Consider the following 72,089-nt stretch of genomic DNA (forward strand, 5'->3'; position numbering starts at 1 on the left):
CTCCAGCAAATAGGCATACGCAATAACATTCTCCCACACATATTTGGAATAGTCAAACTCCATAAACAAGATTACCCTTTAAGGCCCATCGTTTCTTATAAACAGTCCGCCTATGCTAACCTATCCATATTCCTGGTCAAAATCATTTCACCTTTAATGAGATTTTCTCGGTTCAGGGTCCACAACACTAAACAAGCACACGAATACATAACCTCCATAACCATATCTGAAAACGATATTCTCGCGTCCTTCGACGTCGTCTCCCTATACACAAACGTACACATCGAATCCATGCTACTGGCCCTTAAAGATCTATTAATCAAAGACGACACATTAACAAAACGTACCGACTTAAACATTAATGATATTTTAGAACTCACATCACTGTTACTTGACGCCAAACAATTTAAATTCCAAAATAACGTCTACGAACAAATTTTCGGCCTTCCCATGGGCCTCGGCATCTCTGCCCCTTTATCCGAGATCTACCTCGCATCTATCGAAGAAAAAATTCTCCAACCCTTTCCCCCAGGAATTAAACTATACATGAGGTATGCAGATGACGTCCTCTTAATAGGCAACAGAACCACCATCGATACTTTACTGAACACCTTTAACACAACACATGAAAGACTCAAATTCACCCTCGAAGTAGAAAACGATAATAAAATTAATTTTCTAAACCTCATCATCATCAGCCATTTTCAATCCACTGCAGGATGAAGGCCTCTCCAGCAACTTTCCAGTTGCTTCTGTTTTGAGCACTGGACATCCATTTACTACCCACAAACTCATGAATTTCATCTATCCATCTCCGCCTTTGTCTTCCAGGTTTTCTTCTAGCTCCTCTTGGATACCATTCTGTTATTTTCTTAGTCCATCTGTCATCATGTCTTCGAGCTATGTGTCCTACCCAAGACCATTTTAGTTCTTTAGTTTTGATAAGAATGTCCTTTACTTGAGTTTGTTGCCTAATCCATGTGTTTCTCTTCTTATCTAACAGTCTTATTCCCAATATGATTCGTTCCATTCTTCGCTGTGTGGTTCTCAGCTTCTCTTCCATTCTTTTGGTGAGTGCCCAAGTTTCACTTCCATAAGTCATGGTGGGGAGTATACATTGGTCCATTATTTTACGTTTCAGACAAACTGGGATATTGCTCTTCAGTATGTGACTATATTTCCTGAATACTATCCATCCAAAATTTATTCTTCTCTTGACTTCCAGCCATTTATCATTATTACAGCTAATAACTTGTCCCAGATAAGTATATGACTCCACCTTTTCAATTACTGCTCCTTCAATCATTATGTCTTTTTCTGTGGCATACTTGTTCATCATTACTTTTGTTTTAGCCATATTCATCTTTAGTCCAAAATCCTTACTAGCTGTGCATAACTGATTAAGATTTTCCTCTAATTCTTTGGGATCATGGCTTATGACCACAATGTCATCTGCAAATCGCAAATGGTTTAGGTACTCTCCGTTCACATTGACTCCTTTCTGCGACCAGTCTAATCTTCTGAAAGCTTCCTCAAGGGCAGCAGTAAACAGCGTAGGAGATATTGTGTCTCCTTGTCGAACTCCTTTCTCAATTTTAAATTTCCAACTGTCTTTGTCTAGTCTAATAAAGGAGGTAGCACTCTCGTATATTTTCTTCAAAATCATAATATATGGGGTATCAATGCCTTGTCTTTCCAGTGCCCGAAACATTGCCTTATGCTGTATGGAGTCAAATGCCTTTTCATAATCCACAAATGCCAGGCATAATGGTGTTTTATATTCATTTGCTTTCTCCATTAGCTGTGATATTACATGAAGGTGATCCATAGTTGAGAATCCTGTCCTAAAGCCAGCTTGCTCTTTCGGTTGATTCTCATCCAGTATTCTTTCTAATCTGTTAGTAATGACCCTTGTGAACAACTTGTAGATGTGGGATAACAAGCTAATTGGTCTATAATTTCCAATTTCTGATTTATCTCCTTTCTTATGCAGCAAAACTATGATTGCATTATTCCACTGCTTAGGCGTCACACATTTTCTAATGCACTTTGTGAAGAGCCTTGCCAGTTTTTGTGTTATGTCTCTTCCTCCCAATTTTAACAACTCTACAGTAACTTCATCTTCCCCCGGGGCTTTCTGATTCTTCATTTTCTTCAATGCATGTTCTACCTCATCAGGAAGAATATTGGGTATGTCGTATGTGTTGCTACTTTGCAATCCATCTTCCCCACTGCTGGCATCATTCCCCTGCTCCTTGTATAATTCTCTATAGTAGTCTTCTGCTATTTGAATTATGCCTTCTCTGCTGTTTATAAGTACACCATCGCTATTCTTCAGTTTCAGTATCATTTGTCTTTCTGTATTACTGCTCATGGCTGCTGATTTAAATCCTTTGTTTTCCCTTAATGCTTGTTCTACTTTTCTTGTGTTAAATCTTCTTATGTCCTCTCTGAGTCTCTTTCTAATGGCTTTGCATAACTCAGTATACTCAATTTTGTCCCTGTCAGTGTTTTTCTTGCTTTTCATTTGTCGTCTTCGGTTCATCATGACAAGTGTTTCTTGACTAATTTTTTCTTCTTTGGATTTCTTTTTCCCTATAGGTTTCTTGGGCTTTATCACTTTCAAAAAGTTGTAATATTCCTCGTTGATATCTTGGTCCTCAGCAGTCTGCAGAAGCTCATACTTGTTCTTAAGTTCCAGTACATACTGCTTTTTCTCCTCTTCTGTTATCTCAAAGACCTTTGTATTATTTACTCGAGTCAGTTTTTTCCTTTCCTTCCCCTTTTCCCTTCCTTCTAAACCTCACTGTATACAAAATAAACACATCTTTAGGCACCAAAATATACAGAAAAAACACACATACAGGTAAATTCTTACATTACCACTCACACCACCCTCTATACATCAAAAAAGCAGTTATATACAACCAGATATACAACGCTGTAAAATGTAGCCACACATATAGAATTACAATACCTCACCAAAAAATTCATCGACAGAAAATACCCACCACAACTAATAAAAGAAACCATCACCAAAGTTCATAATAACACTAATAACCCAAACAAAATTATTAACCACGTGAACAAGAATAAGACACAAAAACCCCTTATCGCGCTCCCATATCATCAACAATACGCCAGAAGACTTCAACAGATTTTTAAAAATACAGATATAAAATTAATATTCACATCGTATAACAAATTAAGTTCCAAATTCAATTCATACAAGACAACACACGAGTACGAGACACAAGATTACAACAACATTATATATTTGATCAGATGCCAATCAGATTGCCAAGCATGTTACATAGGTAGTACAACAGCAAAATTCGGGACATCAAAAATCGCGAACACGCGTGCATACTACCACTTTAATAGCTTCAAAACTAACTCAGCAAGTACAGAACTAACACAACACGTCCAATCTCAAAATCACAACCCACTCATCGATTCAGCCATCACAGTAATTAAATTAAATTCTAGCTACAAAATCCTTGAAAACGAAGCCCTCGTTATTGAATGGTTTAAGCGCCATACATCACTCAAGTGTTAAACAAAAAGATTCCCGCCAATTTCTCCCCCATTTGGAATTTAGCACGTATCAAGTTTCCACGTGCACTGAAATGCATTTCGGGAACCCAACCCGTATATAAGACAAGCGCGCTCTCTTCCCCCCCTCCACTATAGCTAACTGAAGACGAGGAAACTCGAAAGTCGCTCGTGCGCGATTATTAGCTTATATATTTCCCTTTTTTTCTTTCTCTTAATTTAATTTTATTAGGCAACCATGGAAGGTGCACTTTCCTTTCTTAAAATTTTTCTACAGCCCATAACTTAATTTTAAAACCCATAATCCCTGTAAAGTATTAGAATCCTATAACCACTATGTATGTGATAAAACCCTCCACCAGCTAAGCGGATTACTATGAGGTGAGTGCTGAAAATTAAGCTAAGCTATACGTACGATCTAGTTATTACATTACCGCACATAAGGACTCCTTAAAATATCAAGAGTAAAAAAATAATAATAATAAATCATTGCTACATAAAAACAAAAGATGTGAAAAATCAGTTTTAATCAGCGAAAAATTTAAATTTTAACGAAATATGAAAAAATAGTCCCCCCCCGACACTGCAGGAGTACTGCTCTTTAGGGCTATATCCGGAGTTTATTGTACAGTATTTGTGTTTATCGTACATTCCAGCGTATAAGTCGCCTTTTTTTGAACCACTAAAGAAATCGTTCAAATTTTAGGGTCGACTTACACACCGGATATAAAGTTCCACGTCTGAATTAAAGACGCGCTTAGCATTAGAAAGACATGAGTTAATACCAGTATACACACACTGGCAAAAAAAACTATGAACCTCTGTATTAAGACAGCCACACACAGAAGATGTGCAAATAAATGAGAATAAATGCAAACAGATGCAAAGAAAACTGTGACGTGGGTGAACATTTGTTACCTAGTTGAGTATAAAAACTGCACAGGCTGTTCTACTGCAGTAATCTGAAGCAAGAATGGAGAAAAAGCTTGATCTATCAGCTTTTGTAAAAGGTTTTTTTATCGTGGTTGCACGTTTAGCATGAGCCACAATTCAAGAAACGAACGACATGATTGGTTTCTCAAAAGCATCCATTTCAAAGGTTTTTAATGACTAGAACGCTAGTGCTTCTCCCTCATCTCAAAGGCGTAAGTGTAGCAGAAAAGCAATACTTCGAGAGTGAATCTGTCCTGCTGTAAAGAGGAGTGTACGGGAAAATAGGGCATTCAGTTGCAGCAAATAATAACTGAATTCATCCAATCCCAGAAAAAGAGAAAAATCCGCTTTCACAGGACCGATAATGTCGTGACTGAACAGGGGAACGATGGAAGAAAGTCATGTGGTCAAACGAATCCCTATACACTCTTTTGCACTGATGGTAGACAGAGAATGTGGCGAGAACCTCACGAAGCGATAGATTCTGTCTGCCTTGTTAAGACGAGGAAAGGAACCTTGTCAGATATCACCCTATACCCTTCGTTAGATAAGGAACCCAAGCATCTGGAGGTGGTAGCATGGTATGGGGAATGTTTTGTCGGCATGGGTTGGATCCGTTCATATTGATACCGCTGGAAGGTCAAATGTCATACAGGGAGTAGCTGAATTTTGTAACAGAGTGGCCTGGCCTCACCAAAGGTGATGGCCACTCTTTTTTGTTTTTTTTTTTTTTTTGGGGGTGGCAATACAACAGCGCATCGTGCAAAAATGGTTCGGAGAACAGACACGTATTTCCACCATCTTCCCTGGTTCCCCACATTCACTTTATCTCAGTCCTATTGAGAATGTGTGGGATATGCTAAAGAAAGCTATTCGGCAACGAAGTTCTCTTTCTTCAACTTTGTCGCAGCTATGCGATATTTTGCTGGAAGAATGGTTACAATTAGACCAAAACGCAAGAAACACCTTACAGAATCCATGCTGCGCTGCACACTTGCTGTTGTTAACAACAAAGGCGACCCGATTCGATACTTAATAAACATTTTTTTGCCAATGTACGTATTTACATGTGTACTTTTGCTTAAATATACAATGTTGCTCCCTTTAAATCCAAAATTTGTTCATCTTCTGCATCACACGAAAATAGTTCAAGCAACAAAGAATAGCGAAGTTGCATAATGAAAGCATGTACAGATATAATAAGTGCTATATCACTTATTTACACCTTTAGATTTTGGGTTTCATGACCTTCTACATGAGGGAGTAATATATACATACGCTTACTGCTTTCTTAGCAATTTTCTGTGCAGTTTAATAAAATATTACAATGTAGTCTTTTAAAAGAAAGAGCACAAATCACTAAACTAAAAAGAATAAATGCAGATTTTAATATAATACACCACTAAGCAAGATATGAAGGATAACTATAAAAAAAAAAGAAGGCAATTTATACAGTAAACATATGATTACGCACGAAGTTTTAGCGGTGTTAAGGGGATTAAGGAACACTAGTTAATATTTCATCTGTTCTTCTTCTTATTATTTTTTAATTTATTTTGTTTTCAGGTTACTTGAAATAATGTCCCATGATCTTAGCATATCTCATTCCACTACATTAAGGGTTCTAGTCGAATTGTTTAACTGCAGTCTGTTTTGACGTTAAAAACGTTTTTACTGGCGTTATTCCAAAAATTTTGTAACGAAAACCCGTAATGCAAAAAGCGTTACGAAAATTTATTCCAGTTTAATTTATCTTCTACTGGACCAAATTTTGCACGGAGCTTCATCTTAGCTCTATAATAGAGGAAAAACTTTCAAACCTCTGAAAATTGCAGTAGTTTTTCTAGGATAGTGGAAAATATGAACATGTGATCGAAGAAATTTACTCACGTAATAAACGAGATAATGTGGAAGTATAGCCTATCGTTGGAAAACTAAGGAATTTAGAAACAGAAATATTAAGGTTTTAAGATACAAAAAAACTTTTGGAAATGCGTTATTTCGAAAAGGCATCTGGTTTGAAGTCACCTGGTGTTTTCAGATTGAATGTAATCTTTTTCTTTACAATTAAACTCTGAAGCTGAAAAAGAGTTGTGCACATTTATGAAAACATTTTTCAACTTGGACGTGTCATCAGATCTTTCGATAAATACTACATGTAATGGAACAACTATAGATGGTGTATTTAGTCGTGAATCTTCAATGTAAAAATTATATATCCTACTTTAGTCATCACAGACCAATACTTTCAGTAACCGATATGTAATTATTATGAATAAAATAAAAACATTGTTATATTATTATCCATTAATTTTATTAATATCTGAAAATTAAAACATTTTTAACGTCTGCCGATGACTCTTAAATGTAAAACACTTTAAATGTGTTAGCGGCAGGACATTATGTACCTAATACAGAATTTTTTATTTATTTATATTAACATTCACATTGGGAATAACAGGACGATCAAATACACTGAATCATCTTTTAGTAGTCCTTGAGGAGTGAAGCCAACAATCAACTGGATCGGAATTAGCCACCATCTGAAAATACTGCAAGCATTTATGACATTGTGTTTTCATGGTTGCCGTACGTTCTGTCTTGTTGAACCAACTGCAGCATTTAATGTGAAGCAACATTTTCAGTCACTGCTTTAGATTATATTCTGTAGTTCATGCCGGTGGTTTTTCAGCCGGTCATATGTGGGCCATATCTCAACAGTATGACAGATCCTTGAAAAATGTCAATCGAAAGGAAAAGAAATCTTTATGATTTTCATTGACCTTGAAAAGGCATATGACAGTGTTCCAAGAAAACTCTTATGGGAAGCACTGAAAGAGGCAAATATTGGTGGACAATTGATTAACATTATAAATCAATTTACAGGAATAATAGATGCAGAATTAAAGTGGGACCAACTATGTTACCTGAATTCCACGCTTCAAAAGGCTTATTACAAGGCTGTTGCATGTCACCAGCACTTTTTAAAATTTATATCAACATCTGCCTAAGATCCTGGTTAAAAAGATCGCAATAAAATGGGATTGCTGATCAATAAGAACATCTATATTTACAATTTACTTTTTGCGGATGATCGGGTGGCGATAGTACAAGACTTAGAAGATGCAGACTGTCGTAAATTGTTTATAAACAATTTACGACAAATGTAAACGATGGGATCTAAAAATCAATTTTAGCAAGGCTGAAATGTTGTCTTCAGGATCGGGACATATTCTAAATATTGAAGATTTTAAAATCAAACAAGTTGATAAATTGAAATATTTGCGATCAATCCTACAAAGTGATGGATCATCCCAAGCAGAGATCAATAAGAGAATTGCAGACGGCAGAAAGACTTATCGGCATGTTAAATTCTGTTCTATTGGGCAGAAATATTCTAAATAAAACAAAGAAACATATTTCAAACGATTGTACAAAGTCTTTTATTGTATGGCGCGGAAACCTGGACGTTGAATAGGCGAGGGGAAAACAAATTTTCTTCCACAGAAATGGATTTTTGGAGACGCTCAGCAAGAACTTCTAGAAGAGAGACAGAAAACGGAAGACATAAGAGAGAAAATGGAAGTGAAAAAGAATATTATTGATACTATCAAAGAAAAGCGTTTAACATGGTATGGATATGTAAAACGGATGCAAGAAACCAGCTATCCAAAGGCTATCCTGAAATGGATACCTCCTGGAATAAGGAGAAGAAGAAGACCTAGGACGACATGGATGGATGGAGTACGGAGTGCTTGACAGCCCGAGATTTAATTGTTCAAGGTGTCTTGGTCAATTCTTTATGGCGGGAAAAAATTCCTACCAAAAAATAACTTGTAGACTGAGGAAACCGATTGTAAATGGAATACTCCTCTTGAAGAAGTTCATGTGCAATCATTCAGTTCCAAAATTTTTTGAGTTGATTTGTACGCTATAAATTTATTTGAAAAAAGACATTACGTAGTAAATGTAACAATACATAAATAAAATATTGAAAATTTTCCAGTTGAAATTTATTTTATTATAATGCTAGTTAATAAATTATAAAATTGCTAACCCAGAACAGTTACAATCACAAAATTATTATTGCGGAAGTTTTTGAATTCAACTTGAGGTTAAAATGTAGTTCAAATTGCGAAATCCGTTTCGACGATGGCGGAATTTCAAAATTTATTTCCGAAGTTTATTTTTATGACATTCCAATTAATTAATTTTCTCGTGGAAAAGTGTTAGTATTTTATTTTATTATAATAACATTTTAGGTGTTTATTTATTTATTATATGATTTTAATATTGGAGTTCTATAGAAAATTTAGGTCTGCAAAAGGGTTCAGCAGCCAAAAAAAGGGAAAAACGCGGATTATACAAATTTGTATGTAATTTCTTTTTATGAAAATATTCGGCAGTTACAATGGCGCTTATGGCCGTTTGGTTTAAAAACTGACTTGTAATATTTAGCAGTCCTTGCCGAATATTATAACTCACTGGAAGACACGGAAATTATTATGATCAATTTATGCAACGCAGATCCCGAAAACTAAGGAAGAAAAACAAAAGACATTTTGTTATAAAATGTACTGTCCTTTGGAACCAAGTGGCTATTATTCAAAGGTTGTTCAAGACTATAATTTAATATAATATGTCTTCCAGACCACCTGCTTGCTGGCTAAAATAACCCATCATACATAACTCATGGCGACGAAACCCAGTGCCAGGCGACGATGAAATCACAAAAGAATTCGATCTGTGTGAAAGCAACTCGAGGGAGGCAAGGGTAAATTAGCATATTTTATAACTGATCATTTTAAAACTCATTTTGGAACGTTAACCAACGCGACATGATACAGCTGAAAATCTGCTGGTATGAAAGAGGTGGGGGAGATTGCACAGAGAATTGCTTTAGCAGCCTACTTAAAAACTTAAGGTGTGGTGTATATGGGAGTTCCGTAGCTGGAAGAATATGAAATTTATAAACCTGAAATTTTGCATACATACTAATGCAAAAGATATACTAATTAAGTATACCTTTCGTATTTGCTATAGTTTCGTGTTTTCTTGCAGTAATTTGACATCATGCGTAAGTTGAAGCCTAAGAAGGCAAAAATTACTTGTCAAAATTAAACTTCAATTTATATAGACTATAATTTTCGAGACATACATGTGAAGAAAAGTTTTTCTTTCACACAACAGAAGAAGAGAAGACAAATTAGAAAAAACATTAGTTTTGTGAGTTTGGAGTTGGACAGGAAGAGAGGGGCGAAATTACAGATACCAATTAGCAAGTACTGTCCATCGACTATGATCACTCCATTCGCTCTTATTTTTCTGATGGCAGTGATTTTCACATCTCTTAGTACTGAGACTAATTTAGTCTTAACTTCTTTTATATCCTCACTTGTTGCATTTCTTCCTTCCTTAGCTTTGATGATGATGGCATGCTGTTTGCTTTGTCTTGGCAGGTTAATATTAAGTCTTTGCAGCATTGTGTTTCTTTTGGGCTTGTATATGTCAGTTCTTTGGGCATAAGATGCCTGAGTTCGGCTCTTTCCATCTTTTTGGTTTAACTTCGGCCAGTAGTGTGCTTCCATCTCCTGTGGCAACTCCAGGAGGGTTTTTTTCTCTTTTTCCTCTGCTTTCTGTGTGTGTGTGTGTGTGTGTGTGTTGGGCAGCTTTCTTAGGAACTGTGTCAGGATATCTGTTCTTGCTTGCAGTTCAGTGGCCTGTTCCTTCCATCTCTCACTGTCCAGCAGAAGAGCCGAGTTGAGGGTCTCCTGCTCAGCCCATAGTGAGAGAACACAGCTTGCAGTACCATTTGGAATATGTTCATTTGTTGTGAGACATTTAAAGAGTGATATTTTTATGTTTTTGGTTGCATTGTGAATTTTGTTTCAGTGTAAAGTTTCATTTATGTTGACAGTATCTAGGAGTATGGCATCTTACGTGTCTGTAGTTTCCTGCTCAGTTTCTCTTGTTTGCAGGTCTTTTTTTCCCGTTGTTTGGTTCTGGAATCTTCCTCTTCAGGTTCAGCTATTGGGTTTCTACGCATCTACTTAGTATTATTCTTGGGGTTCTGTTCTGTCCATCTGTTGGAGTCATAGTTCCTGTTTCAGTGTCCTCCCTTTTTCCGCTCAGGGTGGGGGTTGTGGGATATATATGCATCTTTTTCCTTCCGTTAGGATTGTGCTTCTGCCCATGTTGCATCCACATCAGAATGGGCCCCTGTTCCAGTTAGGTGCTGTAGGATGGATGGTGTGGAGTGAGTTTGCTTTCTCCTTTTCTTCCTCTTTCTTTTTATGGCTCTTTGCAGTTTCCATATCATGTTTTTCTTTTCAACTAGGCTTGTGTTGATTTTTTCTCTGTCCAGAGTCGCTTCGTATATCACTTTCTCCAACTGAGCCCATGTCTTTTGTGCTTCGTTGAATGTTTTCTCAGTGATAAGTGTACCCATTTTGAGGGTTTCAAGCCAAGTGGCTCTCAAAGATTGTATAGTGTCTGTAAGCGATTAATCTAGTTCTGTTTGGTCATCTTCTTGGGTCAGATTGTCTCTTGTTTGCAGGGAGTTGTTGGAATCTTCTTCAGAGTTCTGTTCATGGGGTACCTGTTTTGACATGAGGTCGCAAGTTTCGCAGAGGGATCTTGTATTTCCGCCAGTGCTTCCTGTATGGCCTCTTCGGTTGTGGAGACCTCAAGGACTTCTGCCAGATTCATGTCTTGGATGCAGACCACTTCTGGTCCCTGGTTACAATTGCTTCTGTTATTGTTCCTTGTTGTTTCCATTTGCTGCCTTGCAGGCTTAGGAGCCTGTAGGCAGGGGGGGGGGTCTCTGCCGTGCCGGTTGTCCTCTTCCGAGGCGTATTAGGCGTATTAGGCGTATAAACACCTAATCATAATATGTTGCATCATATTACTGGTGAGTTGTTTGGTTGTATAGTCTAATGTCAGTTGTTGGTTTTCTATTGTCACAATTTCTAGTTAAGTTTAACACTCACTTTCAGCTCACTGTGTGTGTGTCGTGAGGTTCAAGTTCATTTATGCTTATAATGATGCTATAATGCTAAACTACAGTACAATTCAGTTCAATAATTGAAGTTCAATAGATGAGGCAGTCCGCAGTGCTAGAAGAGGTGGGGGAAAAATCCCACAACCACCCAAAAGTGAAGTGGAAGCCAGCAGTTTTTTTTTTTTTTTTTTTTCTGTGACATGGAAGTATCCAATCTGTTCCCCCACCCACTCAGCACTGCAGACCGCTGGGCAGTTTAAGCTGCCATACTATAACAAATCATAATTTTAAAGGTTACGATAAAGTCATATACAGGGTGTCTCAAAAATATTGGTACAAACGTTTAGGGAAGGTAGGTAACATCTAAAGGAATGTGAATCGCATAGGAACTCATAACCGGAAACGTCACCATAAGTCGGTAAATGGCGCGGTAGTTGCCGCACGAAGCGCATGCATCGATATACGAACTGTGAACTGGCAGACATGCACCTAGTGTATGGATTAGCAGAGGGCAATGGACGAGCAGCTCAACGAAATTATGGAGAACGCTTCCCAGACAGACGGACCACCGTTTGTTTGCGCGTGTGCATCAAAATTTGTGCGATTATGGGTTATTTAGAGGTAACAGCAGTAGTGCGGGCAGACCACGTTCGACGCGAACTCCCGCCATGGAAGAAAATGTGTTGAATGCCGTCCAGAATAATCCTACTACCAGCACACGTGCCGTTGCCTCTGCCTTAGGAGTGTCTCGTTGCAGTGTACCGCGTGTCTGGCACAACGATTCCTTACACTCCTTTCATCTCCAAAGGGTTCAGTTACTGTTCCCCCAAGATCATCCTGCACGTGTGGCTTTTGCGCAGTGGTTTCTCCAAGAAAGTGTTCAAGACTTGAATTTTCCAGCCTATGTTTTGTTCACGGATGAGGCTTATTTCAATCAGCACGGAAGGCTTATTCAATCAGCACAATGCTCATGTGTGGGCTCACGACAACCAGCAAGGTGTGCGCCCCCATGCGGCACAACATCGCTTCGCAATAAATGTGTGGGCAGGTATGGTCAGTGACTGCTTAGTCGGCCCATACCTGTTACCATCCCGCATGAACTCCGCTAAATATCGGATCTTTCTTGAACAAGTTCTACCGTTCGTATTTATCTTCACAAGCACACACCGAGATTTGAGAAAAGGATGGCCCTAGAAATAGTGGAAGGTACCCCGTCACACTTCTCATCTAGCATAGTATCAGTATTCTAAGCTCATGTAATCTTTTAAATATGTTGGGGAAGTTAATTAATTCCCATATGATAACTTAGTACCAGGAAATCGGGACTAAACACTTTTGGATATGCTGTATGGCTAGTTGGGAATTTCTTATTCCGACCATTCAAGTTGAATCAACCACATCAGCATATTCTTTGGTCTTCTGTTTTTAAATTTCTCCTTAAACTTTAGTCCCTAATTATTTGTTAATCAGAGATTTTTCGTGGTTACATTTGCTATTTAAAAAAAATGATACCTCCGTTATTAAACGGAGGTATCATCCCCCCCCCCCCCCCTTCCTGTTTGTATAACTACTATCTGCATTTCAAACAGAAAAATGCAATTTCTTGTAATCTAAAATTCTACGATTCTTCAGTAAACTTAACAATTATCTTATGATAAACAGGGTAAAATACAAATTATTTGAGATGCAACTTGTACACGAGCAGGTTAGATATCGCATTGAAAAAACAGCACATCCAAGAAAAGCTCTATTCTATTTGTGAATATTAAGCGGCTATACTGTGTCTATATTGGGGTCTATAACTTGTTTTTCTCAAGTAGTAATGATACTGAATAAAAATCGATGAAAAACCAAAATAAAATAAAAAAAAAAAACTGTCATTTGATGAGAATGAAAACTTTTCAGTGAGTGCCAGTGACTAAAGAAATTACTTGTTCTAGTCGTATCATGCTCGATAAGGATGACCAATAGTGGCTTTCGGGTTTTACAGCTTTAATAAACAGATCTCCATGGAGACCGCTGATATCAATCAGGTATGTGTAGTATTTCTGTGCATAGCATTTGGAAATACAGCAGTGATACAAAGTAATAACGTTTACGGAAAATACAGTAAAACTTAACCAGTTATCCAGGGCTCAATTATCCGTACGGTCGGATTAACCGTGGTCCTCTATATGTATGTAGTTTTATTTTAACAAACATTTAAAGAATATAATTTATCTGTGCGAGTGGTTTCAAATATACTGTACACACAGGAAATTTTTTATTTTATTTTATTTTATTTTATTTTATTAATAAAAAGATACACAACAGGTAACCATTAACAGTGTATCTGAGATCAGATCAATAAACATAATAACAATAATGTGAAATCCTACAGGACGATAAACATTGATACAAATTCAAACAATAAAGCATATGTACAAAAGAGGATTGTATTAAGTTAAGTTACCGGTAAAACAAGTAATAATTAATCCGTTAGAGAATAGAAAAATAATATAACAAATAATAAGCTACAATAATTAGATGTGAGCTAGTCACTTTGCAGTTTAAGTGAAGAGGCAAACTTGTGGATGGAGTTCATCAGTGATTGGGAGTTGTCAAAGAAGTCAATGCGAGAGTCATTTGCTGATTTGCTGATTCTGTTCAGTGGACTGAACTTCATTAAGTCCGTGTTGGCAGAGTCAAGGCGAAACGGTGTAAGGTTCCTGACTTGTCTACAGGGAGCATTGAAGTTTATTTTACTCAGGATATCAGATGCTTCATAAATTCCAGTGATTACTTTGGCTAGGAGGGCGATGTCAGCAGTAACTCTTCTAGCGCACAGAGGCCTTAGATGAAAGTAATCACACAGCGATTCATAATACACTGAGTGATAGAATAGAGGATTGCGGTACGTAAGGTAACGGATAAAGTTTTTTTGGACTGCTTCAATTTTGTTAGTTAAAGTCTTTGTGTGAGGATTCCAGATGGGTGAACTGAATTCAAGGATTGGCAGTACAATAGTTTTATAAAGGATAACCGCATATCTGTAGTTTTTGAACTTGTATGTGTTCCGTTTGATGAATCCCAGTGTTTTGAATGCTTTGCTGGTGATTTTAAGGACATGGGCATCGAATTTAGCACTGCTGGAAAAGAGAATCCCTAAGTCGTTAACTTGGTCACACCTTTCGATGATCACAGAGTTAATACTATACTCCGTATTCATTAGTTGTGGAGATCTGCAAGATGAGAAAGAGATAACTTTGCACTTCGAGGGGTTAGCAGACAAGCCATTCAGAGATAGCCACAGAGAGAATTTATTGAGAGCACATTGAAGTTGTTGAGAATCGGTAGTCTCCTTCACTGCTGAGTAGATCTTAAGATCATCTGCATAGAGAGCAACTTGAACATTGGAGGTGTAGATGAAAGAAGGAAGATCATTTACGAAAACAATGAAGAGAAGAGGACCTAAGGGAGAGCCTTGTGGTACTCCGCTTAGTGGTATAAAACAGTCTGAGTTCACTTGATCGATGATAACGCTCAAGGAACGATGCGTAATATAGCTGCGTAGCCATGAGAGCAAAGGGTCACGGATGCCATACAGCTTAAGTTTTTCCAGAAGTTGTTCGTGCGGGACTTTATCAAATGCCTTAGATATGTCTGTGTAGACTGCATCAACTTGTAGGTGGTTATCAAGAGCTTCAGAGGTGTATTGCCAGAAAGGAAGTAAATTTGTGACTACTGACTTGCCACTGCAGAAACCATGTTGATTCTGATCGATAAAAGGCTTGAAGAATTCGAAGAGATGTTTGTGCACTGCTGTGTCGAAGAGTTTAGCCAGGCTGTTTTGCAAGGTTATGGGTCTGTAATCGCATACGTCATTTTTATCACCTTTTTTGAAAATAGGAACTATATTGACCTGCTTAAAGTGATTAGGATACTTCCCCAGCCTGAGAGACAGGTTGAAGATCCGCAGTATGAGGGGTTTCAATGTAGTGACAGTCCTTTTCCAAAATAGGCCTGGAATGTCATCTGGGCCTCTAGTATAGTCATTTTTCATGCTTTTTAATGCCGAGTTTAAATCTTCATCAGTGATAAAGAGATTAATGAGGATATCATCTTTAACAGGTGTGAAGTCAGGAAATGAGGCAGGTCTCAATGTATCATTTGTTTGAATTCTAGAAAAGTGTTTGGCAAACTCTTGAGCAATACTGAATTCGTCAGATAAGAAAATTCCATCTGCGTTTCGGAGTTGTAACTTTCTACTGGTTATGTTCTTATGCTTCATGAAATTCCAGAATGGTTTGATATCTCTGTGAGTAAGCAGACTATCCTGAACTGACTCTGTATACATGTTGTAGGAGTTTAATATGAGAGTTTTCACTTCTTTGCGGAGTTGGCTGAATATTTCATAGTATTGACTGTCACCTGTTTGCTTATATTTGTTTCTGTAGAATTGTTTGGATTTAATTTTACGTATTAGTTCACTATTATACCAGTGCGGGTAGGTAGAGCGTGCGGTAAGATGGGATTGAGGAACAATGTCAGATATAACTGAATGGACACAGTTAATCAGGTTGTTGGTGAGCACATCGATGTCATCCATAGCGTCAGCGAGCTGCTTGTCTACGTTTCTTAGAGCTAGGTTGAGCAGAGGCCAGTCAGCCTTTCTGAAATTGAATCGAGGAGTACGGGAGCTGCATTTGAAGTTATGAGAAGTCACTGTGATGTCAAAAGTAATTGGTGAATGATCCGAGTGAAATATGGAGTTGTCGGTGTGAACATCTATATGAGTAGAGGAAAATATTAGGTCGAGGTAGGCATTTTCTCTGGTTGGAAAGTTGCAAATTTGTTCCAGACCATAGCTGTGAAGCATATTAAAGAGAGCCCTAGTCTGCAGTGATGGAGAAGAAGATTCTAAATTGGCCATTTGACAGTTAAAGTCACCCAAAACCATTGCTATGTCGGCAGATTGAATTAGTGGGAAGATTGATTCCAGCGAGCTTTCTAAGTACTGGAGGTCTATATTAGTTAAGGGAGGTGGAAAATAAAGCAATACTATTAAAACCTTTAACTTGCCAAGATGAAGAAGGCAGTATACTGATTCAATATTTGTGAAATTTGATGCAGTTTCACAGAGTATATGGTTAGAATGTATAATAGCTACTCCGCCTCCACGAGATCCACGAAATAACCGTCACATCTCTCGTTTTGCCACCTATTAAACCACTCAGATATTTTTACACCAGCAGATGCGAAGTCAAGTGTCTTGAAATACCTGCTGAATTTCTAACGCCAAATAACATATAAATGTAATCTGTACGCATTTGTTTACTAAACATCGCGAAGCTTGTTCCTATGCTTGCCATGTGTTGTACGTAATATTTATTATTACGTACATTTATCGTTATTATTACATACATTTAATAATATTTATCTTGCATTTGAACCCCTACAAATGTCAGGTAAACGAAAACGAGTTGTTTTTACAGTAGAAAAGAAACTGGAAATTATTAAAAGACGTGAAAAAGGTGAAAGTGTTTCAAAGCTTGCAGACGAATTTGGAATTGGCTAGCAAACTGTACGGGGAATCATTAAAAACCAGCCCAATATAGATAAGTTTTTTCTAAATGTGAACATTTGTTTGCGCTTCACAAAGAAAATCGCTCAAAGGTGCTATAAATGAACAACTTGAAAGTGTAATGATAAAGGGGTTTATAATGATAAAGAGGTTTGTAATGATAAAGATAAATGGCTTTTTACAACAAAGAGCTGAATGAACTCAAATGTCTGGACCAATGATTTTAAGCAAGGCAAAATATATTTTTTGACAAATTAGAAATGCCTGGAACACCTGCTTTTTAATCTGATTGGTCGAAATGATTTAAAGAAAGGCATGGTATAAGAGAGTTAGAGCTACAGGGTGAAAAGCTCAGTGCAGATAACGTGGAAGCAACTTTATTCTGTGATCCATTTGCTACGATTATTAAAGAAAAGGGTCTTGTTCCATCGCAAATTTACAACGCAGAAAAGTCGGGACAATATGAGCGAGCAATGCCCAATCGCACGTTAGCGTCTGTACAAGAAAGAAATGCACCAGGATATAAAATTAGCAAAGAAAGAATAACAATTTTATGCTGCGCAAACGCTTCAGGGGATGACAAATTAAAATTAACCGTAGTGGGAAAATCAAAATCTCCTAGAAGTTTAAAGGGCGCGACTAATATTCCAACAGATTATTATAATCGCCGATCTGCATGGATGATTAGGGATATATTCGAAATGTGGTGGACAGATAAATTCTTTCCTCACGTTAAAAATTTATGCCGTCTCCCACAAGCAATTTTGTTTTTAGATAACGCTCCATCCCATCGTCCACTGGAAAACTATCTACAGAAGATGGCGATATTGTCACCATTTATCTTCCACCCAACCTAACACCATTGGTAAAACCTATGGACAAAGATGTGATTGAGAGCATGAAACGAGTGTATAGAAAGACATCTATTGGTAACATCCTGGATGTGACGTTCCAAAAGACGCAGGCGCCTACTGCAGAACAGCTCGAACTATGCCATGAGAACGACCACTATGATATATATAACCTGGAGTCCCCATTTTAATGTTGATGAGCTGCAAGCTGCAAGTGTTCTGATTAGAGATAGAAAATGCCTGGGACCGGACCTGTTGGAGCCTGAAATAATCAAAAAGACTGTCAAGTACATCCCCGAGGTCATTTTAAACCTCTCAACTGCTGTTTGCAAGCTGGAATATTCCCAATAGATTGGAAAATAGCCAACTTGAAATTCATCGTTAAGAACCCCACAAAACCTCAAGAGTTGCCAGAATCATACCGCCCAATAGCACACCTTCCAGTCCTTAGTAAACTATTCTAAAGATTACACCACAATAGAATTTTACAACACTCTGATGGTGCCAACTTGCCTTCACCAAACAATATGGGTTTAGACATGGTTCCTCCACGGTTGATGCCTGCCTTGTAGAATCTTCTCATAGCGGCTGCTGACACAGAAAAGAAGTACTTCTTGATAATTGCTGTCGACTTCACTGGGGCATTCGACTCACTTTGGTGGCCGAGCGTCCTTGGCAGTCTTCTCAGAGCTTCCATCCATAAAAATTATGATGAGACCATCAAATCATATCTCTCCAACAGAACTGTCGTAGTTAATACTCCATATCAGAAGGTCTCCAGAAACGTCTTCCGCAGCTGCCCGCGGGGTTCGGTCCTGGGACCTTTATTATAGAATATTGTATTGGATGACTTTCTCAACATTGATCTGGGAGAGGTCAAATCTCAGGCATATGCTGATGATCTTATCATCGCTGTGGACGCGGACTCCAGAACCGGCCTTGAGACACTTGCTAATCATGCCCTTTGCATTCTCAAAAACTGGGAAAAAGAGAATAACCTTCAAATATCTCCAACCAAAACTAACTCTACACTCTTGAAAGGCAAACATTGATAGACCACCCCAAATTAAAATAGATGGAAAGACCATTAAACTTTCAATGCAAATGAAGTACTTTGAAGTAATGCCTGATACCAAGCTCTCATTCCAGCCACATCTGAAATACCTCCGAACCAAAATCCGGAACTATGCTGCTCTTGTTGCCAGGGTCTCACGCCGGGACTGGGGCCTTAAACGACGAACCCTCTCGTTATTCTATAAGGCTGTTTTTATACCGATCGTCACGTATGCCTCGGGAATCTGGTTCACCAAAGCAGTTATGGCCTCCAACAGGAAAATACTGGACACCATTCAGCGGTCCATTCTGCTTTTTATTGCCCGCGCCTGATGTACGGTCAGCACCCATTGCCTCCAGCTTCTGGCAGTTGCTCTGCCCCTTGATTTGGAAGTGGTACGAAGGGGAATGCTATACCAGCGGGGTTTTCATTGGTTGGCTGGGACCGCTTTAACTAATAAATATCAATTTATCAATATACCAGCTCTCAAAAGGAGTTTCACATACCATCAAGGAACCAGCAATACTACCCATGCAAGAACAACACGAAATTTGCAAGGACAACGCAAACTATAACACCTCGGCAATCGAACCCCCCTTCACCCTTGAGGAGCTCAGTGAGGCTGCCACCAAGATCAGAAATCGCAAATGGCCAGGACTGGACATGATTGAACCAGAGATCTTAAAGAAAACTGCAGAATTTGCACCCCACTTACTACTTACTTTATATAACAGATGCCTGGTAAATTCTCCACAGCATGAAAACGGCAAACGACAAGTTAATACTTAAAAATCTTAACAAAAACTGGACTGCCCAGAATCATATAGACCTATCTCACTACTCTCAGTGGTCAGCAAACTATATGAGAGACTGCTGCACAAGCGAATCAAAAACAACTATGAGAGGACAAACCTGGCGGCTAGGAATCAGTTCGGATTTAAGCCGGGTTCCTCCACAATGGATGCACTTGGGAACCTGCTTCGGAAGGCACCGGCATACAGAAAAAAGTACCTACTAGATTTTGCCGGAGCATTCAACTCACTATGGTGGCCAAGCGTCCTGGGCAGACTATGGGTGGCTGCAGTCCCTGTCAATCTATACAAGGTAATAGAGGACTACCTATCTTGAAAGAAAGTAGAAATAAATGGCAACTACCAAAAAGTCACAAGATCTGTATACAGGGGCTGCCGGCAGGGATCTGTCTTGGGGCCACTCCTATGGAACATGGTCCTCGACGAGCCCCTGAACCTGGACCTGGGGCTGATCGGGGGCCAGGCCTTTGCGGACGACCTTATTCTTACCATTGAGGCTGACCCAAGAGCCCAACTAGAAACCACCGCAAACCAAGCTCTACAGAAAATACAAAACTGGGCTACAAGAAACCAGTTAAAAATTTCACCGACGAAAACCACATCTATTCTACTAAAAGGAACCCTGCAAATACGGCGTCCACCCCAAATTAAAATAGAAGGTGTGACCATTAAACTTGCCAACCAAATGAAATATCTAGAAGTTATCCTAGACAAAAACTTATCCTTTCAACCTCATCTACAATATATAAGGACGAAGATAAGACGTTACTCGGCACTGTTGGCGGGAGTTATGAGAAAAGACTGGGGATTAAACAAACAACACTAATGTTGTATTATAAGACAACCTTCATCCTGCGATAACTTATGTTGCTGCAATCTGGTACAACAAAACGACGCTTGCAGTCAATAGGAGAACTCTGGATATGATACAAAGGACCATTTTATTAACAACCACACGAGCATGCAGAACAGTAAGCACACCGGCGTTGCCGGTGCTTGCTGGAGCGCTCCCCCTCGATTTGGAGGCTGTTAAAGCTGGCTTGCTCTTCCTGCACGCCAGGGGAGTCGCTGCCACCTTCCAGGATTTCATAATTGACCCAGCGAGTAGTACAAAAACAGAAAAAGTCCGATTACAGGCCTACTTTCTCCGGGAGTGGCAACAAAGATGGACCGATACAACAAAAGGAGAAATCACACGAAAATTCCTCCCCAACCTCAGCAAAATATACCCCAAGCAACCGGCCTAGTACTTTCCGGGGAAGCACTTGACTTCGCTCCTTACTGGTCATGGCCCCTTTAAGGAGAAGCTGCTCGGGTTCTGCCTTGTTGAGAACCCCAACTGCACGTGTGGGGAGGTCGAGAACTGGAACCACTTTACGACTGCCCAGAATACGAAGGTCTCAGAGGTATCATGATCACAAAGATACACTACCTTACGAAAGGACTGGAATCCCACTTCATTGACTCAGAAGAGGAATACAGAACATTTTCTCAATATGTTCAGGACTCTTCAAGAGGAGAAAACTGCTAATTACCATAAATCGTGTCTAACGAAAGACCACCACAAGTTAAACTGTACAAGACCATAAAATACTATCCAATGGAGTTACTACAGAGAAAAAGCCGACCGGGCTAGCCAGGTGGGTAAGGTGCCTGCCTAGCAACCCAAAGGTCGCGGGTTCGAATCCCGCCTCGGGCTTGGATCAAAGTACTGCAAAAACCTTGGGAGGTGCACTATGGCCACAGAAGCCGATGCGCCAACAACTACCAAAAAAAAAAAAAAAAAAAAAAAAAAAAATACAGAGAAAAACCCTGAGACAAGAAAGTGAGAAACACAAGGACGGGGATTATCTCATGAGTGACTGGACTGAAATTGACTCGACACTGAAGAAAAGAGTCTTAACGCAGCACAGCTGCCAAATTTGGCGACTTGAAGAGGGCGCCCCTAGCCTCCTTCATCTTTAACACTCCTCTCCCCGGCGGAGGAGAGGAGACGGTCTTACTGTCTCCTCTCCTCCTAGCCGTTCCCACTTTCCCTTCTGGTGGGGTATGGGCATGCCCCGCTGTGACTTGGGGTCGCCGCCTCTCTCGATATACTTCTGTCTTTTCCCCCCAGACTACAGTCTCCCCACCCACTCTACCTGCACATACGCAAGCGAATGCCCTACATGTCGGAATTGATTTAATCATCTCCAAATTACGTTTTCCCCATACACTCGGCCTTTCAAAAATTTAGCGTTATTCCTCATCGAATTTACCAAAAAAATAAATAAAATAAATATATATATTTATCTTTTTTTTTTTTCTTTTTTTTTTTTTTTTAGGTCCTAGCCGCCGAAATCTCAGGAAATTAAGCGGCAGGACCTGCCAGAGTAAATCTTAGTCTACTGGTGTTTCCTGCTCTGCCTCCACGGCTCGAAAGTGGGGCAATGTTGGGCCTCAGTAGGGGTCCAGCGGCTAAACGACCAGATGAACAATGGTACATGACACTACACATATACAATATCCATACACTTTTAAATCTCTGGCATTTCCCAGCGAACTAGTTCACCCACAATGGAAACAACGCGGAGATGGAGAAACCCCTGGTGCTGTTTGACCCTAAACACACTTTACACTTTACACCATCCTCAACTTCACAACCTACCTGGCTAATGGACGTAAGGAAGAGAAGCAACGCCTACTTAATCACCTGCAGCAGGAGTGGCAGAGTAGGTGATCTAACTCTACAAAGGGTGAAATCACGCGGAATGTCTTGCCTAATGTAAAAATAATCTTCCCCAGACCTCCCCCGTGGTTCTCACCGGGTTTTTACACAACTTACGTATTTACTGGCCATAGATCCATTAAAGCCAAACTAACGTCATTGGGCATCATTGGAGATCCATCTTGTGCTTGTGGGGAGCTGGCACCATCTTATGTATGACTGTTCCCTTCGTTCTATAAACACCAAAATCATGTACTTACCCAGAAATCAGGAATTCGACCTATTGGATAACATACAGTAGAAGAGTATACGGCATTTGCAAATTTTGCCCAGGAGCTCTTTGCAAGACGAAGAAACAATCCTCTCAACCATCCTAGGAACATACATGCCGATGAGTAATCACTGAATAGTGAATAATATACACCAAACTGCTGATATTGAGACCTACCAATTGTGATAAACGCTGGATAAGTTTAAATACCTTGATGTAATTAAAACCCGTAAACAAGACACATACTGAGAACCTCCAATTGTGAAAAATATCTGGACATGACTAAACCGCTGAGGGACCTTTGTGTCGCAACAAGTGTGACAAATGACTGGACATGACTGACTAAACCAGTTATTTGGACATGACTAAACCACAGATAAGAACCTTGCCGCTGAACCATATACCTGGATATGAATCACAGAAACTTGGTCTCCCAACCATGACCATATACCTGGTTGGACAGGTATTTCGAACGAACAGAGGGGTGAAGTGGAAGTGGTTATTTTTATTTATTTATGTTACTTTTTTTTTTTTTTTTTTTTTGGCTGATGCTGCATAAGCTTGCTTTCTTGCATCAAATGCCTCTACTAATGCTAATGCTAATGACCTGCACATCGTCAATTGTGACATCTTCAATTGAAACAGTTACTTGGACGTTACTAAACCACAGGAAAGGACCTTGCCTCTCGACTATGACAAATACCTAGACATGACTAAGCCACTGAGAGGACTTGATCTCCCAATTGTGACGTGCACATCTTCAATTGTGACAGTTACTTGATAGATTAAAACCACAGAAAAGGACCTTGCCCTTTGACCATGATTTGTGTGCCGAGTGGCGATCAATCCCAGACTCTCTTGTCTGGTATCTTTTGACTCCCATTCCCTTCCCCCACCGTCTAGCTGGAGGATATCATGAGAAAGATAAGGACAATGATGGCCAAGAGCCGTCACCACCATCCGAAATCTGCCGTGGAGAGACTGACAATTGCCCGGGAAGAAGGAGGAAGGGGCTTGATAGACATCACTGAGCAACAGAAGCCAGCGATAGTTAACCTGAAGGATTACTTCCAGAAACACACAGCAGCACTCCACTAGGTCATAGGGCAGATAGACAAGCGGTATACCCCACTCAATCTAAGCGAGGAGTCCTCCCAAAACCAGGAGGTACAAACGAAGCTAAAAAGATGGGCAGAGAAGACACTCCATGGCAGCCACTACAATGATCTCCATCAAGATCACATAGATAAAATTACTTCCAATACACGGCTCACGAGCGAGATGCTCTTCTCCGAGACTGAAGGAATCATGCTCGCCATCCAAGACCAGGTAATCAACACCAGAAACTATAGAAAATACATCGCTAAGGAGCCCGGAGTGTCCGATTACAAAGGTTGACGATGCCACCTAGGCTCAGAAATGATACAACACATCACCGCAGGGTGCAAGGTGATTACCCAGACTGAGTACACTCATAGACACGACCAGATAGCGAGGATAATACATCAGAAACTAGCAAGGAAATACCAGTTGATCGAAGAAAGTGTACCGTACTACAAATACAAACCCCAGGCAGTACTAGAGACCCCAACCCACAAGCTGTACTGGGACCGCGCCATAATAACGGATAGGACAATCGGCACAATAGACCGGACATAACCCTTGTGGACAAGAAGGAAAAGGCTACCTATATTATTGTTATAGCGGTACCCAACACTTGCAACCTGCAGAAAACCCATGGGGAAAAAAATCAGGAAGTACACGAACATAAGACAGGAGATCAAAGAGATGTGGCATATGCAACAAGTAACGACCATCCCGACCATCGTGTCAACCACAAGTCAAAGACCGTACATAACAGCCTAGCAGCAATAGGTCTCCCAGCGAACACGTACAAGGAACTCCAGAAAGTCGCAATCCTGAACACGTGTAGGACAGTGAGAGAGTTCCTCGACCAACAGTAACACCAGACATAACAACAACCACCCTGTGTACTTGGTAGCAATACCCGTCACGAGGTGGAACCCCCAATCAGGGAGAAATAATATGTAATAATAATAATAATTTTGATCGAGGAATTGGGCATGCGGAAAATTTGTGCAAAGCTGGTTCAAAAAAACCTCACGAGCGAACAAAAGGAAAACCGAAGGAATGTGTGCTTGGACCTTCTTGAACGCATCCAAAATGACGGAAGTTTTTTCAAACATGTCATTACAGGCGATGTTGCGTGGATTTTCCAGTACGATCCCGAAATCAAACTACAAAGTTCGGAGTGGCACACGAGCAACTCACCGCGCCCGAAAAAAGCAAGAATGAGTAAATCGAAACTCAAATCCATGCTAATTTGTTTTTTTGTTTTTTTTTTTTTGACTGTCAAGGTGTTGTTCATAAGCAATTCGTGCCTCAAGGACAAACAGCTAATCAACAGTACTGTCGTGAGGTTCTTGAACGACTCAGAAAAAGGGTTAATCGTGTCCGGCTGGAGATTGCGGACCCTTGGATGCTGCATCACTACAACGCTTCTTGTCACACTGCCATTTCCGCGACCGAAGTTTTGACCAAAAAGGGTATTCCAGTGGTTCCGCAGCCCCCATACTCGCCTGATCTGAGTCCGTGTGACTTCTTCCTTTTCCCCAAGCTCAAATTCCACCTCAAAGGTCGTCATTTTGGAACTGTGGACAACATCCAAAAGGTCGTGACAGACCAGCTGAAGGCACTTTTAGTTGAAAACTTCCAACACCGCTACCGGGAGTGGGAGCAATGTCTCCGGCGGTGTATGGCTTCCCAAGGGAACTATTTTGAAGGGGATAATGTTGATTTGTAGTTCAGTTGTTAATAAAAAAATTTATAGCACCAGTCTCATTACTTTTTACACACCTCGTATTATTGTTGGCACCACTACATTATACACAGTAATATCTTATGGTTTTATGTGTTTTGGAAGTAATTTAAACAAATAAAAACAATATTTTAAGATTAAATGCACAAGGCGTAATGTGATATGGGTTAAATTAACTATATAATATCGGTGTTAGGATCAATAAAAACGTAATTTTGATTTACCGTGTTTTTCAGTTATCTGGGCTGTAGAATCCCCGAATTACCACAGATAATCGATGTTTTACTGTATACGAGAGATGTTCAAAAATAAATATTGTAAATTTTAATTTTATTATTTATTTCATAGTCACTTAAATTAATTTTTATAATACATTTTAAATAGTTCCTTTTGATGTACTACGGCAGTTCCATCCACAAAAGGGGGGGGGGGAGAAGTGAAAATCCATTTTTGATGTGTCATTGAAAATAGCATCTGTCGCTTTTACCACTGCTTTTGAAGAGTGGAAATTACTTCGTTTCATTTTGTGAAGGGAAAAGAAAAGAGTCACAGGATGTCATGTCCGATCGATACGGAGACTGTGGTACACATCAAAAATGGATGGCACTTCATGATAATTAGTGAGCGCGCGTGCTGCCATGATGGAGCATTCAACCATCGGTAAGGAGAATAGGACGTTTACTTAATACTTTGTCTTTGTGTCAATGGAACATAAAACTACCCAGAATTGATACTTAGCTATATCTTGTTTTATTATCTTATCTTGTAAAAAAAAAGTACTGTTTCAATGAAAAACAGATTTTTTTAGACAAGATCACATAGCCCTATTAGCGTTAGTATTAGCCAGTATGGGTTAAGCAAGCCGTAGACTTGTGCTTCACCAGCCAAAAAAATAAATAATAAAATAAGCTACCTATTTGAATCCCTCCTCATGTAGGTGAGGAAGGAGTCAAATCTTTGAATTTCCCCAAGCTGTGGGCCTCAACCACCCATGGAGGTAATTTATTAGAGTGATTAATGAAAGAAATGAAGAAAAAGTTAAGGATTATCCTGATTTAAAATCTCTTTCTTAGCATAAACATATCAAAATATTGCTTCGTCTGTATCAAAAAACTGTTTCCTTTTTCTCTCTAAGCGTTACTTTTCTTTTAAACAACTACTTTACTCTGTACAAATCTCTAATCCTTCCCAAAGTGGAATATTGTTCCCACATCTGGTACTCCCCCAAAATTTGAATGAAATCAGGTTAATTAATGAAATTCCTCTTACAAAGTCTCTCCAATCCCTATCTTGCAGACGTTAAGTTTCTGCTGCATGTTTTTGAAGTGAAACTTCTTTAGGCACGCTCCAGCAGTTTTCAATGGGAGTAACTTGCGTTCGTGGATTGACAAAAAACGCAATGAAAATCCGACCGTTGTCACAATTAAACGCATTACAGGCATTATGAACAGCGAACTATTATACGAGGCTAAATATCATAGTCCTCATACGCTGACTACGTCTGGTTAGTAAGTGGGTGGGTAACCGGTGTAGTTAACTTCTTGCTTTCGTTTTTTTTTTCTTCTTTTGTTAACTGTGGAAAATATTCTTCCGAATTTCACGTATCATTTAATTTTGTTAATTGGTAATAAAGTGTAAATCTGCGCTTTATATCTTTAATTTTATAGCCCGCGGATAATATCTCTCCTATTTTCGCTTATTAGAATCGCCGTTAGTAGAAATAAAATTCAATTCGTAAACGTGATCACAATGACGGGCGCTTACAACATATCGTACAGTGAACGGTATTTTGTTATGGAGTGTCCGTCGTAAAGTGAACCAATCGTAAAGCGCGGGTCCACTGTAGTGAGCGTTGTAAGGCGTATAGTACATGGGCAATGTGTCCGTGGATTGACAAAAATCGGCAAGAAAATGCGACATGAAATGATTCATCCCCCACCATTGTACCACCCAATCAGTACCCCTACAAACATTTCGACGGAAATAAATTTATAATTCAACATGTCGAAGACTAATAGTGAACGTAGTAAGGCGTATACAGCACGTATACGTGCAATGCGACCACCGAAACCACCTCCATTGAGCACAAAGGAGAGAGAGAGAGAGAGAGAGAGAGAGAGAGAGAGAGAGAGAGAGAGATTTAAGCTATTTCGACAGGGGAAGAAATTACAGCGTGCGATGGAGTTGAACAAAGAAGTTGAAGAAGTCCATCCACATCTTCAGAGTCCTACATCTCCCCAGAAATGTTAGAAGTGAATTTGGAAGAAGGAGTCATGGAAGTTAATACTGCAAATGAAAACGATGAAGAGTCCTCGAAGCCCAGTCGTAAACGAAAAGCGAAGAAGCCCAAACTGACTGCCAGAAGTACTCCATCAGTTCGTTCAACACGATTTGATAAACCAGCAGCAACAGGAATAAACACCGAAGCATCCACGCACAGTTTAAACGTACATTCCTGGATAATGATTTCAGTTCAGTTTGTTCCGTGTGTGATCGGCTTTGGTTCAAGAAAGATGTGAAGATTGTAGCAACTCGATATCATGCTCTTCTTCAAACAGCATTTCCAAAAACCGAGGCCACCGTAGCCTAGTGGTCAGGCGCGCGGGTGCATAAGTACACGTGCCTCGAGTGACCGGGATTCAAGCCCGTGACTGCTGAATACGGTGCTGTTTCTTGTATTCTGTCTATTTTGTGAACTCCTCTGACCGTTTGGTTGTCCCGGAGTATAAACATAAAAATTATTATTATTAAATGAGGATGTAAGTCAAAGGTCTGGCGCTCCTCAAGTTACCGTAAAAAAAATTCCTTGCCCTAGAGTATTGGGTTCTTAGAGGGCTAAACAATAAACTTCGTTTTCCCCGTACAATATCCAGGCAACAGCTCTATAAAAACTTAAAAACAAAGCCCTGCTACAGATGATCAACGAGTCTGGAGTCATGCTTCTTGCAAAGTTAATTACTTCTGTAACCAATTCACCAAACCTAGCCAACATAATAGCTCCCACCAACAGAGAAAACTCAAGAAACCAACAACTATTCAAATCCAAACTCTCCAGACTAAAACAAATAGACAGGTTATTCTCCAATGCATCCCTTCACCTCATAAATTACCACAACATTGATTGTAAGAGGTTGCTCAACTCTGAAGTTTACAGGAGTCTCATTTCCAAACAAATTATGAGAAATACAAACAGCTGCCTGCCTGCAACCCAGTAACTAGATCCGAGAGCCAAATGTGATGTTCTGCAATATATATTTTTGATCATTATAATTCATATTCGTTGATAATGTATATATAGAATATCCTATGTATTTTTTTTATATATATATTTGTCTCCTTTGTACTGAATTTATGCTCCTAGCCTAGTGCTGTGATGGGCTTGCTGTAGTTGCAATAAATGAAAATTTATTTATTATTTATTTATGTTGGTCTGCAACAGCTGCTGTGGCTCTCTCAAGTACATTGATTCCGGCTCTCTCGAAGTCAAAAAGTTTTGAATATCATCCGATGCCACAGCACTTGCCGAAATTATATTTGGTAACGGAACGTCTCATATCTCTCATGTCTCATATATTATGCCGATTCATCGTCTGCGGCATTCATATAGTCAATACGGGATCCTCGGTCAAGTGATAAATGTTCGCCTAGAGAAGTTTCACTTAACTTCCGCTAAGGGTGCTCGGCACACATATTTTTTTCTACAGATACTTCAATATACACTATTCTTCTTAATGGGCATCTGTATTTCCATCGCTCTCCTCCAGACTGGTTCGAACGCGTGACTCAACCAATCAACATCCATTCACTGTGCAAGCTCACTGAATAAATTTCTTCTCTTCCTCATTTATCCCTTCTACTTCTGTATTCTGGAACAACCTTCCTTCACATGTATTTCACGAAAACTAATATCTACATAAATTCAAATCAGCAAATATCTTCTGTCTTCAGTCTTCATTTCATGCACTGCACTAATTGCTATAGGCTCGCTCTAATTCTTTTCATATGTGGATGTTTCAAAAAAAAAAAAAAAGAAGTGACTCACAGTCGGCTCGCTCTGTTAAACTGTCATATATATATATATATATATATATATATATATATATATATATATATATATATATCAGAAGGATGTAGCATGGTAGATAAGTTTGAAACATATCACTTAATTTCATATATTTACTTGCTTCAGCTTCCAGGAGACCTCATCGGGCATTATTTGGAAAATGGAATTCGGCTTCAGTATGATGAAAGCGAACCTTGCAGAACTGCAAGATAATGTCACATTTCTGCACCGGAGTAACAAGGACATTAAGCTTATTCTTCTCGACATCTTCAATAAGATCGAACTGAATAAGTCCGAGGATACGAGGGAGATTTACAACCTTCTTAACGCCAGGACCTCATTAAGATATATAAAAACTTTGAGAAGACTAATATTGTGTTAGTTTGTTCTGATTGTAAAAGGAAATCTAATCATGTTCTTCCCTCCACCAATCCCAGGAGAAATGATTCTGATGAGATCTTGATCGACACAGCTCATCGGGCCCATTCTACGTGTCTCCAACAGCTTCCTTCAACTGACAAGAACGAACATACATGCACATATAAATTGCAGTGATGTGAAAGGAAAAATAATGAATAATAGGAATAACCATAAGAAACAAGATAACCAGTCACTCGAAAGCAGTGAGATGATACCGGCAATTCATCGTGTAGAATCATCCACACCCTGCTGGACTCGGTCGCAGCCCGATCCAAGAAATCATTCTCAGACCCAAAGGCCTACTTATGCACAAATGCTGGTAACGAAAGCCAAGGATAAAATAGGATTGCGATTAAATACTACTGCCAATCCAGCCACTCAAGGTACAGGACACTAGGGAGATATGACAGACAATACAGTTCCTATAAGATTACAGAGGCAGCGACAAGAAGAGACTTATGAAATTAAAGCAGTGCAGACAAAAGACATGATATCTGTATATAGGCTTAGTCCAGCACCTAAGACAAGTAGTATCAAGAGCCTCTTTGCAAATGAGCATAAATTGGCAATTGAGGTAAGAGCGATTAAAACTAAGCATCCTACTTATGCATCCTTTATAATCACGTGTTCGCATGAATCGTCATACACAATACTTGATCGGAAGTCGTGGCCTTATGGAACGCTGGTAAAACCGTACAAAGACAGGTATCAAAAGATACCTACCAGGATCCCACCATACCAACCAGCTGCATAGCAACTAACTAATTAAACAAGTATAGCTCATAAGAATAGTCGCCCCCTCACCTACTACCTTCAGAACATAAGAAGCTTGGCAAATAAATTACATACGCTCCAGACCATGCTCTTCCTAAGAGAATTCGAGTTTATCAGTCTACCTGAATCTTGGCTGTCAGATGATAAAAACCTTGATCTACTCCTCCACACTGTGCCCTCTAATGTCCTTAACAATTGCAGAGCCAACAAAAGGGGTGGGGGAGTGGTTATATTTTATGTAAACCACTGGAAATCTACAAAATCTACGTCGAGTAAAACTGAGAATTTTTGAGGCCTTTTGTACCACCTTGAAGCACCAGGATTGTACCATCCAGATAGGCCTAGTTTACCTTCCACCTGATCCACACAGATGCATCTAGGCTTGAGCTTCAATCTTGACTAATCTGAAACCAGCACTCTCTACCATTCCTGGTGATGATTTCAACATGCCTCGGCACTACATGACTTAACATTAACATTAAACTCTACAGACCTTATAAGACTTGATACGCCACCTACAAGAGGTGGACAAGCTCTCGACCTCATCTTTCACAGCTTACCAGTTGTAAAAACACAGCCTTCTCAGTTTTCCTTTACGTCAGACCACCAACCCCTCACATGTACCATCGTTGTCACAAGGGGAATAAATACTTCCATCAGCTCCCAAGCAGACGCATCACAACATAAAGTAACCTACTCCCTAAGATTTCTCAAGCCGCATGTCTCACCTGACTTAAAACTTTTGAAACTTTAAATTTTTTTAAAAAGTTTCCAAATTCTCACCGCATACGTGAACCCCTTTCGACTTAACTAGATTCTAGCGTCCATCACTCCTTTCCCCCCCCCCCTTTTTTTTTTCATAGGCCCTAACCACTGAAATCTCAGGAAACTAGGTGGCAGGGCCTGCCAGAGCAAATAATTTCTCAATACTGGTGTACCTGGTCTGCCTCCACGAGGCCAAGCGTGGGCAACGTTGGGCAGTTACACAGTTGGATAGTATAGGAAGATTCTTTCCAGCAAGCAGTATAAAGCTGTTTAATAATCTAAGTATCAATCCTGAAAAACTCTGTACAAGCTAATCATACAGAAAACAAGTGCTCGAAAACTGCTACCTGCAAATATAGATGTAAGGAAACAGATACAGCGCCCTCGTCTCCCAGACATGAGCAGGCGGGCTCTCGGAATCCCAACCTTATCACCCACAGAAGAAACCGGCTGCTGAAAACAATGAAATGAACTTTCAAGTTTTTATTTGGTATTAAATTATATTATATCACTGTCACATCTGTAGATTTGTTGTTTCATGTTGTACGCTGCTCAGCTGTAAATATTTGTGGTGATGTAAATCTCCCCCTACGTGGGTCAGCTTAGAAGATATGCTTTAAATGTAACAATATAAAGTTTTACTCGTTTATATTAATTAAGTGTTATGCCTTAAGCAGATAACGGGTATTTCTAGCATTGCACACCGGTGTGCAAAATTTCAGTACCAGTCAGGTTTTCACCTGTAGCTTCTCATAGGAGTGGCCTGGATATGGAAAAAACATAGCAAAGGAACTTCGCGAGGTAGAGAAATAATGAAGGAAACAACACCGACACAACAACGGAAACAAAACGGTACAGAGGGACTTTATTCAAAAATGACAACATAGCAGTGGCTGCCATGATACAGAAACATCACTGTCAAAGATGGAACAAAGTTAAGAGGTGGTCCTCATTAGGAGATATGGCCACCCCTAATGTCGATGCAGGTTTTTCACCGTCTGTCCATACTTAGAACAATGTTGTTGATAAGTTCTTACGGTAACATCGTCCATTCCTCTGTCAGCGCCATTTTCAGCTGGTGAACATTTTCTGGTGGGTGTCGACGTGCCGCTAGGCATCTGCCCAGAGCGTCCCATATCTGTTCGATGCGATTTAGAACAGTGGAACGAGCAGGTCAATCCATACGAACAATGTCCTCCCTTTCCAAAAGCATATCAACAGCTGCAGTGCGATGAGGTATAGCGTTATCATCCATAAACACGAACTCGGGGCCAATGGCACCTCGGAACAGACGTACATGGAGAAGGATTACCTCAGTACAGTAGGGTGCACCGGTTAGAGTACCGCCTTCCAGTATCTGGAGTTGTATACGTGCATCCAAGATAACGCCTCCTCAGACGAGAACACCTCGACCGCCATATCGATCCGTTTCAGTGATGTTTGCGGGGTGATACCGTGTGCCATCCGCTTGCCAGATTAGCTGACGTCCAGAATCGCTACTGAGACTGAATCTACTCTCATCAGTAAATAAAGATTTTGTGGTTGTAACCTTTAAAAATAGCGTTGGTCCTTAAGTTTTGCGCACCAGTGTATAATACAGATATTCTTATATTGTATAATCCAGATATATTTAGTTCTACAAGTATTGTATAAGTCATATAACAAGTACTTGATTGCATATATTTTAAAACTGTATATTGTGTTATATTCTGTAACATAATTAACTATGCATCTTCATTCCCTGGCCAGTGGCTGTAACCGGATGTCTCCTAGGAGAAATAAAGATAATAATAATAATATCAATCCACAAATTCCATGATCTTACTTACCAGAAAAGTAAAACTCACTGGCTTATCAAAATACTTCAGATGAAAGAACTTCAGCTGTGTAATATTTAGAATCTATTTAGTAGTAACACAGTCGTCTAACAGCCATACGTTTCCCGGATGTTTTCTCATCCGTTTCCGGAGCCTGAACCCAAATAATCTGGTGATCTAACCTAATGCAGCCTGTCTAGAAGGCTACCCTGATTATTCGTAATCCAGGTGGTCCCATGAATACTGAGGTTATGAAGGCGGCAAACGTCTAACGTATATGTCCTGCTTGTCAGCTGACAGCAGCTATTCTGCCCAAATTTGTCCATAGCGGGACAAATTCACACAGTTCCACTTCCCACCTAGTATCACCATTGGACCCAACATAAATCCCCTTAGATCAGAGGATCCCAAAGTGTGGGGAGCGTCCCCCTGGGAGAGTGTTGTTTTTATAAGAACTTTTTTTACGGAAATATGGATAAACATTAATCCAGGTGTTATGCGTATTTCATTTTAATATTTGAGATTGAATGAATTAAAGTAAATATTAGTTTATAAAAGTATAAATAGTCATTCTAAATTTTATGTCAAACCTATTTGTTTGGAGGAAGGGGGCATGAAATGTTTTAAAGGGAGGCGCAAGGTATAAAAGTTTTGGGAAATCTCTTCTTACACTACAAAGATCCTTATTCGGTCGGTAGTGTAATTCAGCCAATAAATAATAATAAATCGAACAGTACGACTATCCTCTCCCCTTCCCGTCTATTGAGACTGCTCTGCCTTCTATCGAATATTTCTATTGAAATATTTCTTTGAAGATTGTCAAATGTTTCCTAATATGGGAGGGTCTAACAATAATACCTATCCCCAGTTCCCTATCTGTCCAAAGCCTCCATAAAACGCTACTGAAATTAATGGATTTGCAAAGGTGAGCAGAGGAGTACAAGTTTCTTGAATAAATAGCGTAAACCAAAGGTAACTAACCATAAGTCTCCACAGATATTTTTGAAAACCTCTATAAAGTAATTATGGAAGAAATTAATTTAATTTCATTTAACGTACTGCAAAGCGGCTTTCAACACCTGTTCAAAAGAATACTAATATCTATGCTCCCTACCATCCATGGAACACGTCGCTTGCCGAATTTTTATACGTACAACCATGGCGGTTTAGCTAAATGCAACTCCCATGATTGCAACGTTTTGGCAAATGAAACTGGGTCATTTCCCCCCCCCCCCCTTCCAAGTGAGGAAACGAGCGTCTTGCTCCTTTCAGCTTCCTTTCCCCCCCACTCCAAAGTACCTTCGTCCGATCCCGAGTGGACAAAGGCTGGAATAGTCCGATTCTGCCAGAAAACAATCCAGCTCTTCTATGTATTCTACGTTAGGTTTGCTTTTTTTTCTATTATTTTTCCCCCTGAGAATCTGTTCCTTTTATAAATGCTTCTATACCTGGCCGCTTTAGACAATTTGTTATCACTCTTTGTTCCAACATGGGACCGGAGCATTTCCTGCTTCAATGCAGTCTCGAAAAGCCTCCTGATTAGCTGCCATTTCCGGCGTCCCAACTTTTTCGACTTAAGTGTCTATGGGATTCACACAGTCTACCAGACATGGAAGGCAATCTTGCAGCGGATCTTGTATAAGCTTCAACTCCTGTGTCGTCGCTTGTACTTGAACTTCCTACCCATGAAATATCTGACATTGCCTCCGCGTATATTCGGGACAAGCAGAGATTTGATTTATGGTCTAATTTTTCCGCATTTGCCACAAGCTTTAACGCAAAGATTCAATACGTGCCAGACCTCCTTATAATTTAACGCACCGACTTTGGGTGCACTGAATACCAAGTGTTCTTTGCTACCGCATCTGAGTTACACTACGACAGTTTAGTAGTAACCAGTGCTTCATTACATGGAAATTAGGTGCTGGCGTCTTCGTACCCATTACCGTCTTGGACGAAACCAATGAAACCACGAATTTCCACTCCACGTGTTTGACGGTGCAATTTGCTTAACTCAATTTTAATACATTCGTCTGGTAATTCTAGGCAGCCGCAGCCGAGTGGTCCAAGCTAAGGCAAAGACGTGCAGGAGCTTGAGTGACTGGTTTAGTCCGCGTGACTACTAAATAAGGCAATTTATTGTATTTTCTCAAATTATGAACTCTTCTGACCCAAGCGTTTAGGGCATAAGCCTCAAGCTATGAAGGAGTCTAGACTATGTATAAATATAGTGCAAATGCATCAGGAATACATAGCTATATCTGAATAAATCAGATTACTAATAAAACGGCATCGTTTTAAGTTATATCTCATATTGTGAATACCTTCACAACGAGTTGCCATGATATTGCACTACTTCGAATAAGTAACGCTTCACCTAAGGAGAAGACTAATGTTACTTATTCTCAGATGGATACCACCACCCAGACGGCACCGTTTCAGGGCTATTTGGCCCTTCTTCGGTGGGTGGGTAGGTACCCGAGTGATGCAATGATGGCAAAACAGTTATGAAGTATAACTCCACAATATGAGAGATGCCTGATGGTGTATCATGTATTTAGACTCAAGCGTTTAGGGCATAAGCCTCAAGCTATGAAGGAGTCTAGACTATGTATAAATATAGTGCAAATGCATCAGGAATACATAGCTATATCTGAATAAATCAGATTACTAATAAAACGGCATCGTTTTAAGTTATATCTCATATTGTGAATACCTTCACAACGAGTTGCCATGATATTGCACTACTTCGAATAAGTAACGCTTCACCTAAGGAGAAGACTAATGTTACTTATTCTCAGATGGATACCACCACCCAGACGGCACCGTTTCAGGGCTATTTGGCCCTTCTTCGTTATATCTCATATTGTGAAGGTATTCACAATATGAGATATAACTTAAAACGATGCCGTTTTATTAGTAATCTGATTTATTCAGATATAGCTATGTATTCCTGATGCATTTGCACTATATTTATACATACTCTTCTGACCTTATGTGGTCGTCTCGAAGTATAAACAGAAAATTTGTTTATTTATGTACTTTAAGTGGTTTCAAATGGCTTCGTTTAAGTGGCTTCAAATTTTCGTAACCGAGTAGGAAAAACCCCATAGCTTGTCCTCCATGCAAAGTTCGTGATGCTTAAAATTCTACATGTCTATAAAACCTTTATGTTTCTAAGATTTGTCTACTTAGCAATACCCTCCATTACATTTCTAGTAGTAGAGTGCTCTGATCGAAGCACAAATTCTAGAGTGCGTTCTCCAATAAAGAAAACTCGTTTTCAGGCGGGTTTGCATATCGCATGTACGGTACATAAGTGCCTATCGTCTTCACGATGTCCGTCTGCGTATACCACCAATAGAAAGATATATGAACTTTCTATTATTATTATTAATATTATTATCCGTTTTGTTAAACGTGTGGTTTTGCCTATACATACCCTGAAGGCAAGGTTTGTTATTTGGTTTTTAGCAGCATTAACAACTAAGGCCATATTGCTCCAGGATATGCGGTGGTAATTCCCTGACCTTTCCGCATCCTCCGTATTTGGTGGTGACGGGCTCAAACCCCAGTCTAATCAAGAAGCGTGTGCTACGCACTGCTGCTGCTCCTTCCCACTTGGCTACGGAAGCGCCCATCTGAAGGCAAGGATGGCATGATAGAAATTGAAATGCACCCCCTCTCAATGAGATTCACGTATGCATTGCAGTTTGTATAGAATAGTAAACTCATGTTGAGGTAAATTTCTCTTATTCTTCTACAGATATTGCAGTTTGTAGTAATATAGGAAGTCTAAACAGATTCAGGCTGGGATTGCCTTGTTTTAGAGAGAGAGAAAGAGAGACAGAATAAAATATATATTTATTACAAAAAATTAAATTACATCCCAACAGTTGCAAAGCCTTACATGTTGTAGTGATCACAAGGTTGTTACAATATTATTATGTCCAAATGTTAAATATATACATAAATAAAATATATATTAAAATATTATATTATACAAAATATAAATATTATATATTCTCCAGTACAAAACATTTCTGAAGATGTAAAGCGTGCTGCAGCAAGCCTACTGGAAGTTTCGCAGGAGGATGCAACTTTTTTTCTTATAGGTTGTTATTCATCACAGTTACGTCGTTCCAGTCCGACGTCGGAATTGGTTACTGTACTATATTTCAATGAGTAGGCGTACAGGAAAGGTGTTTCCTGTAGTTGTTCTCTTTGCAATATTTGTAGGGATCTATGGCAGGATCAATAGACAGGTTTATGAAATTTCTATTATTATAATCCGTTTTTTTTTTAAACGTGTGGTTTGCAAATTATAGAGAATTGTGTTGGACTGGAACATATTTTTGAGACATACTAAACTGTTGCCAATAGTCCGGAGTAGGTCTCGTGCGTTCTTGTCCTCGGCCCACCATGTTTTGACATCTAATAATACAGTACTCGAAGTCGAGGGTGTGTCCACGATCCCTGGATCAGCTTTGCTAGAAGGTGGAGATTTTCGGCACTAATCTATATTTTTCCATAAAATAATTTTCATAAAATCTATATTTTATGTGGTTGGCTTCAAAAAGCTGTGATCAAAAGGTGCACTCTAAAACAGAATTTTAATTTAGTTCTCTTGGAAAGATTTGTCGAGCCATCCCAAATTTCGTTAAATTTTTTTCTTTTTATTCTATCTATTTATATATAGATTTATTCTGTATATACAGAATAAAAACAAAAATTTAAAGAAGAAATCGATTAATTCAAGAAATAAAATCAAATGCGCCTCAAATGTAATGCACCGAGTAAATTTACCATTTTCTTTCTGTAAATGAAAAATTGAAGGAAAAAAGAAAAATATAAATACTACTGTGCATTAAGGCACAATAAAGTCCCTCCAGCCAAAAAAAAAAAAAAAACTGTGGGAATGTCAAAATAAGACAGACAAGTAAATAAATCAGTAATTATAGCTAAGGTTACCGCTAGCGTTCTTCAACCCTATAGAATGACAAACGGCACTCCTGTCGACAGAACTGGAACACGCCAACAGAAATCCAACAAGCGCTACCATCGAGACAGAAGTCTACAGGGTGGTTCACTACCAGTGCGACAAACTTGCAGGAGGTGTAGGGGGCACAAAGACGAATCGGAATCACATAGCATTGCAGGGTCCGAAATGCCTTCGTCATGCGGTAGAGGACGTTGAACGGGAGGTCGCGTGAACAGCCATCCCGCTGGAAGTCAGCATTTGTGAATCGGTTCCCGAGGCAGTAGGACTGACGAGTATTCAAACGTTGAACTGGCAGACATGCACCTCGCTTATGGAGCTGCGGACTGTAACGGGCGCGCCGATCTGCGCTTGTACAAGGAACGTTTCCCGCACAGGCGTGCTCCTCATCATACGATTTTCGCACGTGTGCACAGAAGGTTACGTGAGACTGGTTGTTTCACGAGAGGTACCATGAATCGAGAGCGAACGACAAGGACGCCAGACAATGAGGAGAATGTCCTACGTCTTGCAGAAGGCAATCCGAATACGAATACTCGAGGGATAGGCCAACGATTGGGTATTTCCCAATCCACTGTATGGAGGATACTGTCAACAAACCAAATGAGTTCATACCATCTGCAACGCGTAAAATCATTGGAGCCTGCGGATTATCCACTCCGGAGGACTTTTGCTACTTGGTTTCTTCAACAGAAACGGTTCGCAAATGCTGACTTCCAGCGGGATCGCTGTTCACGCGACCTCCCCGTTCAACGTCCTCGACCGCATGACGAAGGCATTTCGGACCCTGCATTGCTATGTGATTCCGAATCGTCTTTGTGCCCCCTACACCTCCTGCAAGTTTGTCGCACTGGTAGTGAATCACCCTGTATATCCTCCTTGGTGGGTGGGTAGGCACCTAAGGTACGTATATCAGGTGACAACTCAGTTGTAACTTATTTGCAATATTAGAGATGTCAAAAGGTGATGTCTCTAATATAAATTTTTCTTCATATTAATAATAATGAAGCGTAATGTACAAACTTCAGTTTGTCTTAAAAGTCACCTTTATAGTAATGATACACTGCACTAAATAATGTCATAATTTAATATAATTACTTAATTTTAGCCAATCAAATGAAGTGACACCAGGTTCGGAGTACACAGTACTCCGGACCTGGTGTCACTTTATTTGATTGGCTTTACTATTGTAAAAGTGTATTAACTGTTAAATATCTCTTATTTGGATTGCTTTGTACAGATTAAATTAAAGATTATAATTAAGATAATTGACTGTTTAGATTAGAGAATAAAATTAATAATAAAATAATTAATAGATATACCATCTAATTTTTGTTTTTGCAGTTACTGAAGAAGCTGAGACAACATCCGCGAAATGTACGATTATTAGACGTTAATTGTAATAAATACATTCTAAACTTTAAACAGGTGAAGTGCTTTTATTACAAATATTTTGATCAAGATAACCTGGGCAAAATGTTGATCAAATGTTATACTAGTTACTGGTCATAGTTACCCAACTCTTCTTTAGCACTATCTTTCTGGATTGGGCAGACATATTTGAATTCTTCTGAAATACTTTCTCACATTTGTCTCTGATTTTTTTATTGTTGAATATACATTTATATATAAATAAATGACATCACCTTTTAGTGAGTAGCCCCTTCGGTTTCATACCCCATATTTTAGTTCTAAGTGATGTCAGTGTTTTTGTCCTTCATCTGCAGTAGCAATACTTTCTCATGACTGCGTCGTCAGTGCATTGCGACTGATTTCCATACCTGTTAATACGACTTATATCGCTTATAACATTATAAGTATTTTCATCTGGACGGTGCATTATTGTTGCCTCGAACAGGCCTTTGCTAGGCTGCACATCAAGGACAACTCTTAACTTGACGATCATGCCTGAAATGGAATTTTCACTTACATACTTTCCAAAGTAGACACGAGAATTTGTGATCACTTTCTTGCTGGGAAACACTAGATCGGCACGGTGAATCTTGTTTAGAGACATGCGAACGCACAAAGAAAAGTTTGAGTATTTTTCTAAAATCATTCTATTTAAGGCATTAAGTACTTCATGAGCTGCAGGACCCACACGGGGATCATTCAATGGAAGTGGCTTTTCTTCTTCACATGTACAATAGTGATCAGGTATTCCAGCCATTACGCATGTCCTGTTTGCTGGAATTGGACTGAAGAGACTGAGTCCACGCATTGAGTTCACTCGACCTAGAGAATTACCGGTTGTGCTATGCTTGACAACATCCAGTAAAGTGAAATAAATATCGTAAGGAGAAATCAATCTCCCAGTATTAATCTGCAAATTTTTCACTGCATGACTCTGAGAAATCCTCAATGAAGGGGGAAAGTATAAAGCAAAGAGAGGCATCCTTTCTTCTATTCTGCCAACTAAGGAAGCTCTGATGGCATCAAATCTGTGACCGTGGTCGGACATTAAAATAAAGATGGTATTGTTAAAATAACCTGACTCATAAAGCTCTTGAAGCCATGAGGTAAAATCATCATCGGCTACACTCACTTGGCTCATAAAGTCATGGCTGAGTTCCACTAAGAAGGAGAATGCAAAGAAAGGTATGTCATGATATTTCATTACAAAGTGCTTTGTGTAATTTAACTGCAAGAGGTGCTTCGGGGTTTCATTATAACACAGAACAGAACTTAGCCGGTGCACTAGAGAGCTTTCGACGGCCAACCAGAACGGTCTCAGATAATGATCTGTTGGTTGTTTCTGAAAACCATTCCTCAAGTAGTTAAACAAAGCAATGTGTGGTCTATCTTCCGCATACAACGTCACATACCCGGCCTCTGAGAAGTTTTTCCAGATCAATGGCCAATTGTCATAATGTTCAAATTTTCCCAGTTCGGGTAGTTCACCAAAAGGAGACTGGCCGGTCAACATAGCAGCCAAATTAGGGAAAGTGTTGTCCCCAACTTTAGTCATACCTCTGAAAATAAAAGCGCGCATGATATTTTTAAGATACCGATATGTCTTTGGCAGCTGACGAATGAATCCCAACCGGGACAGTGAATCAATTCCCAGAAGTAAAATGTTAGTTTTTTGTGTTCGTTGGCTCTCTGATGACTGGAATAGCTTATGAATATGTGCATGGATATTACTGTAAAATGCTACGCCAGCAAAGTTATAGCAGGACACAAGCACAAAATCACCGTTGAGAATAGCTCCATCTACAGGCAGAAATATTGTTTTACCATATATAACTTCATCATCGCTTGTATTAGAGCGATATATTTCACGGTAATAACAAGAGAGAGAATTCAAAGAGTAAGGGGAATCTTGCACTGATGATTTATTAAAAAGTAGTCGACCATTGTCGTCTATGAAGGTGTAAAGTTTTTGCCTTGTCTTACAATGGATGGGTTTAGGTGGCACGATGTACTTTAGGATGGACGAGTCGAATGGACTAATTCGAGGAAGTTGGCATGTCTGATTAGAGTCTATTGGTTCTTCCTTCTCCAGGTCATAGGAATCAGGAGTTATAAGGGGTAGGGAGTATAGTTGTCTTTGGTGAAGAAATGACAACGAGATTAAAGTGCAAGAGGTTAGTATCCATATAAAAAGCTTCTTTAAGCTAATCTTGGTGATCATTGTAATCGACACCATTCAGTCAGTCAGCTGGAATACACCTAGAAGTATATACATATAAAAAAAATACTCAGCAACTTATAATGGAAATACTGAAAAATATTTCTAAAACAAAGTGAAAAATTAAAGAATATTGAGCTCCTCCTAGTACAATGTAGTTCTGCTATTGTATAACACAGTATTAGGCAGAGCTGCATTTTACTTATTTAAATCCGCTAGTCTCAAATTATTGACTTCTGGAGCAAAATATGTGCTGTTAGAGCCTCAAAATTATAATATAACTAATAATATATGGCCTCAGAAAAAAATATAAAAGGGATTTGAAAGCCTACTTTGTCTTATCATGTATGCAAAGACAAAGTAGGCTTCCAAACTTTTTGTGGCTAGCAGGAGAATTTAAACTCCTGCTTTGATATCAAAATGCAAAGTGCAAAGTGTGTTAAGTGTCTAACGGCACCAGGGGTTCCCCCTATCTCCGCGTTGCTTTCATTGTGGGTGTACCAGTTCACTGAGAAGGCCAGAGATTTAAAAGTGTGTGGATCATGTGAGTGTGTAATGTTATGTACCGTTGTTCCTCTGGCCATTTAGCCACTGGACCCCTGCTGAGGCCCAACCTTGCCCACACTTTTCCCCGTGGAGGCAGACCAGGTAACCAGTAGGTTAAATTTTCACACTGGCAGGTCCTGCCACCTAGTTTCCTGAGATTTCAGTGCCTAGGACCTTAAAAAAAATTGCATGGGGATATTGCGCTAGAATTGGAAAAGCCAAAATGGTGGGCGAACAGTGTAATTTAGATATGGGTTATTTTTGACGTGTGGAGCATTCCCTTGCATACAGATAGAGTGGGGTGGGGAGAATGAAGATTGGGGAGATAAAGACAGAAGAATGAGGTCAATAGGGAAGACGATCCCAGGTGGAATCAGTGGAGCATGCCATGCCCCACCAGAGAGAAGAGTGGGGTCGGCGAGGAGGGGAGGAGACAGCAAAGATGTCACCTCCCCCCGCTGGGGTGAGGGAGAAGAAAGGGCCGAACAAGGGAGCCAGCTCAGATCGTCAACATGGCGTGTACAGCAAAGCTGTGGCTTCTTCAGGTCCGCAACAACGTCCCGTCCAATAGTTAGTCGGTTTTGGGATAGGATCCCGTCCACTGCTGGTCCAATAATCAGGATGTCAGTGTGGGATGGTGTTACTCATGGGACCTAGGTCCCATCCAGTATAGTCATGGTTGCCCGAGTTCCAGTGTCGAGAAGTTGTGGTAGTGCTCGTAGTCTGGTGAACAGTTCGTGCACAAATTGTGAGAGGGCTCTGTAGTACTCCTCCTCCCATAGCATAAGGTGTTCCCGATCCTTCGGGTTTAAACATATTTTTGTTATAAGGTGGCATATTATATCCTCAAAGAGGGGACATTCATGCATCAGATGTCCATGTCTAGTTTTCACTGCAGTGGCATAGTGGTGATTCTTTTATTCCGAAGGTCGAAAGTGTGGCGTTAAAGGAACCGTGGAAGGTTCCTTTAACGGAAGGTGGGTGTAGAGCCCCAGTGAGAACCAGGCCGGCTGATGGGGGATAGACTTGGGTTATGTCCGGGATGAATTTCCGGGTTATGGCGCCTTTAGTTCATTCTGCCCATCGGGACTGCCAGGTTTGCCGGAGATGGTTCATAAGACGTGTTTTCTCTATGTTGCTTGGATCGGTAATGAAAAAAACTATTATTTTTAGGCCACCCGAATAATTAAATTCATCTGCCGTGCATTGTGTATCTGTTGATTGTGTGTGTTCTCTTGTCGATTTGCCTGTTTTGCTGGACGAAAAATCCGAGTTTCCGGGGGAAAACCTTGCTATCTACGCCTGAGACCGACTAAATCAGCCACAGAGTAAAAAAAGCCCATTAAACTTCCTCGCGTCCTCGACGAGATTCGACCTCGGGCCTTTTCCATGCGGTGTGGGGAGGACGGTGAGGATACCACTCTGTTACCGCGCAGACGGATCGGTAATGAAGGCGATGCAGGTTACACTTTTCCCCCTTGATAGTTGAAAGAGAATGCCTCAGCGGAAAATTTCCAAGTCCAGGGGTAGAGATCCGGACAGAGCCTGCAGCGCGTGTGACCTGACACGCGCTGCAGGCTCTTGTGATGGTGAGCAAGATGCTACGCTGTATTGATTCTAATTTCCTTTTGTTGACAGCCGTGGTTGCTTTGTTGTACCAAATCCTTGCAGCGTATGAGACGGCCGGGATGAAAAAAGCCTTGTAAAAGAGAGACAGGGTCCTTTTCCTTAGTCCCCAATCTTTTCGTGTGACTTTTGCTATGAGGGCTGAGTATTTCCTGATCTTTCTCTGGAGATAGACGAGGTGTGGGATAGAGGATAATAAGTTTTTATCCAATACGATTCCCGGGTAGTTTAGTTCTGTAGTTAGTTTAATCGTGGTTCCTTCTATTTTGATTTGTGGTGGCCTTCTGGTGTTGAGAGAGCCCTTGAGGAGTATTGAGGATGTCTTGGTTGGTGATATCGTTAGGTGGTTCTGTTTTGCCCACGTTTGCAGGGAGTCAATTGCCCGGTATGCAGTGGCTTCCAGTTGTGCCTGGCTGTCCATCTCCAGCATTAGGACGAGGTCGTCCGCAAAAGCTTGTGCATCTGCCCCATTGAGATTCTGATTGAGGAAGCCGTAAATCACCAGTTTTCAAGGGAGCAGCTCCAGGACTGAACCCTGTGGGCACCCCCGGAAGACAGGCTGAGTAAGTTTAGAGTAGGGAGCACATACTGAGATGCTTCTGTCAGATAGGTAGGTTTTGATAGTGGTACAGGTTGTTGGGGATATTTGCCTCCCGGAGTCTGCAGAGGACACTTGGCCAAAAAGGGAGTCAAATGCCTCGGCAAAATCGACAGATCATCAGGAAGTATTTGCGGTTACAGTTGGTAGCTGGTTATTATACGTTCCAAGGCATCTACAATGGAGCAGCCTCTACAAAAGCCAAATTGTTTGGAGGATCGTAGGCCTACTTCTAGGTAGTAGGTTTCTATCCTGTTGTGGAGTAAATGTTCAAATAGTTTGCTCAGTACTGGTTATAGTGCTATAGGTCTGTACGACTCCGGAAGTTCCTGTGATTTTGTCGGGTTCTTCAAGATAAGTCGGATCCGTGCAGATCTCCAGTCGTGAGAGAAGTAGCCTGCAGAGAGACAGTGGTTGAACAAATTAAGGATAGTTGTTGGGTTGTATTCTACGGCCTTCTTTACGATCTCTGGTTCCAGATAGTCTTCACCAGGCGTCTTCTTGTTTCGTATTTTGGCAGTCGCCAAGTAGAGGTCTGCTAGTGTGAATGGGTCTTCGCGTTGTACGGGGTTGCAGTTTGCGTTTTCTTCGCAGAGACGGAGCTGCTCCGGGCAGTCAGCTGTGGGTAGTTGCCGAAAGGTGGTATTGAGGATATTGTCTATTGATTGGTGCCATTATTTTGTATAGAAGCCAGCAGGTGTTTTAGTCGAGGGAACTACCTCTCCTTCGGGTAGCTTGTTCATTGCGACTTTTTATACAACCACCCAGGAGTACTTGTTCCCGGTAGTTGAAACTAGCATTTCCCCAGGATCCTTTCTTCCTGGTTCTGATCAAGGCGGTGTATTCATTCCTGACCTCGCGGTATTGCTGTCTGAGGACCTGCACCTCTGCCGACGGCCAGGATCTTCTTGCTCGTTGAAAATTTTTCCTGCGTGTATTTACCTCGTGTCGGAGTTTCTGAAGCTCCAGGCACCACCAGGGGACCGCGCCTTGGGATGATTTCTTCCTTTTGACGGTTGCGTTTTGCAGCCTCTATAATTATGTTTACAATGGCGCATTGGTGTTCGTCCGGGTTAAGGGTTGCATAGTCAAAAGTTTGGGCAGAGTCAGTCAGTGCTTCTTGAAATTATTCCCAGTTGGCCTTGTAAACGGCGAATCTGTTGACGGTTATTCTCGGTGTGGGTTGTCTGTTAAAAGCACGGTGCATCTGGAATGTAATAACTCTATGGTCAGAGGTTGTCCAATCCTCTTTGACCTTCCATGAAGTTATATGTCCAGCAATGGAGCGGGTGGCAAAGCTTACATCTATTGTTGCTTCCCATAATGTGCTTGAGAAGGTGGGCGGATTGTTCGGCTGGTTTAGTATTGCCAGGCTATTGTTGGTGAGGAATTCTTCGAGGCGCTGGCCGTTAGCAGTGCCACATTGGTCAGGGGTTGCACTGTGCCAAGCCGGTGCCCCGGTACCATTTTGGCGGTCTGGGTGCACAGTATTCTCCTTGCTTTGATCTAGCGTTTATTAGAGTGATCTCAGTGTTTTAAACAAAAGACTTTTTATTTACCGTGCAGTGACTACTGCCGAGTGGCTGTCCTTACTTCCACGCAGTCAGGGGTGGGCGACCAGGGAACTCCTGGTCGGCTACGTAGCCCCTGATCGACAGACTATTGTCGGTCAAAAGTAAATTGTAGTGTGGGACTCTAAGGAATCGAACATTGTGTTCCATGAGAGCCCATTGTTGTATTTTATACATAAATATTTTTAAACTGTTGCAACTTATCTGTATTCCTGGTTATGTCTGGTAAGGCGAAGCAAGGTCCAAAGACTTTGGACGGTGAGGGGATGGAGTTGGCTACTCCTGGTACATCTGGCTCTACGGACGGTAGAGCTGGACTGGGTTCGACACAAGTGGTGCTCGAACGCATGCCCTGTAACCTAGAAGCTATGTTGGATAGTGACTCAACTGTTGACTCGATGGATCACGAGTCTTCACAGAGAACTGCAGTAAAGCGTCTCAGACAGGATTTTGATGACGAAGGTGACCCACAAGAATACTTCAAAGGCATGAAGATTGTGCGTCAGGCGCTCCATGACTACATGTTTAACGACTCAAATAAAGTAAATAGAGCGGCTATGTATGCGATCCTCGGGATGCAGGATCAGCTAGAGGCCAAGGCGATGGAAGTATATGCCGAGAACAAGACGCTCAAGGCTATGCTGAAGAGTCAGTCTTCTGTCAGCGTTGCGTCTGCGTCGTATGCGGATGTCGTATGGGCTCAGAAGGGGACAGACCAAAAGAAGGCGGAGGTTCACGCCGTTTATATAAGTCGGACTCAGATAGTCTGAAGTCCAGTGAAGCCGTTAAAGAAGTCGTTTTGCAGGCTGTTAGGCCAGTTCTCAAATCGGTGAATGTCCGTCGCATGAGAACTATTAGGGATAATGGAGTTGTGCTGAAAGTGGCCAGCAAGGAAGACGCTCAGAAGGTTCTGTTCTGTGCGACCATAAAGGCCAAGGGATTGAAGACTGAGGTCCCCAAGAAGCCTGGATGCCGTCTCATCATCTACGATGTAGATGCTGATGTCGAGAAAGAAGATTTCTTGTCGGAGTAGTACGATAGAAAATACAATTCTTATGGGGGTCAGCAGAGTACTGTTCCAGAAGAACATTGTGATTAGGTCTGTGGCAAAAGTTGCGAATAAAGACACCAAGAACTGGATCACTGAGGTCCCCTCCGAGTTGCGGAAAGTCCTGATCGAAAGTGGCAGGGTGTTCTTGCACTGGTCGTCCTACAAGGTCCAAGGTAGCGGATGTTAGTTTTATGTTGCAACTGCTTGTCGTTGCTTGAATAGTGTTGTATAAATATATATACGTATAGTTTTTGACTTGTAAACTGATAAGATTTTATTATGTATAATTTCTAAATTGTTACTCTTAATTAGATTTTGATTGTGGTTTGATCAAAGCAATCAGATTCTATGTACATAGTGTTGAAAATTGATGATAAATCTAAAGGGTAGTAGCGAACTGCCTCCACGGGGCTAGGGATGGTAAACTTCCTTGCTGCAGGGTTTTCTTTCTGCAGAATGGAAGGCTAAATAGGTCGATGTAAATAGCTAATTTGCGTTGTTGAGCTTCTTCCTCGGGAAACGCTTCAATGAGTGTAAATATGATGATGATGATGTGCCAAGCCTGCGACCTGCAGTTATTACAGACTATTACTTGAGCTTTGGGGAGCTCCTGGAGGACGTTTGCAGGGAGAAGATCTTCGCCAGGTTGACAGTATAATGATATTGCATAGAATTCTCCTAATGGGGAGATGATTTGGGCACAGGCCGCCCATTTATTGCAGAGATGTGTTATCTTTGTTACCGTGAGGTCAGGATTGCGAACTATCAAGGCCGCCCAGGGGGGGTATCTCCATCATGCTGGACTATTTTATTCGTTATTGTTATTTTTTGGTTTTTAGGAGCATTAGCAACTAAGGCCATATTGCTCCGGGGATATGTGGTGGTCATTCCCTGACCTTTCCGCATCCTCCGTAGTTGGTGGGCTCCGTATTACGGGCTCGAACCCCGGTCTAATCAAGAAGCGTGTGCTACGCACTGCTGCTCCGGCCCACCTGGCTACGGAGGTGCCATTTTATTCGTGCTAGGTTAGCCCTTCACCTCTTTTTTTGTGCGTGTAGGGCTCCTGGAGGAAGAGGACATCAAGATTGTCTTCATCAGCACATATTACTATCAGCGCACTTCTTATTTAGTTGCGCTGCAACAGCTTTTGCCCGTTGTACGTTATGTTGAGCAAGCTTCATTGTGTTTACATTATTGCTTTTATGAAGAGTTCCCATAATCGATTCTTGATTGTTGAGCGCTTTTGGCTTTTATGTAGACGGGGCAGTTTCTGTCTTTAATGGAGTGATCTGCCGGTAGTTTTAAGGCTTTGCAGTTTGCGCACACTGGTCGGGCGGTTTTATTAGGGCAGGAGTTGTAGTTGTGGCCTATGCCTGCACAGTGCCCACAAGTTGGGGAGGTTTGTGGTTGCGCACACGTATGTGTGGTGTGGCCGAATCGGCAACACCAGAAGCGTTTGAGCACAGCCACGTGTTCTGCCCGACTTGGTATAAATCCGTGTCTATTGGTTGATTATCTTCCAGGCTCTTGGGGCTAACTCAATAACCCAGTTTGTGGGTTACCGCTTCTGTCTGGGCTTTGTCTGGTATTGTATTTAGGTGTGATTAGCTCCGAAAGGTCAGTATCTGGAATGTCTTGCTGAAGGTTTCTGCTGTAGATTTAATCCTGTAATTGGGTTGGGGGAGAGGTCACTTCCAGTGTCATAAACTACAATGCTCGGTCCCTTTCTCTTGGGGATTTCTGCATGGAGGCCCAGGGAGGGAACTTTCGGGTTTTCAATGATTTTATTCGCGTCCCCCTGTGTCTCAGTTTCAATAATAACGCCGACGTTGCGAGTCTTCTTCATCGATTTTATTCTGGTGGTTTTAAAATCTTCACCAAGGTTGGTAATTACCGAGTTTTTCACCTCTTCGCTTGTGTGCTGAGTCTCTGGTGTGGCTGGCTTTAAGATGACCAGATGTTGGCGTTGTATTAGGGGGCCCTTCTTCCTGATGGAGGCAGCCGGAGTCGGCTGATTCTCTATTGTTGTTGTGGTCCTCAGCACTTGGGCGTATGTGGGGACGCGCTGTGGCATTTTGTTCGCCCCACAATCACTATAAGCCCAGAGCTTTGCTATTGCTCTTTCACTCTCTAGGAAAGTTTCTATCAGGAATGAGTCCAGCTTATTCCACAAGTTGACGATTTGGGCTCTACGCCCTGTGGTCACTCTGTTGGATTGCTCCTTGAACAGGGTTTCAGGGCAGCCTTGAGGAACATTGATTTCTCATGTACGGTGCCCTCTGGCAGGGTGGGATCCAGAGGCGATTCCGGTTGTTTCTCCTGGCTGGCGTCTTTTTGACTTCGCTGGTTGTCGTGTGTTTCTTTTGGCTTCTTAGGCTCAGTGTTGTTGTTGTTATTTGGTTTTTAGGAGCATTAGCAACTAAGGCCATTTTTGCTCAGGGATATGCGGTGGTCATTCCCTGACCTTTCCATATTTGGTGGTGACGGGCTCGAACCCCGGTCTAATCAAGAAGCATGTGCTACGCACTGCTGCTCCTTCACACCTGGCTACGGATGTGCTTTAGGTTCAGTGTGTGAGCGTGTCTCCCAGTGTGAATTTGGGACTATAACCTTCCTATTCTTTCTCTTGCTTGTCTGGGGGGCCCCAGAGCGGGAATCCACCGCTTCATCCTGGTGTTCGATGATAATGGGATCATCTTCAGTGGTCATAATTCTGAGAGCAGAACAATCTTTGTCATTGCAATGATTCGGCCTGGAATTGCATTGCTTTGAAACAAACGGCTGCGCCAAAAAGGTTAATTGACCATTTGTTTAAAAGATGAAACTTTGCTATGACAGGCTGTTTCAGAACTGACTGCTTCCTCATCAAATAGCAGGTGATTTCTGGTGAGGATACTCAGAAAGACAGTTGTTTGTTTGTTTGTTATTTGGTTTTTAGGAGCATTAGCAACTAAGGCCATATTGCTCCGGGATATGCGGTGGTCATTCCCTGACCTTTCCGCATTCTCCGTATTTGGTGGTGACGGGCTCGAACCCCGGTCTAATCAAGAAGCGTGTGCTATGCACTGCTGCTCCTTCCCACCCGGCTACGGAGGCGCCGCAAAAAGACAGTTGTAAAGCGTTTTTTCGATGTGAGTTTCCATGTGGCATATGAAGTCAGAGCTCCGAAATTATAATGACGAACTAGAGGACAGATAACTTGACTGGTAAGAACAACTAACTATTTATCATATTCTAAGCAACCAATTGCGCCCCTATCCCTTAAAAATGTTCTTTCTTTTTTTTAGACAAGGTATTTATAATATTCAGCAGCCACCACATTAACTGTACACTGATTTCCATTTTGCGCACAGATCATGATACACAAGTTCCACCTCAACAACATTTAACTTCTGTTTGTGTCGGTTCGTAAACAAAATGTGCTTTGAAATAAAAATATTCTTTAGTAATGATATTAAAATATTTGTACAGAACGTGCAATATGATTACAAGAAACTTTATCCATTTGTCAAAATGCTAAAGTTAAGGTGCCACCTCTTAAACTAAGATTAAACCACAAAAGAAATAAATGAAATTTTCTTCAAAAACAAATTTTTGGAAAACTAAAATGTAAACTATGGAGGAGTTTACAATATATAACGAATACAATCATTAATCGCATTTAGCAGTTACGGGCTTGACGCAAAGTCGACTAAGAGATCGTGTACGACTGCACCCTCAATCTGAATCGGCCTGACCACACGGCTACGTTATCCTCATAAATTAGTATTTTTGTAACTTGTATTACCTCCGTCCCTTTCTTGTAACTTGAGTTCATGTGTTTTTCAAGCCGCGAATGATTCTTTAATTTATTACTATGTTGTTTGAATCCTGTAAAAAAAAAAAAAAAAAAAAACCCTGAAAGCGTATATACATCTTTACAAACTATAAATAAGAAAACACTTTTTTAATTAAATATACTAGAATGCAATACCTAAACCATTTTAAATAATAAAAGACAAGAAAAAAACTATGAGAATAAGGACATTCTGAGAATAAAATTCATATTTATCACAACTAAATGGTTCTATCTCGCGCTTTTTTGTGAATGCGAGTGTCCGAACACATCAAATGCAAATTCAGTTAATTATCATTATACTGAATAATATATACAATTAATGAAATGCATTCAAAACGGCGTATAACAGCCTTAGACACCAATAAAATCATAATCAAGCATTCAAAAATCGTAGTGAGTAGGCGCGCGCACACATTTCAATCAATATATTTCACAATATATTTATACTAAAATTATGCCATTTTTTCAAAATCAGTTTAATATTATATAGTTTCGCGCAACATTATACTTCCGTATTCATTAAAATTTAAAGTAAATTTAAAACTTTTATTAGCAGTAAAATTAATTGGTTTGGTAATATTGCTTTTAGTTTCCGAAAGGGGAAGAAGTAATGCTAATTTCAAAAGTGTTTGACATTAGCCAGACACTTTTCAGAATTAGCAAAGGCCATAGGGTGGATATATCCCCTATCCCCATAAGGTTAGGGAAATACACTCCATATCCTCAAAAGTTGTTTGGTAGCAATCTGTAAATGGAAGCAATAACAATTTCAAAAATGTTCCCCATTAACGGCTTTCACTTTTTCATTTTTAAACATGTACAAAGGGGGCATATTTTCAATCCTCACAAGGTTGTTAGGTTGCAGCGCGAAAATGGAGAAAATTATAATTTCAAAGATGTTCTATATTGCCTGTTATTTTCAGTCTTCACTATATTTTTTTCCGGAGATTTTTTCAGTCTCCCCCTCCAGTTAGCGTGCTGTTCGATATATCATGTACGTGATATTCGATATATCACATACGTTCAGCTTTATACTTCCTCATTGATTAATAGAATCTCTGCATGAAGAAAACTTTATTATACTAAGCTCCAAAAACCACTTTTTGACTAAATCGTATTAACGGTAATCAAACGAGCATATTAAATCCAACAATCTTTACTATACTTTTCTTTCAGCGAATAAATGTTGTCGTCGACAGCTCACTGTATTCTCAATAAAAAAACAGGAAAATTTCCACTTACATATAGTCCTATGAGATGCCTGTTATAATTCAGTTCACTAAAATAACCATCTTCATACAATTCTTTATGTCCCTCAAAAATCATCGTTAAATCAGATGTTTGCCAGTCAAATCTCCTTCCCTGCTATTTCTGCAATCGCTAATAACTAACACGCTACTATCCCTCTCCAGGGGCAACGTTTTTTTTAATGCTAGTTGCCGTCATCGCACGCAATTTTACTTTTCTACGCGATATTGTGAGCACGTAGCTCGTGATTTGCACTTCTGTGAGCTTGATTTTTTATTCCAAGTGAGTGAACAATATTCACTCACTTAATTTAAACAGAGAAATTTATATAGAGAAATTTTTAAAATTTATAAAGAGAACTGTAATTTCTCAACAAACCTGTAACTTAAGACTAAGTAACTGTATATCTATCAATCACGTAATTGATAGATATCAATTACATATGGGCAGAGGTGTATTGCTAAAAAAAATAGTACAGGAACGCTCGTCGATTAACTACAAATAGTTACCTACCCTTTTTTCATTTGCAAAAATAAATAAGTAAAAGATTAGAATATTTGTTCAGTATTTATTTATAACTATTAAATAAAAATTTCAGAATTAAAAAACAAAGAGAAAAATTTTAAAAATCAGAAAAGAAAAAAAAAAACAAACTCCAAAATAATATAAAAAAATACTGTTCAGAAGAATCATATAAATTCCCATACAGGATCGATTACGTACTCTTGTGTGACTGCCCTTTTTGTTTGTTGGTCAACAGAAGAATGATGAAACCACAACCAAGTTCGGACATAAAAATTTGGATTCCATAATTCTAGTGGTGGACCGTGCCGTTGTTGGATTTCTTTATCTAACACATTGTACTTTAGTAAGAAACGTTCAAGTTTCATTGCGAAATTTATATTTTTGTTTTCAAATAAATTTTTAAAGAAATCTATTAATTTTAAAGATTACTATTAATATATATTTTTAGCAGCATATTATTTCGATAATAGTATTATATTTCGATAATCGATTTCGTAAAATAGATATTATTTCTCCCTCCCCTTTGATTATGCTATTGTTTCATAATGTAGGCGCATAAAATTAATAGTATTCTAAACTGTAGAAAATAAATAGATTCGAACCTCCTAATCGCGTAGGTTAAGCTAATTTTATTATTTTAGTTGTCCTTAATAAGTTATAGCTTAATATTCATACGATCTTCATTAAAGGGAATTTTGGCGGGAACTCTTAAGACAAAATTAATAATTCCTTTATAGAATTTTATTTATTGTGCTAAACAGTATAACTGGTATGCATTATTAAAAGTACTGTGATTTGTTTGTTTTCTAGTATGTATTATAGTTAGTATGTATTATCTTATTTTTAAAATGGTTTGAAGTATTGATTCAAATTAAGAAAATTTTCCAAATAACGATGTCGAGACGGATGATGGAATTGTCACCGTGGCTATCCTGCTACTTTTAGTCTTTTTTTTGCACTCAATTGTCTCGTGTGCACTGAGCTTTTGCTAGCTGATTGAATGTCACTGCTTTGTGCAAACGACCGAGAAAGCAACGAAATTCAAAACTCAGCAATAATTAAGCAAGATTGAATTTCCGATTCCGTCCGATTGAAACTGCATTTAGCCTGTTCAAAGTTCTATGTCGTTCCTCGATATCTACTTTACTTGCCACGGGAACGAACAATCACCAATCTCTCGTTCACTAGCACGGTAGTCGTTCATGAATTAAAAATATAACAGGAAGTTGCAGTCCCGTTCATCGACCTGCAAGCCGCTTTCGTTGCTATAAGTATCTTTGCTCTTATCTATCAGTTCCAAAATTACTTCTCTATTGTACTGTGGTTCCTTGGTGCTGTCTCACAAGTAAGGACCGTGATTTTTGTAAATCATCAGGATATCTAGAAATACTTCTACTACAGGTTCTGGGGGAGTTCTCTGTGGATTATTATTTATACATTGGTGTGCAAAATTTAAGGACCAATACTATTTCTAAAGGTTATATATAAGGTTATAACCTTAAAATCTTTTCTTAAGGTACTCTTTACTGATGAGAGTAGATTCGGTCTCAGCAGCGATTCTGGACGTCAGCTAATCTGGCGAGAGGTTGTCACACGATATCACTCCGCAAACATCACTGAAAGGGATCGATATAGCGGTCGAGGTGTTCTCGTCTGTGGAGGCGTTATCTTCGATGGACGTACACAACTCCAGATACTGGAAGGCGGTACTATAACCGAGCACGCTACTATACTGATGTAATCCTCCATGTGCGTCTGTTCCGAGATGCCATTGGCCCCGAGTTCGTGTTTATGGATGATAACGCCACATCCCATAGCACTGCAGCTGTTGATATGCTTTTGGAAAGTGAGGACATTGTTCGTATGGATTCACCTGCCCGTTCCGTTGATCTAAACCGCATCGAACAGATATGGGACGCTCTGGGGAGACACCTTGTGGCACGTGCACCCCAACGAGAAAATGTTCACCAGCTGAAAATGGCGCTGACAGGAATGGACGATGTTACCGCAAGAACTTATCAACAACATTGCTCTAAGTATGGACTTAACGAGTCCATATTTAGAGCAATGTTGTTGCAAAGCCTGCCTCGACATTAGGGGTGGCCATATCTCCTACTGAGGCCATATCTCCTACCACATCTTTCCTTTGTTCCGTCTTTGGCAATGACGCATCTGTATCATGGCAGCCAGTGCTATGTTGCCATTTTTGAATGAAGACGCTCTGTACCGTTATGTTTCCGTTTTTGTGTCGATGTTATTTCCTTTATCGTTTCTGTACCTTTCGAGGTTCCTTTGGTGTGCTTTTCCCATATCCAGGCCACTCTTATGAGAAGTCACAGGTGAAAACCTTACTGGTCCTTAAATTTTGCACACTAGTGTAGTTTGTTTCCTTTTTGCAGGAGAATCTTGACGTCACCTGTTATTTGATGACCTCAATATCCTGACGAGACAAAATTGCAGCATTTGAATGAATTATACGTATCAGAAATGCCGTTTACTGAGCTACGCATTCAGCACTACTTATGGAGCCAGGGCCAGATTTATATGCGAAGAAGCCCTAAAATGTGTAATTATAGATTTTTATCCTCATATAAGAAAACGGTGATACCCTCCCATCAGATAGCAAGGGCCCTAAGCAACGGCTTATTTGGCTTACGCCTTTGGCATTTCCCTTAACATTAAGAGATTGTGGGACAACGCCTTGACCATTAAAGTGAACATGTTCACATGTTCACTGGAGCAAATTAGGTGACTGTAACCCATAATTTTTGGGACCATGCTCACCCAGGATGCCACAGGTCACCCTCTACTCTCAACTATAGTGATGCCAACCTTTCTGGCTCTAGATCGACTATAAAAGGTTAGTAAGGATAAAACATAAAGACAAAACGTTACTGAGTAACCTAGTTATGACTGGAACATAATTATGATCTCTGATATCAGGTAGATGTAACAGATAGCGCCACTTCCACTATCTCGCTCAAAGTTTTCCCACTTCCGAAAAAAAAAAAAAAGAAAACAAAAAACATTATTTTTTTTGTAGTCTCCCGGATCACATGGTTCCGATCTTTGACTTGCACAACCAATCTGCAATGGTGCTTGAGAACTAAGCTGGCCGTATAGGCGCTATGTCATTAACGTAGAGCTTACACGGCCCACAAGATGATGTGAACGATGTATTCATGCTTTAGCCCAATGCTGGTTTGCATTCTGTTCTTGAACCGAAAACCTGCATGGACATCGAAGTTTTATGGGTTGCAATGTCCCGACACCAGACGCCTATGCAATTGATCTACATATTTAAGAGGAAGGCACGAGTAAATCAAGCAATGTGAATACAAAGAAGAAGAAGATACAGAAGGCACATTGCTGTACACAACAGTCTTCACGGCTAGGGGTTTACATACATTTTTTTTATTCTGCAGGTGATACAAGCCGACCGGGCTAACCGGGTGGGTAAGTGGCTGACTGGCAACCGAAAGGTCACGGGTTCGAATCCTGCCTCGGGCTTGGATCAGAGTAGAAAATGCAAAAACCTTGGGAGGTGCAATATGGCTACAGAAGCCGATGCGCCAATAACTAACAAAAAAAAAAAAAGGTGATACAAACGAAAGGGTAATGTTTATTGCTGTGCGTGCTCACGATGAGAAGCGTGTATTATATAACTTAATGTATATACAGGGTGTCTCCAAAATACACGGCATAACTTAAGGATTGAGTTCCTCATAGGTAGACAATAAAAATATTTTATATCAACATAGTTCCGGAAATGCTTGGTTCCCGAGTTATTAACCGAAATGTCTCATCTCCCGCAGGTGATTTCCTTCATCACAAGGACTTGACAGAATCTGGTGGTTTTCCATTCTAACCATGTACTCAAATCAGGAGCAAGCGGATATGCACTTTATGTGCGGTTTGGCGAACGGCAATGCTCTGGAGGCTCGTCGTTTGTACCACGAAAGGTTCTCAGAACGAAGATGCCCAGACAGGAAAACGTTTGAAGGTATCCATCGCCGCCTTTGTGAACATGGGACCTTTACACCTCGTGCTGCCGACAGACGACGACCAAGATCTAAGACTCCTGAAGTAGAGGGGTGGACCGACTGCCTGGCCTCCACGCTCACTGATTTAAACCCACTAGATTTCTTCTTGTGGGGCCATTTAAATTCATTGGTGTATTCAACTCCGGTGGCTGATGTGGAAACTCTCCACAATCGAATTGTGGCAGGTTGTGAGAAAATACGAAACATGCCAGGAATTTGGCATCGTCTTCGCGAGTCCATGAGACGTCAGTGTGAGGCCTGGATTCAGGCAGAAGGTGGACATTTTGAACAATTACTATAAGGTGATGTGAACAGTTAAGTGTCATAGAAAGACCTTCAAAACTCGGAAACCAAGCATTTCCGGAACTATGTTGAAATAAAATATTTTTATTGTCTACATATGAGGAACTCATTCCTGAAGTTATGCCGTGTGTTTTTGAGACACCCTGTATAATATTTGAAGAGTTACCCAGGATATCTTTTAGTTTTTATTAATTGTAACAGTGAAATTATTATTGTTACGGTACCTGCTAAAAGGATCAAAATATCTCCAGAAATTCCTAATTCATTTCCGGAATATTTCTCAGTGAAGTCTATTTCACCCTACGAACCTCTTTTAGTTTTATCCACAGAATCACGAGTATCACTTTCGTCGGTCACTTCTTATTTGTGATAATTAATCGTTTAAATTTCTTTATCTCATCATTCAACCAAATTAATTTCTTGTCTCCGTTTTTCTAAGCTATTTCTACAAATCCCTGAGAACCTTTTGATTTTTTTTCTTTGAAACTCTATTTACCGATTTTTAAATCTAATTTTTCTAACAGTGATAATTAGAGTTTCCGTACCTGTAGCCGGATTCAAATTTCTAGATCTACCGACCCAGCTGATAGAGTCGTTTGAAGCATTTGCTATTATTAATGACCTTAGGCAAAGTGTTCATTTACCTACCAGAACACAAGACAATCCTGATTGTCCTCCGTGTCAGTTACGATTTTGCCGCTTTTGTTACTTTTTTTGGAGGGGTCTGCATTCGATTTTCATCGAAGACTGAAGGAATTCTTAAATACTTTTTCAGTCAGGCTGCAGTAGACCAATCTCAGGCGAAGGGAAGAAGGTTCTCTCCGTGAATTAAATATTCTATTTCTACTTCGACACGCCAGCTACGCCAGAGGAATTGATACTTAATTATTTCGACAATGAAAGAATCATTAATCGTATTTGGCAAGCTTGAACTATGGTATACTGCTACACTCTCGAGCTTTACCAATTATTCTGGGGTCATCAACATGCAAGTCGCCAGCAGACAGACATGCACACTTTGCCCAGAAAAACCATGTAAAGCGAAGTACTATAAGAGTGACACATTAGCGTACAAAATTAGCCGTTACCAAATATTTTCAAACGACCTAAGATAATTTCAATTCTAGCCCCACGCCTAACGCTCTTGATCTTTTTCTCACCACTCACCCGGAGAAGTAAATGATTCAAAGCCCAACCTTTTCTTTAAAACTATAGGCATTCCTCACTGATCGCGTGGTAGATACGAAACATTATGTATGTGTGTGTTTAAATTACCAGTAATCCAAAAAAAAAAAAAACCAAAAAAAAAAAAAAAACCCTTATATGAAGCTTGACAGGTGGATAAGGGTGATTTGTTGATGAAAGAGCTAGACCCGGAGGAGGTAGGAACACTGGAGCTTGGGGAGTGGAGATGGAAATCAGCTTCCAGCAGGTGTGATTGAAAGTTACTAATCTTCTTAATTTTTTTGTAGAATTCTTAAAACGTAATGCAGCAATCGGCTTGTGAATATCGATGAATCATGTGCGAACCAGCGCACTATGACCAGAGCAGTCCATTTTCTCTAAACATCTCCAACAAGTCATAATAAATTTATATCTTTTTACCATATTTTTTATGAATCTAAAAATACTATAAAACACGAAGTTTAAAAGTTCTGCTATTATGCTGTTCAATTGTCTTTCAAATTGCACAGTTACTCTTCTCTAGATGCTCTTTCAAGACTAGAACAGTGGTAATAATAACCATTCACCTACACCAGTGTTTCTCAATCTTTTTACTCTCGCGGCACATTTTCCAAAGAAGAAAAATTTCGCGGCACACCTACGTAGTCATAGAAGAAGAAATTTCTAAATTAAATAAATAGAACGAAAAATAATACTGTATAACAATTTTTTTATTTATACTTATATTATATCTGTGTTATGCAAACAATTCTTACAACCAAAATAAAATATAAAAATAATTAAATAAATAATTACAAAAAGAAAATATGTACGCCTTCAACAAAGCTTTAAATTATTCAAATATTTGATAGAAATCAAATGAATTTTTATTTAAAAAATTATAGTCAATGTGAAATATGTGATTGGCGATGTTTTGTTATTTCTGCTATATCAGGTCTTATTTCAGACAGAGCAACTCGCAGGTCATCTTCGACATTTTCCAATCTTGATCGTTTTTTATTTTTCATGTTAGTGAGAGTTGAAAATCCTAACTCACATAAATACGACGTAGAAAATTGGAGTAAAATATTTATTGCTCTTTTAGATAACTTTGGATATTCATCTCTGACTGAAATCCAAAAAGTATCCAAATGAAATTCCGAATGTTTGATTTTTAATGTTCGATCGGATGAAAGGGAAATCAGTTCTTCCTCTTCTTCAAGACAAAGATTCCAGTTTGATGTATCATTAATAAAAGGATTTCGAATCCAGTCATGTTTTTCCGATTTAATAGATGGAAAATATGTTTTTATTGCCTTTTGAAGCAATTCCAAATGGTTTTTCACCACTGGTGCAAGAAAATTTCTCATCTGTTCAGGAATCTTAGGAAACATAGCTAAATTATTTTCATCAAGTTTATTCATCCACAAGCATAATTTTTTATCAAAAGCAATTAACTTATCTGTTGACGTTAAGATATTTTCGTTTCGCCCTTGTAAACTAGTATTTAAAATATTAAGATGTGCAAATATATGTTCTATGTAAGCCAGTTTTGCACACCACAATTCATTCTTAAAACAACATAAAATTTTTGTATTTTCATACGTTTCTTTTGTTTTCCTGCTGTATTTATTTCATTTTTAAAAAATGTACAAAGTTCTGCTCGCAATTCAAATACACGGGCTAAAACCTTTCCTCTAGAAAGCTAACGAATATCATTATGTAATGATATTCGTTGGCTTTGTGGAATCTAACTACAATAAACAATTGTAGTTAGATTCCATGCTGTCGCATAATTCTTTGAAAATTCGTGATTTTAAAGGTCTGCTTTTAATATAGTTAACAATTTTTTTTACGTCATCTAGTACAATGCTTAATTCTGTCGGGAGAGTTTTGCCTACTAAAGCTTCTCGATGAATAATGCCATGTGTAGAAATAAGATTTGAATTTTTTTGTTTTGCAAACGCCAAAAAACCTTTTTCAGGTCCGATCATCGATGCAGCACCATCTGTACAAATTCCTGTACAAAAATTCCACGATAACTTTGTCTTTTCGAAAAAGTTATCTACACAATTAAATATTTCTCTTCCTGTCGTTCTTCCTGGCAATTCTTGACAAAATAAAAATTGGTTCATAATTAAATCTCCGTTAATGAATCGAACAAATCCCATTAATTGTGCTTTCCCGCTGATATCTGTTGACTCATCTATTTGCAGAGCAAAAATTTGACCATCAAGTTTTTGTTGAACATTTTCTACTATATTTTCCGACATATCGATTATTCTTCGACTTATAGTATCGCTGGAAAGAGGAATTTTATTTATTTCAGCTTTTGCATCTTTGCCGAACATACATTTCACCATTATACGACAAGGAGGACCGATCAACGTTTCTCCAATCGAATGAGGTTTCCCTTTTTGTGCAATAAGTTGCGCTACTTCATAGGAGGCAATTTGTGCTTTGTCAGACACTTTTATTGTGTTTTCCAATTTTTGTATTTGTTTGGCAGTACAGTATTTGTCATTAATCGTTCAAAATACCTTTTGTCTTTAGACATCAAATTTCGATGAACTTTTCCATATGGCGTTTTAGCTTGCTAGGAACCATTGCACTGTTTGCTTTTTTATGTCCACATACAACACATAAAGGTAAGGGGAAATTTATGTCCCCTGTCCACGTAAAACCAAAATTTAAGTAATCTTCATTATATTTTCTTGTACTAATTTTCGATCTTTTTGGCTGAGATTCATCGGCGCTGGTATTGTTCATATTATCACTATTTTCAATGGATATATTTGTATCTGCTGCAGAACTACTGTCGCCGACATCAATAGTTTTGTTTTTATTTAAAAATTTTCGTATATCCATTTTCAGTTTTTTCTAATAAACAAAAAACGGTTTTGTAGAATAACCCTAAATTATTCACTTTACAACACAAACACAGTTTAAAATGACAATATTAACACGATATATATAAACACGTAATACGCCGCATGCCTACACGTACAACTCCCAGAGAACTAGAGATGGGATCCCGTATTTTGACTTTATGAGGTAATTCAGGGGCGCTGCGCACTTATACAGTATCGCGTCGGTCCGATTCACGTGGTCTGCGGGCGACAGATAATTGATCTTTATTCAAATAGTGTTGGCGCCTGAACTGCAGACGCCCCTGTATTCGGATATGTCAATTTCAATTCGTCAACAAAAGATCCTTCGTGTACTTTATTCTTATTAATGGTATTGTACGTATCATTAATAGTATTGTACGTATCATTAATGGTATTGTACGTACAGTGGTACCTTGGTTTGCGAGCATAATTCGTTCCGGAAACGTGCTCGTAATCCAAAGCACTCGTATATAAAAGTGGAATCTCTGAATCCCTTAAGAAATCATGGAAACCCAGTTGATTTGTTCAAAAACTCGAAAATATTCATATACTGTAAAAATGATTAATACAAAATACATACATACCTTTTCATATTTTTAATATTTAAATTGAATATACGTAAAGCAATCGGATTTATGGTAGGACCACTTTCACTGTCACAACGGAATCACTGCTATCTCTTGATTCTTTTTTTTGTGCGACTTTAACAAGGAACCTCTCCAATGACACTTTGCCTCCTCTTGAAGATTTCACGGAAATATGACATTGCATTGTCGTTAAACAGATTCATCGCTCACACTATTACAAAATGAGGAGACACGCTTGATACAAATAAACAAAGCTGCGCGCATGTAGCAACTGAATAAACAACACCGTAAAGGCAGAGACACACTATTAACACCTCACATTTTACTAAAGCACATTTCTAAGGGTTACTACCATAAAACAATAAAAACAATTTCCAGTTGCGTTTCTGCTAGTGGAATCTGTTATAAACTGGTAGTAAACTCTATCTAATTGCATTTGCGATTATACCGATAACTGGCATTGTGTTGGTTTTTACGTTATTATGGTGAAATGTGTTTCCCCTTCACTGATATAAAACACATAAATACATTTTCAGAATCTTCTCTTCATTCCTATCGTGTTGGGGTGATTCCGGTCCGACTGCCATTTCTTGTAAACACAAAGGCCAATAGTGCATAAGCGAATTCAGTTCGTGTTATATAAGATATCGTTCCCCTATTTATAAATCGAGTATGATCGAATTCGTGTAATGTAAACACGTGTTATACGAGGACTGACTGACAGTGTTGCCAACTCTTAATAATATTTCCCGCTAGCCGCATACTCAAAATCCGCTATTTTTAACACTTAACCTGCCAAATTTTTAAAATTTTCATTTGTTTGTACTTTGTACAAACAAACAAATAGTATATATAAATAGTTATTTATTTTCTGTTTTTAATATAAAATCAATATCTAAAAATCTAAATTAATTTCGAAATTCAATACCTCTTCAGCAGATGCTTCTTGTGTACCTATTTTGCGAAGTACTTCTTCAGACAAAACAATTTTTACAACACTTTTCAACTCTTTTGAGCCCGTATCGTACTGATAAGATTGCATTAACCATGCCAACACTGATTCTGTTGCGTGTTTTGTTTTTTACTAGATTTAAGTTGCTGAATATTCTTTCCACATCTGCATTGGATAATGGCAAAATTAAAATACCCAATGCAAATTGGCTAATTTCTTTAAATGGATTTTCACCGCTTGCATCTGGATATTTCTAAACTTCTGACCAAAACTTCATTGTATTGTTGATGTTTTCCCATTTAACAAGAGTAATGTTTATATACTGTTGCTCATTTTTTTCAATTTGATTCAAAAGATTTGTTTACTCTTTGTACTTCAGATAAGATAGGTTTTAAAAATAAAATATACGCTAAATTACTTTCATCTTTGAACATTGAATAAAGAAGTTGTGCAGTATAACGTTTGTCAGTCAAACGAGTTATTTCAAAATGGGCTTTTATTTCAATATACTGTTCTAAAATTCTTGTTATAGCAACTTCAATGGATAATCACCTTGTTTGACACGAATGAACTATCTTTTTCGGATCTGCACCATCGTTTATGGCACTGTATAAATATTTGAATTGATTTTGTCAGCTAGTGGATTTACTAAACCAGTTATAAGTTTCAGCGATCATGAATTCTAGACTTCTAGGGAATGTTTCGCAGGTTGCATGAGATACTGCTAATTGCAAAGAATGACATACGCATTTAATTAATATCAATTTCGGTACATCAGACTTCGAATGTGTATAAACGCTGTTATTAACTCCAATCATAACGCTAGCATTATCTGTCCCAATGCCCACAAATTATTTAAATTCTGGTTTAAATCGTTTCAGCTAATTCTTCATATTATTTTTGGTATATTGTAATTATGAAAGGTAGATTAAATGATACTGAAAACAGACTGGCTCTGATGCCGTAGCCTAGTGGTCAGGCGCGCGGGTGCATAAGTACACGTGCCTTGAGTGACCGGGGTTCAAGCCCGTGACTGCTGAATACGGTACTGTTTCTTGTATTCTGTGTATCTTGTTAACTCCTCTGACCGTTTGGTCGTCCCGGAGTATAAACAGAAAATTAATTTATTTATTTAAAGGAAGTTTAAAATTTTCCAGCGTTATTTTAATTGAATTTGAAATATTTTCAGCGTTATTTTAATTGAATTTGAAATATTTTCAGCGTTACATACTAATTCTACAAGAGCTAAGAATGTAGAAACTCTTTTATCGAATTGCTCATCATAATACACAATTGCAATACCTAATAGTTTTGTTACACTAATATCGTTTGATTCATCTAGTAACAAACTATAATTTGAAAAGTCATTGAGCACTGACTATAATAAATCTTTCTGAAAGTGGGGATGTAGGATATATTTTATAACGCCGTTGCATTTTGTTCGATGAATTTTTAAAGTTTTGGCTGTTTGATCTTGGAATGCATTCTTACTTAATTCACCAAGGTGGTCTATTGCCAGTATTGACGAGTGAGCACAAACAAACAAACTTAACTTTGCTTCAGCTTCCACTGTTTGTATAAATTCTTGGTGGGAAAATTTAATTTAGATTGGTTGCCTGATCTATTAGGTGAAAATGGTTCTTCTACTGACTTAATATGTTTGAAAGTTTTTAAATGACTTTTAATGTTATGTCGGTAATTCGGATCGCATTTCTTGGAAGTCAATCAAATACGAAAAATAAAAATTATTCAATGCCATTTCTTCGCGGTTTCAAAAAAAAAAAGGCGTCATTAGAATTTTTCCCTCATTTTTAGATTTGATTCAACAATTAAAGCTATGACCCAACGGTCAGGTCGTTTGACCGCGGGCGTAACTACGTAAAATTGTTGTGGTTCTCCTCAGGGAAATTCCAGAATAATATAAAACCGATTCTTCGCTTTATAAAAAAAAAACCAAAAAAAACCTATGAAATATGATATCCCTACTATGTTTACGATGTATATCAATAAAACATTTCAATTATGAAATATTTTATTGTTAATTAAATAATTAATTGAACAATTAATTTAATATTTGTTAAATAAATATTTCTTAATTTAAATGTTACATTGCCAAAATATATAAAATGCTAAACATTTATACTCTTCCCGCAAACTTCTTCTTGCAAAACACTCGTAGACCAAGTTACTCGCAATCCAAGGTGCCACTGTATATTCGGACAATGATGTTAAAATAAAAACGACGCTATTTTTTTTTAAGATTTCGCGGCACACTTAGAAAATTTTGCGGCACACTAATGTGCCGCGGCACACCCTTTGAGAAACACTGACCTACACTGTATGGAAAGGATATAGGTTCGAATCTCAATCTAAGGGAGAGAAAGGAATTTTTGTTTGATTCGATTTTTTGACACAGATTTATCACACCTTTGCATCCAGGGTGGAGCACGTTATAGTTCCATTATACAAGTCAAAATTAAAGCCGCATTTGGTATATTAGATGCTGCAATTAAAGAGACACTGAGCTTCCCGAAAGAGTCCAAAGACGGAACGACCCATTGGTAAGAACAGCAAAGAGACGTCCATATGAGGAAAGACTATGAAAAGACTAGGTTATAGAGTTTGGAAATTGGACCACTTGGGGAGGTGATCTGGTTGAGATGTATAAAGCACTCAAATTGTAATAATGAGGAAGGGCCGATGAACAAAACAGGCGTTTTCAGTATTGAAATGGGATAAAAAAACAGGTGGATCATAAATGCAAGCTATTGGGGAAAAACTAATAGAATGGACGTAAGTATTCGTTTAGCCAGCTTGTTGGTTGAAGTTAACAGTGGTTGAAATTTAAGGGCAGTTCTATCAGTACCTTCTGGAGATAGGGGGAAAAAAAAAACAAAAAAAAAACGATAAGAGTAGATTTTGTTTGTTCGGTCTGAATAATCTTGATGCCAGGAAGTCTACATGTCAAAATTCGATTTCACCGATTTTTTAAAAGCTGTGTGCTTGCTTCAGGTTATCCCCTGTTTCACCTTTCATGTTTGAAGTTCGAACAGACACTTTCCAAAAGGGCAGTAATTATGAACAACAATTTTTCACAAGGTTCAAGTGGTAATGAACTAATTTTAGTTTTTATATTCGTGGACAGCTACGTGTGGTCACAGGAATTTACAAGAGAGAAAGCACAAGACCGAACTAGCAGTCGCGTAAGCTCGAACCACGTTCAACTGAAACACATGCACTATTGTATATGAAAATGCATTTAAGCAAATGATTGACTACAAACTGAAAAGAGAGTAAAAAATAGTAAAGATGATCGTAAAAAAGCAAATATTTATTCACAATCCAATTCAAAACAAATGAAAGTTTGTTCAAAAAAATCGTATTATTTGTTCATATTGTGTTCTATTTGATTTGAATTATTATATTTAAAACAAAAAGTTATAAAAGGTTCAAATGACATAGAGCACAAATCATACGATATTTTAAATACGATACTATATAAGAAACTTCATTTAAAATAAACCTTCTAGTATAGCCTTCATTTGAAGGGCTATACTAGAAGGTTTATTTCAGTCTGAACTAGAAGAGCACTTGAAGCGCGAGCGTAAGCTGACTTCGTGAACGCCTCCAAAACAGCAAACTACACTTAGCGCTCCTAACATCAGATCGTTTCAAACTAGACTTCTAACATATCATTGGATATTACCAGCGACTGACTTTTTCTATTCCCAGTTTCAAGATCGATGTTGTTCAAGTTGGATGTACTGCGTAATTATGTAGTGTTGATTACGAGTAGAAAGCGAAAACGGCGACGGTGGATTCATCCAGCAAATTCAAATAGATTAAAAAAAAAAAAAAAAAAACAGTTTATAGTATGTTTGAAACACACAGGAAGTCTCCCTAGGAGTGTTTTTTTTTTTATTTTACAGAATGTCGATACAGTTTTGATGAATTTCTAATGTTAATTAGGAAAAAAAAAAAAAAAACAGAAAATTTGATACCGTGATGCGGAAATCAATACTGATGTTTGCAGCTATGTTTCACTAATTGAAATATTTCTGAAATGTTGTTTTCTTTGTTTGTAAAATTATTTTATTTCTACTCGTTATTCTTATTGAGAGATTAAGGTATTTGTAAGACTTGGTGTCTTACAAATTACTTTCGATAACATAAAAAGTAACTTCCTGTTTGATTTCACTGCACGCGGGACTTCTCAGAATAAAACACCCGTTCTTACTGTCTTCCCACCACTTGACATTATTTCCAAATGGAATATTGACGAGTACTTTCCATCCTTTTGAAGCACAAAACATTCTCCACTATCCACATTGTACCGGAGTACTTTCCGTGTAATAAAGGATTAGCGCTGTTTGATTTTACGAATGTTCACGAGAAGTTTTCGAAGTTTGTAATGCAGCTATCAATAGAAATATTTTCTTGAAATTTCGTTAAATCAAATATACATCCAGACTGTACCGATATTGATCCCTAAAAACAATTACAATAAAGCAAACATTTTTTTTTATCAAATGCGCATTGCAGTGTTATCAGTTTTACACCAGTTTTTTGTCATTCGCGAGTTGTGTAAGGTCGCCCTGAATGGAGCTCTTCTTATAACATGAAACAATACAGTGTTTCTTGTTCCCGCAAGTATGCAATTTATATCAGATGGTTCGTCTCATCGTCGGAGATCCGATGGTCACGTCTTCTGAATATGATTGTTATCAGGTAATCTTCTATATTAATTTTATTTAAGACTATGCTGTATTTCTGAGCTGTCTTTCGTGCAAGAGGGGATTTTGTAAGCTATGTACCCCCACAGTGTTATGGAAGCTGAATAAAGAACGGCAGAAGTGTGGACATGTGATTTTTGTAACAGAACTAGCGAAATCAACAGAGAGAATGAAACCGTAAAACCACGGAAAGTAGACGGGAGTATACTAGCCACTGACCTCGACAAATCCACATCACTGACGTCATTACCGCCTGCCGAACCTCCTGACTGTTGTTACTAACGAAAACGGAACAGAGATTGATTGTAATGGTTCCAACACAAAAACTATTATGCCTGAAAGCCCGATGGCTAATACTGACCAAGTAATTACCAACGATTTAATTAGTAGAAGCCTTACAGAAATCATCACTGAACACACAAGAACTATCACAGCCCTACAAACAGATAATTTTATTTTATTTTAGTTTTATTATATTTATTTAATATTTATTTAGTTTTATTTTAGCCAGCGAGTTATAAATTACTGGAATAAGTTGCCTTCATGGGTGGTAGAGGCCGACAGTTTGGGGAAATTCAAAGGTCATCTGGATAGTACTTTCGGGTAAGGGAAGCGCATAGGATGATAGGATTAATTTCCTTTTTATTTAATTTTAATTTCATTTTATTATTTTTATTTATTTATTAATTATTATTATTATTTATTTATTTATTTAATTTTTGTTTTTATCATCGTTTTGTTCGGATTTTTTTTTTTTTTTTTTTTTTTGGCTGGTGCAGCATAAGCCATAGGCTTTCTTGCACCATACGGCCGTTACTAATACTAATACTAATAATGCAAGGATTACGTTAGGCAAGATGGAAAGAATTTTTGAATGCGTCGCTGACCTCTTCACTGAAAACCAGTTCCTACGGGCTCAAAACTTAGAAGCAAGAAGTATCTCATCTGAAGAGCCAACTTGAAGAACTTGAGAGCTTGACTATGAACAGTTTCACTTCGAAGCCTGGCCAATGCGCAGGATTCCCATTCACCTATTCTATACCCACCAATGGGATGACACATAAGGAGAATGATGTAACAGCATACAATCAGACTTCTGCACTGAAAAAAGAACCCAATGCGGAATCAAAAAGAAACCTATGAGGAATTAACTGATGAAAGTAACTCTGCAAGTGTAGATCCCCTAGCTCTCTTTACAGCAGGCCGAACATGCACACCTCACCAGCTTGACACACCGAATCAAACTTTGGATAGATCCATGATTACGCATACCATTCATCCCAATTCTGTTAGTAGAAACTGTCAGGAAATTCCTACAGAAACTCAACGTCATACTCACCTTGGTCCCCACTCGTGGGCTGAGGTTGTCGCCGGACCGTCCTCTCACGTATCCAAAGTACCGCAGACACGAAGAAACAAGAGATCGAGAAGATCACATATAACTGGGACAGCCCCAACTACTTAGCTCAAGACTAGTGGCAACGTAACACACGTCGACCAACAACCCACTCGCAAAAACCTATTCATCTCACGATTGGCTCCACACACAACATCTGAGTAAGTTAGAAATGGCTTAAGTGATAATTTGAATATATCCGTTGATGTATACCAACTACCCACAAAATGGCCTTCCTATTCATCTTACAGATCAAACTGCAACAGTACCCAATACAAAATCCTGTGTCAGCCATCCACTTGTCCTTGAGAGCTCCTCATCAGGCCCTACTTTCAATCCTCACCCCCCCCCCACCAGACTTCAGAGGCGCAGCCAATCCAGCTACGGTCACATTCAGGGTCCAGTCAACCCCGCTAGCTGACTCACTACCGAAATCATGGATGGAAGCCAATTCACAATAATTCCTGTTAGGATATCTGAAAGAAACGTCCTCAAAAAAGACAGAAAAAGACTGCAGAAGGTACTAAGGAAGATTCCCAGACATAATAGCATCTCTATATTCTACCAGAATGCCCGTAGCATCCGTAACAAGCTTGAAACTGTAGAAGAGCTTTTACTCTCACACAATTTTGTTTCTGCATAACATAAACCTGGCTTGCCCGAAATGAGGAGGGTTTTCCATATACAGTATTGGCTGGATATAACGTGATATCTGCTGCCAACAGGATAAAAGGGGAGGTGGAGTGGGACTCTTCTACAAAACACCACACATACTTGTTACTAAGTATGTGTGGTGTTTTGTAGAAAGAATTAAGAATTACAAAAGTCAGTCCACTAAGTTCGAAGAGCTAATTGTGTCATGTGAATTTAAATCTGCTCGCATTGATATTGCAGTTATATACACCCCCCAGGACCCGATGCTGAAACCATCGATGAGATAACTAATTGGCTCATTCATGGGCTCCGTCACTCGGCAAGGCATGTTATCCGTGGAGACTTTAACTTTTCCCCTCAACTTGTTCATCTTCAGTCCAGATTGCTAAATAACCTTCACCCATTAGGAATCCATCTGATTAATAATCTCCCGACCAGGGATGACCACCATCTTGATCTTGTGCTGTCATCAAGCAATTGTCAACTTGATTCGACAACAGAAATAGCTTTTCGATCTGATCACATGCCAATTTTAATTAACTTATATTTTCTGACTCCAAATTACAATGTCTGGACTCAGGTCCACACCAAGGTAATAACGAGCCCAAAATTACTGAACGTTACTAAATGTCTAGAAGCAGCCACTGCAGTTCCTTGGAATGCACTTGGGCAATGTGATAATCAACTTGCTTTAGGTCTTTTAACTCTCTGGCTCGTCACAATTTCTAATTATGCAGCTTCAAAGAAAATAAGGATCTCTGAATGTACGAGAGGATGGTGGACTCCTGAGCTAAGCAACAGTTTTAAGCTTAAACAGGAACTGTGGAAAATGACAGGACTAGCTCCGGATCGAATTGCATACTCTAAAGGATGAACAAGCTTCAACCGCCTCAAGTCTCAAGCCATAAAACATCACGTTGAAATCACAATTCATAAGGGCGGTCCATCATAACCACAGAAATACTGTGAACTCCCTCCACAGTCTGATCCTGAAATGTGGATGGAATTTATTGCACGAGTTCAATAACTCCATGAGCCCAGTGATATTCCCATGTCTGATGATGATGTGCCCAGAGATGCACTTGAAACCATCCAATTAACAAGACATAACCTTTTATCCGTTTAATAAATTGCCTGTAACTGGTACAGCGGGAATCGACAAAGTACCACAATTTATCATTAAATGTTTGAGCCCATATCTAAGTGAGTCCCTCCTAATAATTTTTAATACCATATTAAAAGAAGAATTTTTCCCTCCAATATGGAATTTGTATTCTGTTAGGCTACTCCCAAAAGTTTCCCAGCCAATTGAAGCCAGGCACTTTAGATCCATCTCTTTTTCCTCGTGTCTATTGAAATTTCTTGAAATATCTTTTGTTATCACAATTTGTATTACTTTTCCTTCCAAGTCAATATTATCTGTTATAAGAACTTTTTTTGGGGGGGGTATTAACAGTATTAATTTATAATAGGCAGATTATATATAATCTGCTTATAATTTAATCTTTATAATCCCGGCGAGGTTATTTCTGCCGCTTGTTAACCCCTGGCATGATGCCGTGAAGGGTATTGTATGGTCGTGGTACCTGCGTATAGCGATAAACTTTACAATAAAGATCTTATTTATTTATTTATTTTTCCAGTGTCCAGTGTGGCTTACAACAGATGAATTTCCTCGATGCTTTCTTCAATGCAATACCATTGAAGAAAGGAAGTGTGATCTTTTCGAAAACAATCCATTGCAATTCTTTCGGTCATGTTTTTTATGCCAAGAAACAGTTGCGTGCATTATTTTATTATTATAATTATTTCTACCTCATTGGGGATTCCACCTCGTGACGGGTATTGCTACCAAGTACACAGGGTGGTTGTTGTTATGTCTGGTGTTACTGTTGGTCGAGGAACTTTCTGATTATCCTACAGGTGTTCAGGATTGCGACTTTCTGGAGTTCCTTGTAGATATTCGCTGGGAGGCCTATTGCTGCTAGGCTGTTATGTAGGGTCTTTGGCACCATACCTGTGGTTGACACGGTGATCGAGATGGTCGTTACTTGTTGCATATGCCACATCTGTTTGGTTTCCTGTCTTAGGTTCGTGTACTTCCTGAATTTTTCCCCATGGGTTTTCTGAAGGTTGCCAGTGTTGGGTAGCGCTATGTCAATCAGTTAGGTAGACTTTTCCTTCTTGTCCACAAGGGTTATGTCCGGTTTGTTGTGCGGGATTGTCCGATCCGTTATTAGCGCGCGCTCCCACTACAGCTTGTGGGTTGGGGTCTCTAGTACTGCCTGGGGTTCGTACTTGTAGTATGG

The 72,089-nt window shown here is 39.3% G+C and overlaps 2 protein-coding genes across 2 annotated transcripts; both read right to left on the reverse strand.

Annotated features, from left to right (window-relative positions):
• Nucleotides 1–40,140: 40,140 nt before the first annotated feature.
• Nucleotides 40,141–42,057, reverse strand: LOC150083171 (uncharacterized). Its single transcript, XM_090378415.1, has one exon. The coding sequence runs from the start codon at nt 42,055–42,057 to the stop codon at nt 40,141–40,143; it is 1,917 nt and encodes a 638-aa protein (XP_090234541.1).
• Nucleotides 42,058–60,321: 18,264 nt separating this feature from the next.
• Nucleotides 60,322–60,930, reverse strand: LOC150083172 (zinc finger BED domain-containing protein 5-like). The gene has a single exon (XM_090378416.1). It carries the CDS (start codon nt 60,928–60,930, stop codon nt 60,322–60,324), a length of 609 nt encoding a protein of 202 aa, XP_090234542.1.
• Nucleotides 60,931–72,089: the final 11,159 nt, after the last annotated feature.

The sequence above is a fragment of the Mastigoproctus giganteus genome, chromosome 7 (assembly GCF_048544385.1).
Source record: "Mastigoproctus giganteus isolate SK-2022 chromosome 7, ASM4854438v1, whole genome shotgun sequence".
Lineage (NCBI taxonomy): Eukaryota > Metazoa > Arthropoda > Arachnida > Uropygi > Thelyphonidae > Mastigoproctus > Mastigoproctus giganteus.

Bases quoted from the DNA above. Each gene is read 5' to 3' on its own strand.
- LOC150083171 (XM_090378415.1), bottom strand. From the start codon at position 42,057: ATGATCACCAAGATTAGCTTAAAGAAGCTTTTTATATGGATACTAACC.
- LOC150083172 (XM_090378416.1), bottom strand. From the start codon at position 60,930: ATGGTGAAATGTATGTTCGGCAAAGATGCAAAAGCTGAAATAAATAAA.